This window comes from Microtus pennsylvanicus, chromosome X, assembly GCF_037038515.1.
Source record: "Microtus pennsylvanicus isolate mMicPen1 chromosome X, mMicPen1.hap1, whole genome shotgun sequence".
NCBI classification, from domain to species: domain Eukaryota; kingdom Metazoa; phylum Chordata; class Mammalia; order Rodentia; family Cricetidae; genus Microtus; species Microtus pennsylvanicus.
Genome location: NC_134601.1, coordinates 105,085,083 through 105,157,171, shown reverse-complemented (window position 1 = coordinate 105,157,171; position 72,089 = coordinate 105,085,083). Strand labels below are relative to the sequence as shown.

Genomic DNA, 72,089 nt, shown 5'->3' with positions numbered 1-72,089 from the left:
TCATCAAAAGAACAAATAATCCAATAAAAAATGGGGTACAGACTTAAAGAGAGAACTCTTAACCGAGGAATCTAAAATGGCTGATAGACACTAAAGAAATGCTTAGTGTCCTTAGCCACCAGAGAAATGCAAATCAAAACAACTCCAAGATTCCATCTTATATGTGTAAAAATGGCCAAGATCAAAAAGACTGCTGACAAATGGTGCTGGAGAGGATGTGGGGTAAAGGGAACACTCCTGCATTGCTGGTGGGAGTGTAAACTGTCATAGCTCCTCTGGATATCAGTATGGCGATTTCTCAGAAAATTAAGAAACAACCTTACTCAAGACCCAGCAATACCACTTTTGGGTATATACACAAAGATTGCTCAAGTATACCACATGTACTGAACTATGTTCATAACAGCATTGTTTGTCATGGCCAGAATGTGGAAACAACCTAAATGCCCCTCAACTTTAGAATGGATAAGGAAAATGTGGTACATTTACACAATAGAGTACTACATAGCAGAAAAAAATAATGAATCTTGAGGTTTGTAGGCAAATGGATGTAACTAGAAAACATCATATTGAGTCAGGTAACACAGACTCAGAAACACAAATATCATATGTACTCATTCATAAATGGCTTTTAGACATAAAGCAAAGAAAACCAGCGTACAATTCACAATCCCAGAGAACCTAGACAAGAATGAGGATCCTAAGAGAGACATACATGGATTTAATCTACATGGGATATAGTAAAAGAACAGATCTTCTGTGTATATTGGGAGCATGAGTACCATGGGAGAGGGCTGAAGGGGAGGGGAGAGGAAGGGAGGGTGGTGTAGGAGGCTCTTCTGTATTTGTGTTGCTTTCATTGCTTATTAAAGCAACTGCTTTGGCCTAGTTGATAGGGTGGAACTCAGGTAGGTGGGGAAGACAGAACAGAATTCTGGGAGGAAGAAAGCAAAGACAGGCAGATGCCATGGCTTTCCTGCCTGAAACGGACGCTGGTTATACTCATGCCAATAAACCACAGTCAAGTGGCAATACACATCAATGGAGATGGGTTAAACTAGTATGTGAGAGTTAGCCAATAAAAGGATAGAGATAGTAGGCCAGGCAGTGTTTTAATTAATATAATTTCTGTGTGATTATTTCAGGTATAAACTAGCCAGGTGGGGCGGAACAATGGGTCCCGCACCCACATACAACAGGAGGGGAGCAAAAAAATATGTAGACTCAATAAAACCAATAAAAAAGAAGCAATATGTATTTCAATTTTGGTTACCTAGCTAAATTGACAAATGCTGATTGAATCCAGCAACTTTAGTATTGGCTACCTAGCCAAAAGAAATGAAATAAACACATCAAATGAAACAGCATATCTGTAATCCCATGTGCCTTGAAGCATTCATTATTCACAGTAGTAAAGATATAAAACAACCCAATTTTCCTTTGACAGATTTAAAATTGTGACACAAATAAATGGAAGAATAATGCATAAAATATACTTCTTTGTGTGCTTTACTTAGTACATGTAATTGCCCATTCATTTTATGAATATTTAATATTTTTAAAAACTTGCTAATGAAATAATATTCAGTTTACCCAATTACTTTTATTTAACATTTTTACATAACTATATTTTGATCATTTTCCCATCTATCAACTCTCTTCATATCCTCTCTACTTTCCTATCACCCACCTTCATGTTCTCTCTTTCTGTCTCTCACAACAAGCACCCAAGAAACAAAAAAAGACCAATAAGACAAAAATGGCAAGAGAAAATAAAACCAAACAAATATCCACAAAATGCATAAATAAAAAATAAAAAGTTCATTTTTGGCCAACCATTCTTAGGCATGATGCTTACAATGGAGTTGTTTGATAATCCCAGTGACACCCCATCACAGAAAACTGATTCTACCTTTGTCATCATATATCAAATGCAAATAGCTTCTTGGTTGGGCATGGAACCCAATCCCTCTTCTCACTCTAAATGTTGGTAGACTGTCTGGCTTGAATCTATGCAGGTCTTGTGCATTCTGTCACAGTCTCTGTGAATTCTTATGACCACCGGTTCTATTTTGTATGAAAATCACTCCTTGAAGTCATCCACCATTTCTGACTCTTGTGATCTCTCTCTCTCCTCTTCTGCATTTATCCCTAAGGCTTCATGGGAAGGGTTTGATAAAAATATCTGTTTAGGACTGAATGTTCCAAAGTGTCTCCCTATTCACATTATCCTGTTATGTGTTCCCATATCTGTTCCCATCTACTCTAAGAAAATAAGAATCTCTGATGAAGGCTGATCAATATACTGTCTATGGGTATTGAAATATGCCAGGAGAACTAATTTTATTGCTATATTTCCTTATTCCGAATGTAGAGTTTCCTCTTACAACCATGACTCAGTAGTCTTGGGTTCTTGGGTACTTAAATAGTGCCAAGTATGAGCTCTGTCTCATGGGACAGACCTTATATCTAATCTACAAAGTGATTGGTTATATTTGTTCCATTGTTATACAGGTGTATCATGCAGGCAGGTCACTGCTGTATGTAACAGGTTTTGTGATTAGATGACATTAAAGATTACATTTTTCTTCAGATAACGTGGATAGCTTTTAGAGTATCTTTCAGCAGCAGTAGGTGTGAAGCTTCTACCAGAAGCTTCCTTTTCCACATTTGATTACATAAGTAAGTGTTGGCCTCAATAATAGGGCCTTACATAAGTTGTAGAGAGCAACCAGTGTCCTAACTGGTGATGTTTGGGTGGTTCACTTGGATACCTCTGTCTAATGACTCAAAAATATGTAACCCATTCCTACCAATGGAGGCTTTGTGGCAAAAGGTGTCTAGTTTTCTCATGAACTACATTATAATCTAAGGAAAAAAATACTCTAACTTTAACATTTCTACTTAATTTAATACTGGCAGAAATATAGTAGGTAAACAAAAAAACAGTAATTAAACAAGTTTCTATCTTTAAAATTTTGGATATATGGTCTCACTATGTAGCTCTGGTTATCTTAGTACTCAGTATGTAGACCATACTGACATCAAACTCATAGAGATCCACCTTCCTCTGCCTCCCAAGTACTGGAATTAAAGTTGTGTGCAACCATACCTAGGGAGATATATTTATAATTCCAGAGGAGAAAAATAATCAGTCATGCATCAAAAGTCAAGGAACTACATAAAAACAAGCAAAATCTAAGGCAAAATACTTGCTTAGAAAATTAGAGAATATATTCATATATAAATTCCAAGTATATTTTGGATCAATATATCTACAAAATTTCTGACCGTTTTATGTTTTTATATGTTTCACTAAGTAGCCTAACCTAGAACTCCTTATATATCCCAGAATTGATTCAAATATGTGATTTTCATGCCTCAACTCCCCAAGTGACATTATAAAAGACCAAAGAATATTGATTGCTTATATAAGTATCCTTCTGTGCCATCATCTAAAAATTGCATACCCTTTAAAGTCACAAAAAATGATTTATCCCAGCAATATATCAATAACTATTAACAAGGAATAGAAAATCCTGTTGGTTAATCCATTTCAATCTATGCACACCTCTTTGTATTAATAAGCTCATGATTTGATAGAAAAATATCTTGGTACTCTGAAGAATGGGAACAGATTAATGTGTTGAATATAGTTGACTAAAGCCTGACATATTAATGATCTGTAACAAGTATAACATCAGAGGTGTGGCATCATATTGTGTATCGAATGCAAATATGCCTCCCTCTCCAATTCGTTTGTAAAAGTTCTGATTTAAGATGTATTAATTACTTTTTCATCTCTATGATACAAATCCCTTACCAGATGTTATTCACAGCAATATGGAAATATTTTGGTTACCACTTCCAAGAGAAGTATTTTGTAATTGCAGAGAAGTCGGTAATAGCAGCAGGGAATAGGAGATGGATGCACTATCTCATAGCATAAATAGGGTGGAGAGTGATAAATGCTGGTGCTCAGCTTGCATTCTACTTTTCAAACAATCTAGGTTTCTGACCAAGCAGGGAATGGTGCCACCCACACATAGGGTGAGTTTTCTTACTTCAGTTAGTGGATAATCCTTCATAAGCTTCCCTACAGCCTTATCTTTCTAGTGATCCTGGATTTGCTCAAGTTGCCTGTCAATATTAATAATCGTGTCAGGTTAACACAGAATATTATTAAAACTTGAGATAGAAATTTTAAATATGATTATTGGGTTAATCTAAGTAGCGAAGATAGACTTGTCAACAATATGACTTTTTCACATGAAAAAAGATACTAGGTCACTAAAATATGTTGGTAGAGGAATGATCTTGTAAAAATTCACTGACTACACTCTGAATCAGAGAGAGACCTGAGGAGTAATCAAAGCCTTTTGTCTTGGAATTAGAAGTTCTGGAACTGTGAGAATGTAAATTGCTGTTTTTCAGTTTATGCAAACATTAGTTTTTTAGCAGCGTTGCTAGAAAACTAATAATAGAGACCATGTGTTTCCCCCACTTATTAATCAATCCTGTAGAAGTTAATGGACAAACCATCATAACTGATTTGATGCAGTGGTGACAACCTGCATTCCATTCTTGAAAACCACACGTTGAAAGCAGAGGACTGAAACCCTTTGACCTCTGCATGAACTCATATCCTCTCCCAACACAAAATTGTTTTAAAACATGATAACAGTTAATGTAAAATTTTTAACAGCAAATATACATGGGTTTGCTTGTACATTTTTGTCTATGTTTCTGTTTAAGAAGGTTTATAAAAAGTAACAATTTCTAGGTCCTGAAGAAAGTAAATAAGGGCAATTTCACATTATATATCCACCAGGAAATAGTAAAGTACTTCTCCACATTATATCCTATCCCAAACATATCCCATGTCTTGGCAGTCACAGTTCTATAAAGCCAATTGCTGAGAACTGTTATCATAAATCTGCCTCCTCAGCCCATGGTCTTGTTTCAATTATGTAATTATAAGTAGATATAAATTAGAATAGATTTTTCTAAGTGTTACTAAATAATAGATAAATTTGGAGCTGTGTACATATATAAACTGCAAAAGAATGACTATAGAAATTCTTAGACCAAATGAAAAAATAACTGCCTAACATGCTTGTTCATGAAATAAAATCAAAAGCTTTAATTTATGTTTTCTATAGTACATATGTCTATTAGTAAATAAGCCCAATTCTTTCTCAAATGATAACTTTTCTTTAATTGCTTTAGTAGTCATTTTAGTTTTTGCAAGGATTTCCCAGTCAGCTGATGTGTTGATTATAGTTCTTCTGCCCCATCAAATTCATTCTTCAATTTTCCCTTATGTTCTCCAGAGGGTGACTTCTGTACATTACATATTTAACCTTCCTTTATTATTTTCATATTAGTAGACCAATGGAATGGGAAGTCAGGAGATAATCTCTGCCTCTTCATTTTTTCATTGTGATATGGGCAGAACACAGAAATATTTTGCTAGTACAGCTATAATTTCTTCTACTTTTCACTGTGGGAAAGACTAGGAGTTTCCTTGCAAATAGATGTTAGGTATTCAGGTACAAGAATAATGGGGAGGGGCTGGAGAGATGGCTCAGAGGTTAAGAGCATTGCCTGCTCTACCAAAGGTCCTGAGTTCAATTCCCAGCAACCACATGGTGGCTCACAACCATCTGTAATGGGGTCTGGTGTCCTCTTCTGGCCTGCAGGCATAGACACAGACAGAATATTATATACATAACAAATAAATAAATATTAAAAAAAGAATATTGGGGAATCTAGTTGGAAATCTAGTGTAGCCGTACATTTTAATTAGTGTAACTCTAAATGGTAACAGCCATTTTATCTGATTCAGTTCTTACTAACTGAAGAGAAATGCGAGTTCTTCTTAATTCATAGAGCCATCTTTTAGGATGAATTCTAGGAAGCTTCTCGAATGTTCCATAGAAAGTAACCCCACAAAATTCTTGCCAATTTTTAAAGATTTATTTTATTTGTATATGTGAGTGCAAGAATGTCTGTGTGTGTGTCATGTGCATTTCAGGTGTCCTTGGAGGCCAGAAGAGTTTGTAAGAGCCATGGAGGTAGAGTTACATGTGGTTGTGAGCCACCCTTTGTGAGTGCTGGCAAGCAAACCCTTGTCCTCTGCAAAGTCAGCATGTGTTTCTAACTGCTGAACCATCGCTCCAGCTTCACATGAAAAAGATTTATTTCATTTATAGTTTTTAATTAGAAATAGAAAAAGCATTAATCTTACATTTTAGTAAGCAATTTAGCTATTCTGAACCAATTTCTTCTTCAATTGAAAATATAGATGATTTATATCACAGAAAGCTTCTAAAAGTAAATTAATCCAGCATGTATTATATGCCAAGCAATGTAAAGGACATCTGGTTAAAGGCTGGTGCTGAAAAGAGCCAGTTCATGATAAATTAGATGAATTCAGTTTAATGAATTACATACATATGTACAATATTCCAATCAACACCATGGACCACATATATGACAGTGGTCAACAACAGCTTCATATGCTTATCACTTTCTGACATGTTTGATTTAATTTCATATTTCTTGATTCATAATGTACAATAGGCATGGAAAAATCTACTGCTAATGATGTCAGTAAGATGCCACATCAACTGACAGATGTGGAAACAAAATTAAAAATAAGTAATGACTTTGAAGGTGGAAGAACTGACACATATATGCACAATAAGAAATGCATCCCTCCCAGCACCTCGAGGATCATAGCAAAGCATGCTGTCTGTGATGTTCAAAAAAGCCTAGAATAACCTATTATGTTGAATTTTTGCTAGATCTTAATGGTTTAAATGATTACAGAGTTTTTATTCACTCTACTGTGTTAGAATAAGTGGCTTGTTAGTAATGATACGAAGGGAGCTAAAGAATTCTTGGAACCTGTAGATAAACTGCTTGTAGAGGAAATTGTTTGGCCAAAGCACATCTACAAAACAAATGGAATTTCCCAGTTCTAGAAACAGATACCTACAATGATTCTCTTTTAGCAGGAAGCCAAATATATAAAACATTATAATGCATTTAAAGATAAAAGTCTTGCTAGGAGGAAGAGTTTAGGGAATACAAATTGAAATTATGATCTGACACAATGAGGACCCTTGAACCTTTAGGCACAAAAGTAAATACAAACTGCAACCTCACTACAGAAGCAATAAAAAGGCAGAAATAAGCCAATTTAGCTATACCAGTCATATGAAAAAGTACGATATAGAGGACAACATGCTCTTCAAGATTTTGCTTATGGTTCATAATGGTCTAATTCACTTTCCTTTACTGTGACATTTAAACATCAAAGTGTGGTTTACACCAATGAACAGCATCTCTTTTATTCAACCAATACTTCAAGTAGTTACAGAGGTTTCTAAGGTCTACTACAAGAAAAGACCCATATTCCAAACTAGTGCTGCAATTTAGGAGGAAACTGAAAATAAAATGTATATAACTTTGGAGCTACTAAAACATAGACTGAACACTTGTCAGAGGTATATGAATGCTATGCGGAAAAATAAAGGGAGTTCCCTCATGACTTCCAAGTACTTTTTTTCATTTTATTCAAAATAGATTTTTCTAACATAATATATCTGACCATAGTTTCCTCTCCCTCTAAACCCAGCTCCTCCTCACCTCACCTTACTTCCCCTGCAAATCCACTCCCATTCAGGCTCTCATTTAAAAAGAACAGGATCTCTGAGTCTGTGGATTGTAGCAAGATTATCAATTGTTTAACAGCTATTATCTGCTTATACAGTGTTTGTCTTTATGGATCTAGGCTACCTCAGTCAGGGTGAATTTTCATAGTTACTACTACTTTCCTGAAAATTTCATGGTATCATTTTTAACAGCTGAACTCCATTGTGTGAATGAGTTTTACACATTTTAAAATAATCTATTCTTCAGTTAAGGGATATCAGGGTTGTTCCATTTCCTGGATATTACAATAAAACTGCTTTGAACATAATTGAGCTAGGATTCTTGTGGTAAAATAGGGTGCACATTTGTCATATACCCAGGAGTGGTATAGCTGGGTCTTGACTTACATAGATGCCAAATTTTCTGAGGAACAGCCCCATATTAACATCCGAAGCACTGGTAGGAATTTGTACTCCAACCAGCAATAGAACAGTATTCCTCTTACACCACATCCTGCCCAGCATGTGCTGCCACTTGTGCTTTGGATCTCAGCCACTGTGGTAGGTGTAAAATGGAATCTCAAAGATGTTTTGATTTGCATTTTCCTGATGGCTAAAGATGTTGAACATGTTGTTAAGTGTTTCTCAGCCATTTGAGATTCCTCTGTTGAAAATTCTCTGTTTAGATATATGGTCAATTTCATAAGTGAATTATTTGATTTATAGATATATAGTCTTGGAATCTTTAATTTATTCATTTATTTTTAATTAAAAATTTCCACCTTTCCCCCTCCTCCCCTTTCCCTCCCCCACCCCTCCCCTCCCCCTCCCTCTCCAGTCCAAAGAGCAGTCAGGGTTCCCTGCCCTGTGGGAAGTCCAAGGCCCTCCCCCCTCCATCCAGGTCTATGAATATCTTGCATATCACCATAGAACCTTCATCTGGCAATGGATAGACATACAGACAGAGACCCATATTGGAGCACTGGACTGAGCTCCCAAGGTCCAAATGAGGAGTAGAAGGAGGGAGAACATAAGCAAGGAAGTCAGGACCTCGAGGGGTGCACCTACCTACTATGACGGTGGGGCTGATCTATTGGGAGCTCACCAAAGCCAGCTGGACTGGGACTGATGGAGCATGTGATCAAACCACACTCTCTAAACGTGTTGGACAAGGAGGGCTGACTGAGAAGCCAAGAACAATGGCACTGGGTTTTGATCTTGGATTCTTTAAATATTTTGTATATTGACACTCTGTCATATGTGGTGATGGTAAAAAAAAAAATATTTCCAATTCTCTGAGCTTCCATTTTGTCCTATTGATGGTGTCCCTTGTATTAGAGAAGCTTTTCAGTTTTATGACATCCCATTTGTTAGTTGTCAATTTTAGTGCATGTCCCATTGGTATTCTCTTAATGGAGTTTTCTCATGTGCTCCTTAGGTAGGTGAAATAGAATAAATTTCATCACAGGTTGACTGGAGCAAGTGGCAATGGCAACAGGAGGAATAAGTAGGAGTTAGGTGTCAAGGATGTAGGGAGAGAGTACTGCAAGATACACATGGAATTAGTGGGCATTTCAGGGGTGATGTGGAAACCTAGTTTAATGGAGACTCCCTGAAACCTATGATGGTAACCCTACAAATACACCTGGTAATAGAAGATATGAAGCCTGAACCCACAATCTTCTGTAACTAGGCAAAGATTCTAGTGGTCGGACTGGGACATTAACCCAGCCACAAACCTCCCACCTAAAATTTGTCTGGCCTGCAAGATGTGCTAGGGAGAAGGTGACATGGCAGTATGGGAATGGTCAACCAATGGCTGGTACTAATTGTGGCCTAAAAAAATGAGACTGACCCCATGCCTGACACTGACTGGATTGCCAGGAACAAGATACTGGATAGTATAGAGACCTATGACAGAACCAAACACAATTGGCCTTAAAATGTAAATAAAAAAATTTCTAATTATATTTTGCTTTACTAGACTGGTTTATAGCATAATCATCATCAGAGGTCATTTATTCAGTAATTGATAGGAGCAGATGCACATATCAACAGCCAAACATTAGGTGGAGCTCTGGGAACCATGAAAAAAAAGGGGAGGATAGATTGTAGGATCCAGAATGTCAAGGACACCCCAAGATCATGACCTATAGATTTGACTAAGCAGAGCTTATTAGGACTCTCAGAGACTGAAGCTACCAAACCTGGGCCCTATATCTGTTTGAGCTAGGTCATCTGAATATATGTGATGACAAGGAAACTTGCTGTTCTTGTGGTATTCCTTAAAATGGGAGTACAGTTGTCTCTGACTCTGTTGTCTATGCTTGGTACCTTTTTTCCCTATATTGTTGCCTTTCCAATCTTGATATGAGGATAAGTGTCTAGTCTTATTGTAACTTGTTATTCCTTGTTATTCTGATATCCCTGAAAGGCCTTCTCTGTTCTGAAAGGAAATTGAGGAAAAGTTGGTCTGGGGAGAAGAAAGGTGGGGGAGGGGGCTTCAGAGGAGAGGAAGTAGGGGAAATTGTAGTCAGGATGTAGCATATGAAAGAAAATTTTTTTTAAGAATGGCACTTATCCAGTTCTCAGCACCCTTATGTAGGCTTACACTCACCCATAACTCAGGTTCCAGAGGTTCCATCACCCTCTTCTGACCTCAGTAGATATGAGAGACTTGTACAATGAAGGTACTATTTGCATGAAAAACACTCACAAACATAAAATAAATATTTAAAAGATAAGATTAAGGTGATTTTTGGCATACATTTTAAATTAAATTAAATTTAAAAAATAAGTAGATCTTATAGTTATCTTGGAATCAAACTGCTTGGAAAATTTTAAAGCCAATAATATTGCCATGAAAGAAAAGAAGAAAGAGAAGAAGAAGAAGGAGGAGGAGGAGAAGAAGGAGGAGGAGGAGAAGGAGGAGGAGGAGGAGGAGGAGGAGAAGAAGAAGAAGAAGAAGAAGAAGAAGAAGAAGAAGAAGAAGAAGAAGAAGAAGAAGAAGAAGAAGAAGAAGAAGAAGAAGAGACTTCTAAGAGATAACAATAAAACATGACAAAATAAAAGCAAAAGCCATGACACAGAGGCTTGATAATGTGACCCAACAGAATGAAGAGAGCCTGAGGTCAGGAACAAGAATCAGAGACTCACTTGTTCTCACCCAAAGGAATCCCACATAAATACTAAGATATAATCTTTTATGTATATGAAGCTAACCTGGTTCAGACCCCTGTATCAGCCCTGTTTCAACTGCTTTAGTCTTTGCGAGTTCATATGAGCCTTGCTTAGCTGATTCAAAGGGCCTTGTTCTCCTTTTCTCATGCTTCTCCTCTGGCTCTTACATTCTTCCTGCCTCCTCTTCTATGTGGATTTCCTGAACTCTGAGGAGAAGGAATTTGATGGATACATCCCATTAAGGGTCTGTGCTCCAAAGATTCACTTTCTGCTTAATGCCTGGCTGTCTGTTTAAGTATCTGTTCTCATCTGCTGTAGGTGGAAACTTCTGTGAAGACTGAACAATGTGCTTATTAGGAGACATTTTATTGATACTTTTAAAAGACAAATAGTGGTTAGTTTTTACCATAGCTCTTTGTGGGGTTTAGTTTCTGGTTCTTGATGATACTAGCAATGTGAGGTTGGGGTTTTGTCTTATGCAGTGTAATTTAAGACAAATGAGAAATTGGTTGGCTAATATTACAAATTCTGTTCTACAATTGCCCTCGTATATCTTGCATACAGGACAGATTAGATTGATTGAAGAGTAAAAGTCTTGTGTCTGGGTTGGTGTTTACTTTTGCCTTTTGTTAACTTGAAGATTACCATCTCACAACAAAGACACTAAAATGTAGGATGAAAGACGCATATAGGCACCAGCTCTACTTTTACAAGTTCAGTGTGTTTGTGTTGGTGTTTCTTAGCAATGGGGAAATGCTGAAAGTTTGCAGATAACAACATATTGTCTTTGCAACAGCTTGGGTTACTTCGAAATTTCTATGGTACCACCTTGGTCAACAACTGCATTGAAGGCAATGCCATCTTAAGTACTAGAAGGCTCATTTGGTAACAAGAAGTGTCCAGCTGGGATTCTATCTCCCCCATTATTACTACATCCTATTAGGATGACCTTCATATAGTTTAGAAAGTTTCCAATGCACTAGTTTCCATATCATCCATGAAATGTATTGACATTACAACTGACTCTCCAAGCATTCCCTCCCTCAACACTATCTCCCCTCCCCGTTCCCAGCTGATCCTCTGATTCCTATGCACTTATCCACAGACCAACCACAAAATTTATTCTATTAATATGTTTCAGGTTCATTCATATGACACCCTCCCCAGTCCCTTCACTTGAAATCTCTGGGTCTTAAGATTGTAGGTTAGTTGTCATATTTAATAGATAATTTACATACAAAAAATGAATGTATGCCATATTTTTCTTTCTTGGTTTGAATTACCTTACTCAAGATGATTTTTTTCTGTTTGCCTTCATTTACATGCAAAACTCATGATGTCATTTTTAAAGAGCTGAGTAATACTCCATTGCATAAATGATTCATATTTTCTTTATCCATTCTGCAATTGATAGATATCAAGATTATTTCCAGTTTTCAGCCAATATTAATATATCTGCAATAAACATGATTGAGCAAGTATCCTTGTGGTATAGTACGTTATCCTTTGAGTACATGTTCATGAGTTGTACAGCTATTGAAGTAGATGAATTCCCAACAACTCCATATTGTTGTCTTGAGTGGCTATTGAAGTTTAAACTACCACAAGCAATGAATGAGTATTCCCCTCATTCTATATCTTTGCCAGCTTGTGCTGTCACTTGTAGTATTGATCTTAGTCATTATGGCAGATATAAGATGGAATCTCAAAATAGTTTTGATTTACATTCCCATGATGGCTAAAGATAATGAGCATTATTCTAGGTGTTTCTCAGCCATTTCAGTTTCCTCTATGAGACTACTGTATATATATATATATATATATATATATATATATATATATATATATAATTATATTATACATATACAACTCATATATATGAGTTTTAATTAGACTTTGATCTTTTGATATCTAATTTGTTGAGTTTTTTATATATTTTGAATATAAGTCTTTTATGGCATGTGGAGTTGATAAAAAAACATTTTGGTTGCCTCTTTGTCTAAATGATGGTGTCCTTTGCAGAAGTTTTTCAGTTTCATGAGTTCTTATGTTTTATAAATTGTTGATCTCAGTACATATTTATCAATGTTCTGTACAGGAAATCTCCTATGCCAATACGTTAGAGGCCCACTATCACTTCTGGCAGAGTAATTGTATATGGTTTTATGTTTACTCCTTTGATCTACTTTACTTGGACTTGATTAAAGTAAATGATTATATATATATATATATGTATATGTATATATATATATATATATATATATATATATATATATATATATATCAACTTGGATTTTTCTACATAAAACCAATACTGACTAACCAACACCAAGATGCTGTTTTTTTCTAGGTGAATATTTTTGGCTTCTTTATTAAAAAGAAAGTGTCTTTGGGAATATGGTTTCATTTCTGGCTCTTCAGTATGATTCCATTGATTAACATGTCTGTTTTAGGTAAATATTATTAGGTGTTTTTCATTACTATAACTCTATAATACAGCTACAAATTTGGGATGGTAATACCTCTAACCATCCTTTCATTTTTTAGGATTATTTTAGCTTCTCTGAGTGATTTAATTTTTCATATGAAGTTGAGAATTATCATCTCAAGGTCTGAAAAAAAATTGTGTTGGAATTTGGATGGGGATTGAATTAAATCTGTAGATTGCCTTTGGTAGGATAGCCATTTTGTTGTGTTAAACATATCTCTGAATGATATCTTATTCAATTTCTTTCTTTAATGACTAGGAATATTTAGGTTCACTTTTGTATACTATATCACCTTCAAAGAAAGATACTTTGATCTAAGCCTTTCCAAATTTTATCTCCCTGATCTTTTTCTGTTGTATCTGTTGTTCTACCTGTGACTCCAATACTATATTAAAATGCTATGGAGAGAGTGGAAATTCTTGTCTTCTTTTTGATTTTATAAGAAATGTTTTGAGTATCCCTCCATTTAAGTTGATGATCACCATAGGCTTTCTGTAAACCGCCTTTAATTTCATTTATGTATGTCTCTTGTATTCCCAATTTCTCCAGAAGTTTTATCATAAACAGGGGTTGAATTTTGCCTTGGGCTATTTCTGCATCTAATGAGATGATCATGTGGTTGTTTTTCTTTCTGTTGCATTATACAGTAGATTATATTTATTGACTCTCACAGATTGAACCATTTCTTGATCTCTGGATTGGAGCATACTTGATCATGGTGAATGACCTTTTTGATGCATTCTTGAATTCATTTGCAAGTATTTTGTTAGGTGTTTTTGCATCTGTGTTCATAAGGGAAATTAATCTGTGATTTTCTTTCTTTACTTTGGTTAGAGTAACTATGACCTCATAGAATGAATTAGGCAATGTTTCCTCTGTTTCTTTACAGTGTAATAATTTGAGAAGCATTTGTGTTAAGTCTTTGAAAATTTGATAGAATTCTGTACAGGAACCATCAGGTCCATGGCTGTTTTTTTCATTGGGATAACTGGGAGTTTCTCTCCATTTAGTTTGATGCTGGCTGTTGGCTTACTGTATAATGGATGCCTTTATTACGTTTAGGTATGTTCCTTGTATCTCTGTTCTCTCCAAGACCACCTTGATAGAGGTGAACCTGATAGAGGAGAAATTGGTAAGTAACCTTCAATGCATGTGCATAGGAGACCACTTACTAAATATAACCTTAGTAGCACAGAAAATAAGAGCAACAATAAATAAATGGGACCTCCTGAATCTGAGAAGCTTCTGTAAAGCAAAGAACACAGTCAAAGGCAAAAAGGCAGCCTACTGAATGGGAAAAGATCTTCACTAACCCCACATCAGAGAATGGACTGAGCTCCAAAATATATAAAGGACTCAAGAAATTAGACATTAAAATTCTAAATAACCTAATTAAAAATGGTATACTTAACTAATCAGAGAATTCTCAACAGAAGAATTTCAAGTAGCCAAAAGATACTTAAGGACATGTTAAACTTTCTTAGCTATCAGGGAAATGCAAATCAAAACAACTCTGAGCTACCATCTTATACCTGTAAGAATGGCTAAGATCAAAACCACTAATGATAGCTTATGTTAGAAAGAATGTGGGGTAAGGGGAACACTCATCCATTGCTGGTGGGAATGCAAACTCATGCAACCACTTTGGATTTCAATGTGTCAGTTTCTCAGGAACCTGGGAATCAACCTACCCCAGGATCCAGCAATACCACTCTTGGGAATATACCCAAAGATGCTCAATTACACTACAAAAGCATTTGATCAACTATGTTCATAGCAGCATTATTTGTAATAGCCAGAACCTGGGGAAAAAAAAAACTTTGAGGCCCCTCAACAGAATAATGGCTAAAGAAAATATGGCACATCTACACATTAGAGTACTACTCAGCAGTAAAAAACAATGACATCTTGAATTTTGCATGCAAATGGATGGAATTAAAAAACACTATCCCGATTTATGTAACCTAGACCTAAAAAATGAGACTGCAGTATGTACTCACTCATAAGTGGATACTGGCCATAAACAAAGGACATTGAGCCTATAGTTCATGATCCTAGAAAAACTAAGTAATGATATGAACCCAAAGAAAAACATATATAGATCCACCTGGAAACAGACAAGATTTCCTGACAAAATTTGGGAGCATGGGGGCAATGGTTAGAAGGAAGCGGAGAAGAGGAGGGTTGAGGAGAACTTGGGGGAATGGAATAGTCGAGATGGAGGAAGGACAGAGATGAAAGCAAGGAAAGAGATATCTTGATTGAGGGAGCCAGTACCTGGTTAGCAAGAAACCTGGCTCTATAAAAATTACCAGGAATCCACAAGGATGATCCCCACTAAGGCCCTAAGGAGAGGGTTCTGAACTGGCCTTGTCCTGTAGTCAGACTGATGATTATCTTAAATATCACCATAGAACCTTTGTCCAACAACAGATGAAAACAGAAGCAAAGACCCACATTGGAGTGCTGAACTGAGGTCCCAAGATCTAGTTTAAGAGTGGAAGAAGTGAGAGTATGTGCAAGGAAGTCAAGACCATGAGGTGTTCATCCACTGAGACAGTTTGCTTGAGCTAATGGGAGCTCACCAACTCTAACTCCACTGGCAGTGAACACTCATGGGATCAAACTAGTCCCTCTGAATGTGGTTGATTGTTGGGGCAGACTGAGGGGCCACTGATAGTGACACTGGGATTTATCTCTTCTGCATGTACTACCTTTTGGGGATCCTATTCTCTTTGGATGTATATCTTGCTCAACCTAGATATAGTAGGGAGGGTCTGGGATTTGCCACAGGGCAGGGTGCATTACCCTCTCTTAGGATTGAGTGGGTAGGGTAGGAGAGTGTGGGAGGGGGTAAGAGAGTGGAAATTTGGATTGGTATTTTTTAAAGTAATAAAATAAAATAATTTTAACAACAGTTTCTATTTCACTATGTTTTTATTAGATTAAAAAAACATGAATCCAAATTCCTACTTCCTCTCTTCCTCCCATTCCCTCTACACACCCTCTCACTCCACCCCCTCTAATCCCAAGAGAGGGTAAGGCACTTTTCTTTGTGGAAGGTTTATAGATCTATAGACAGCCTACTTGCTTCTCTCAGGGGTTGGCTGTGAGTTTTCAGGGAGTGACTAAAACAGATGAGGACTGTAATAAAACGAGGAGAGAAAGGGTGTTTAGGAGGGGAAGGTTCATGAGATTCACAAAAGATGTGGGCAGAAGGGAAAGGAATGCTGCGTAAGGTGTTCTGTTGCAGAGACAGGGATGAGAATAGTGGATGGGGCTTGAAGGAGAGGAGAAAGTGATGGAGGAAGGTCATTGGTTAAGTAATAAAGAAACTGCTTGGCCTCATAGGTTAAAACATAGGTGGGAGGAGTAAACAGAACAGAACGCTCCCCTCTCCCGGGTAGACGCACGCACGGAAGCAAGCCGCCAGGTCAGACATGCTGAATCTTTCCCGGTAAGACCGGTGCTACACAGTTTATTAGAAATGGGTTGATGGGATATCAGAATTAGCCAGTAAGGGCTAGAGCTAATGGGCCAAGCAGGGTTTAATAGAATACAGTTTGTGTGTTGTTATTTCGGGTAAAGCTAGCTGGTGGTGGGAGCTGGGTGGCAGAATGCAGCCCGCAGCTCGTACTACAAGAGAGTGGTAAAGATCTTCAGTTTCCTTATCTGTTTCCCTCTCTTGCTCAGCTGGTGTATTCATAGAATATGCCTGCTGCAATTGGAGGCCAGGATATTCTTTCCCTGGCCTTTCTAGTTGGTGTGTTTCAAATGAAGGTGTGTTCTTTTTGAAGCTAGAATATTTGGATAAGCCTGGAGAAGAAAGGTTAGAGAAGATCTTTGTGATCCTTTGGGATGGGGTCAGAGAGGACAGGGAGACTGAAGCAAGTGTTCTGCTACATGGTGGGGATGAGAGGGGCAGATTTGTGACTAGAGGAGCAGAAGGAGGTGTAAATATACGCTGTCAGTCTGTTTGTTTCCCTGTTAGCTATGTCCTTTGTGTTAACAGGGAATGTCAGCTTGAGTTGTCCTGGAATAAAGCAAAAAATGGGGAGAGGAATGTTAGATGGGAAAGATATATGAGAACCACATGACATGAGAGAAGTAGCAGGGAAGGAATTTCAAATGATTTACCAAGAGCAAAGCTTCAAGATTTTTCAGTGCTGTCATTGAAAAGATACTTTTTTTGGTGACCTAGACACTGGGTACATCACCCATTATACATTTTCATGTAACAAATCCTAATTAAACTCATTGGGGAAAATGACAAGAAAATCGAAGGTGTCTAGGAGACAAGAGAGGAAATTTGGGCTAAATATGATCACAATTTGTGTGTGTGTGTGTGTGTGTGTGTGTGTGTGTGTGTGTGTTTGTAAATATCAATGTAACAGATTTAAGTTCAATGGGTTTGAGAGTGATATTGTCCTTGGGAAACTGACTTGTTGAAATATAGTAGAAGGCGCAGTTAAAGAAGAGGAACAGGAAAATAAAAAGACAATTTTGCTTTTCCTTTTATGTCTACAATAAAAACTGCATAAAATCTATTTTGTATCTTAACAATCTTCTTTAAAAGTTTGAAAACATAGGCACTGAAGAGATTACTCAGCAGAAGAGCTCTTGCTATTCTTGAAGAAGACACAGGGTCAGTTCCCAGATCACGTGTGATGGTTCATAGTAGCCTCTAACTCTAGTCCTAGGTGATCCAATTACCTGATCTTGGGTCACAGCACACCCATATAAAGCACAGATACACATGCAGGCAAAATACTCATACACATAAATATAAAATAAATAAGTTTATTAAATTTTGAAAACATGAATCCAAACACAAACATTTTCATTAATGGAGAGGAAGGTTCAAGGACATTATAGGCTTACAAGATAATTTATGTGGATAGAGGTATAGTTTTTGTGAGACAGTAAAGGTCTGATGTGAAAATTACAGGTTCTATCCTCATGTCTATAAAAATGAATAAATGAAAGAAATTTAAGAAGTTTATAATATCAAGGAAACATCCCTGAAAGGAGTATCTCTACAAGAAGATCTTCGGGAGTGGCAGGGGAGATGACTCAACTTTTAAGAGTACTTGCTGCTCTTAAAAATTATCCTCAGCTTCTGTCTCTTGGCATAGTGTGAGAAGTTTCTATATAGGCAACTAAAGAATAAAAGTCGTTGATGGTCTTACCTAGCTTGAAACTCCAACTCAACATGTTAGACAAGCTAGGCACCCTATAGAAATACTGGTGTGATTGGGAGGTATAAACAATTGTTTTCTGACTGCATGTAAAATTTGATCCATGGGACAGAAAAATGCCTGATACTGTAAAACTGATCACAATTCTATGGTTAGGAAGGTTATAGGCCCTAAAGGAAATCTTCTACTGATGTTTTTCTAAATGGTAATTTGCACTTTTCATTGAGTTTTCTGTAATCCAAGTGAGTTTACAAAATACAGTAAGTAGTGCACAGTCACTTTGTAAGCACTCAAATTCATTCCCCACTCATTGACATAGGGGTGATTTCTAGTCCTGGAAGCTCCATTTATACAGTGGTCTATTAATTCTGTCTTTAAAAACACACACACAGATATATATATGTGATATACAATTATATTACAATTACTTGCATTATTCATTATAATATCCTATTGTCACATTTCTAAAACCTATACTTGACAAAATTGGAAAATCTAAAAAAATGGAGAACTTTCTTGATATGTACCACATACCAAAATTAAATCCAGACCAGATAAACAATTTAAACAGAGCCATAACCCTAAAAAAAAAAATAGATACAGTCACTAATTGTCTCTCCTAAAAAGAAAGAAAAAAGGCCAGAGCCAGATGATTTTAGCACAGAATTCTATCAGAATTTCAAATTGTTAATACCAATACTTCACAAATCATTCCATACAACAGAAACAGAAGGAAGATTGCCAAATTCTTTTAATGAGACCACAATTACCCTGATAGCCAAACCAAACACAGATGCAACAAAGAAAAAAATTACAGACCAATCTCCCTCATGAACAATGATGAAAAAATATTCAACAAAATACTGGCAAACCGAATCCAAGAACACATGCAAAAAAAATCATCTCCCAGGCTCAAGTAGGCTTCATCCCAAAGATGCAGAAATGGTTCAAAATATGAAAATCTGTCAATGTAATTTACCATATAAAAAAATTGAAAAAAAAACCCATCACATTAGATGCTAAAAAATTCTTTGACAAAATCTAACACCCTTTTATGATAAAGGTTCTGGGAAGGACAGGGATTCAAGGTATATGCCTAAACATAATAAAGGCAATTTACAAGTCTGTAGCCAACATAAAATTAAATGGAGAGAAACTAAAAGAGATTCCACTAAAATCAGGGAAAAGTCTGCTCACTTTCTCCACATCTATTAACTATAGTACTTGAGGGTCTACCTAAACCAATATGGCAACAAAATAAGATCAAGCGGATACAAATTGGAAACGAAGAAGTCAAATTTCACTATTTGCAGGTGATATGAAAGTATACAATAGTGACCCCCAAAACTCTGCCAAGGAAGTCTTTTAGCTGAAAAATACCTTGAGTAATGTTTCTAAATATAAGATTAACTCAAAAAATTCAGTAGCTTTCCTATTTAAAAAGTATAAAAGGAACGGACAGAAATAGAGAAACAACGCCCTTTACAATAGCCACAAACAATATAAAATATCTTGGGGTAAATCTAATCAAACAAGGGAAAGATCTATATGAGAATTATTTTAAGTCTTTGAAAAAAGATATTGGAAAAGTGTTCAGAAAATGAAAAGATTTTCCATTCCCATGGATTAGTAGGATTAACATAGTAAAAATGGCAATCTTACCAAAAGCAATCTACAGATTCATTGCAATCCCGATCAACATCTAAGTACAACTCTACACAGACCTCAAAAAAACAATATTTATCTTAATATAAAAACAAAAAATACAGAATATCTAAAACAATTCTGTACAATGAAGTAAATTTTTAAGTATCTGTGTCTGTCATTTCAACCTTTACTATAAGTCTATGATAATAAAAGTACTTGGTATGGGCATAACAACAGACGCATGAATCAGTGTAACCAAACTGAAGGCCATGACATAGCCACACACACCTACGAACACCTCATTTTTAACAAAGAAGTCAGAGGTACACAACGAAAAAAAGAAAGCATCTTCAACAAATGATGGCATGTAGAAGAATACAAATAGATTCACATCTATCATCCTGGATAAAACTCAAGTCCAAATGGATCAAAGGCCTCAATATAAATCTAGTTACAATGAACCTGATAGAAAAGAAAGTGGGAAGTAGGCTTGAACTTGTTGTTATATGAGATAATTCCTGAATATAATTCCAGTAGTACAGACACTGAGATGGACAATTAACAAATGGGACTTCCTGAAAGTATAAAGCTTCTGTAAAGCAAAGGACATTGTCAGTAAAACAAAACAGCAGCCTACAGAATGGAAATAGATCTTCACCAACCCCACAATTGCCAGAGGACTAGTATTCAAAATATTTAAAGAAAACAGGAATGTAGTCACCAAAATACCAAATAATCTAATTAAAAATGTACTATAGATCTAATAAGAGATTTCTCAACAAAGCAAACTCAAATGTCCAAAAGATATTTAAGAAATTGCTCAAAATCCTTAATCATCAGGGGAATGCAAATCAAAGTGATTCTAAAATAACATCTTATACCTGTCAGAATGGCCAAGATTAAAAATGATAATGACAGTCTATGTTGGAGAGGATGTGGAGTAAGGGGAACACTCTTTCACTGCTGGTGGATGTACAAACTTATTCAGCTTAAAGCCACTTTGAAAACCAATTTGGCAGTTTCTCAGAAAACTAACTATCCAACAATGTTTCTCTTGGGCATATTCCCCAAAGAATGCTCAACCATACCATAAGATGCTTACTTAACTATGTTCATAGAAGCATTATTTGTGAGAATAAAAACCTGGAAACAACATAGATGCCCCTGAATTGAAGAATGGATAAAGAAAATGTGGTATAACTACATAATGCAATATTACTCAGCAGAAAAAGACAATGGCATCATGAAATTTGCAGGCAAATGGATGGAACTTGAAAAAATTATCCTGAGTGAGATAATTCAGACTCAGAATAACATACATGGTATGTAGTCACTCATAAGTGGATATTAGATGTAAAGCAAAGGATAGCCAGGCTACAAACCTCATCCCCAGAGAAACTAGGCTCTCTTGGGAAGAAGAAATAGATAAGATCTCCATGGTGAATTGGGAGTTGTGGGAAGTATAATGGATGAGAACATAAGGGATCAGGATGGTTGAACTGCGGTTGAAACAGAGTGGGAGAGTGATGAGAGAGATATCTTGGTAGAAGGGCCATTATGGGGTTTTGGAGAAACCTGGTGCCAGGGAACTTCAAAGGAATCCATAAGGATGATTCCAGCTAATACTCCTAGCAACAGCAAAGACAGTGTGTGAACTGGCTTTTCCCTGTAATCAGATTGTTGACTACCCTAATTGTCATCATAGAGCCTTCATCTAGCACCTGATAGAAGTAGATGTAGAGATCCACATCCAAGAACTGGGCTGAGGTCCATGAATCCAGATAAAGAGAGGGTGGAAATATTTTATGAGCAAGCGGTAAAGTCATGATCTTGATGGAGAAAGCAACAGAGACAGCTGACCTTAGCTTGTGGGAACCCAGGGACTCTGGACAGGTAGGGAGCCGGCATGGGACTGAACTAAGCCCACTGTATCTGGGTGACAGGTGTGATGTGGGAGTGTCATATATTAATCTATTGATTTCATTGGTTAAGCAATAAAGAAACTGCTTGGCCCTGATAGGTTAAAACCTAGGTGGGAGAAGTAAACAGAACAGAATGCTGGGAGGAAGAGGAAGTGAGCTCAGAGATGCTATGCTTCCCCTCTCTGGGCCAGACGCCATGAAGCAAGCTGCCAGGTCAGACATGCTGGATCTTTCCCGGTAAGACTGATGCTACACAGATTACTAGAGATGGGTTGATCGGGATATGAGAATTAGCCTGTAAGGGCTAGAGTTAATGGGCCAAGCAGTGTTTAAAAAAATACAGTTTGTGTGTTGTTATTTCGGGGCATAAGCTAGCAGGCGGCCAGGGTGCTGGGAATGCAGCCCCACCACTCCTATTACTACAGGAGTGTAACTTGGTCTTTTGTGGGGCCCCTAGTAATGGGACCAGGACCTATCTCTGATGCATGAGCTGGCTCTTTGGAACCTATTCCCTATCGTGGGCTACCTTGTTCAGGCTTGATGCAGGAGAGAGGAGTTTGGTTCTACCTCAGCTTGGTATGCCATGCTTTTCTGATTCTCATTGGATGCCTTTCCACATCTGAATGGAGACAGAGGAGGAATGGATATGGGGAAGGAGGATAGAAGGAAGGCAGGTGGAGGGAATAGGAGGCGAGGAAGGATGGGAAAGTGTGGTTGATATGTAAAATAAATTTAAAATGGTGAATAATAAAATAAATTATCCTTTATGGCATTTTGGCTTTATTTTAATGTGGAAACAAAATTTAGATCATTGGGGATCATTTTGCATTTGAATTACAACTTGACCTTGGACCAATTACTTTGATTCAGGTGGCTAGGATCATGAACCCCAAACTAAGTTATGAAAGAGAACAAGAAAAGGACACACACATACAAATATAGTGAAACTGGGATTATGAGGGTTATGCTATTGCCAGAACGTGGGATCTCAGCATGTTTGTTAGGTTCAGGATAGGGGAAGGCCAGTAGTCACAGGTGTAAACATACCAAGTTGGAAGCTATAGTTAGTAGTCTTACACACACTAATGACTCATTCATAGACACTCATACCTAGATGCCCAAGAATAATTTGTTACCACTATTGAGCCTGGTCTATATCAGTGTGTGTGTGGTGGAGGTGAGTGCAGTTTTACCAACTTTCTACTTTCTTCTGGGTCTGAGGCCTTGGGTTCTGAACAAATGGTTGACTATGTCAGCAATGTAATTTTAGCCAGGACTTCATTCATGGGTTTCTCTGCCCCTTTCACCCAATTCTTTTGAACTGTGTAATTCCTTTTCTCCAATTTGACAGTATTAAAATATGCACATTATAAACAAACATGAATTATTTCTGATAAACAATATCTACAATAGGCCAACAGTACTCTTGGGTGTATCTTCGAATGATTTTTTGACAGAGGCAGTATAGAATGTTGATCAGTTTGATTAGTTAACTGGATTACAATAGGTTTCTTACATGAGATAGTGACACAGTCACATGACATATAAATATAATACTTGTAAAGTATTATTATCCACAAGAAATCCTAACTTGGAGGCATGGCTTTTCATCATTTTTATCATTTATCATCTCCCACTTAAGATACAGTCCCTAAGAAATATTATGTTTGAATTTGTTTTCAGATCACTGTTTACAAGATGTTAACTTTAGGTGTGAAGGTTTTTTTTGAGTTTTTAAAATTCTGCTTAAATAATTTGGCTCAAAGTAGGGAGAATGCTAGGAGAAGAAATGGGGTAAATATGGATCAGTCTTGAGCTGAAGCACACTAGCAGGGGTAAAATAAAAGTTATATACTTAAATCTCTCTTTGTCAAAAAATTAAATAAATTAAATCAAGATAATGAGAGTAATAAAGCTATCTTCATTGTGACATAGGATTGAAATGTCATCTTTACTATTTAATCATATGTCTCAAATAAGTTGAACTTTACTTAGAACACATTCATTTAATGAAGATCATACATACAATTTTCTCAAAATTAATATCAAATGTCAGATACTCCAAAACCCACAACTAATAATAGTTATTAGTAGAACATGCTTTTTAACCAGAGGTCATGCCAACAGTCAGAACTCCAGGTAGGCTGTTGGCATATTGACTCCACCCGTGTTCTTGGTGCCCACTCACATCCCAAATACCTACATCCCTCCTAATTGCCATGTCCCTGCTCCCAATTCATAGGAGACTCCCTGATTGACCAAATGCCAGATAGGTCACCAGAATTCCAGACAGGTCATTGCTCCAATATGCCCCAACACTTTTGGTTCCTCCTGCAACAATATTCCCAATCCCTCCACTCCTTCTCATCACCCAGGCTCCAGGGGCTAAACTAAGACCACACACAACAGTGGCCAGAAGACCCAAGGTGAAATTGAAACCAAGAAACAAAATATCCATCCATCACAGACAAACCCAGAAATCAGTACTTAGACCTATAATCACCCCAAACTTAGAAGCCTACACTTCAGCATATTAGCACAATTAATTACAGCAATAGAAATATGTCTCCACCAGAGCCCAGCTATCCGTCCACTGCAATCCCTAAATATTCCAACACAGATGAAGGACAAGAAGAAGACCATAAACCTAACTTTATGAAGATAAAGGAGTTCATTAAAGAAGAAATGAATAAGCCCTTTTGAAATAATATGGAATAAACAAAAAATTAAGGAAATTAATAAATCCATTATAGAAAGCAAGCTAAGAATGTCCAAAATCAGTTGAGGAAATGAATAACATGTTCAAGACTTAAAAATAAAAATTAAGTAATAATGAAAACACAAACTGAGGCAAATCTGGAAATGGAAAATCTAGGTAAGTCAATAAGAACTGCAGACACAAACATCCTCAACAGAATACAAGATATGGAAAAGTAAATCCCAGTCACTGAAGATACAATGGAAGAAAAAGATACACCAGTCAAACAAAATGTTAAATCTAAAAACAATTCTGACACAAAATATCCAGAAAATCTGGGACACTATTAAAAGAACAAATTTGAGAATAATGGGAATAGAAGAAGAAGCATTCCAGCTCAAAGTTACACAGAAAATATTTTCAACAAAATCACAGAAGAAATTTTTCCTAATCTAAAGAAGGAGATGATTATAAAGGTACAAGATGCATATAGAAAACCAAATAGATTAGACCAGAAAATAAAGTCTCTGAGACACGTAATAATTAAAACACTAGACAAACAGAACCAAGAAAGAATATTACAATTGTAAGCATAAAAAGAGCAAGTAACATATATAGGCAGACCTATGAAAATTACACTCGACTTCACAATGGAGACTCTAAAAGCCACAAGGGCCTGGACAGATGTCTTGTTACACACAAAGAGACAAACAGTGGCCAATATAGATTCTTTAGTTCAGTAAAATTTTCATTCATCCTATGTAGAAAAAAACAATATATTCCATTTAAAGTCAAATTTAAACAATATCTATCTACAAATCCAGCCTGTTAGAAGTCAATAGAAGGAAATTTCAAACCCATGGAAGTTAACTCCACCCATGAAACACAGGAAATGAATAATCTCACACCAGCAAAACCAAAAGGAAGGAATCACACACAAACTACAGATACATGCACACACACACACATACACATACACGCACGCACTCCACCACCACCACCCACAACAGCAAAAACAAAATAAAAAGAATAAAAATAATTAGTTATTGATTTCTGCCAATTTAAATGTTATCAATTCCACCATGAAAAGACATAGACAAAAACAAGGGATCCAAAATCAGGATTGATTCTTCTGCTGCACACAAAAAACATACCTCAACAACAAAGATAACATTACCTCACAGTAAAGGTTTGGAAAAAGATTTCTCAAGCAAGTGGACACAAGAAGCAAGCTGGTATAGCTATTCTAATATCTAACAAAAGAGACTTCTATTCAAAATTAATCAAAAGAGACAGGAAAGAACACTTCGTACTGATCAAAGGAAAAAGCCACTAAAATGTATTTAATTTCTTAACAACTAGGACCCAAAACCAAGGACACCCACGTTTGTAAAAGAAACATTATTAAAGACTAAATCACAAATTGACCTTCACACATTGATAGTGGAATGTCACTCAATAACCCATTATCATGAAGGAACAGGTCATCCAGACAAAAACTAAACAGAGAAATACTGGAGCAAACAGATATTAAAAAACAAAATGACCTGACAGATATCTACAGCCTATTTTGCCCAAACACAAAAGAATATAAATTCTTCTCAGCACCTCATGGAAATTTCCCCCAAATTTACCACATAATCACACACAAAGTAATTTGAAACAGACAAGACAATTGGAATAACCCTTTGCATTTATCCTATCAGACCACTGCAGATTAAAGTGAATTTAAACCAAACAGATACCACAGAAAGCCTACAATTTCATGGAAACTGAACAACTCTCTAGTGAATGAAAACAGGGTCCATACAGAAATATAGAAAGAACTTAAAGAGTCTTGAAAACCCTGTGAAAATGAGTACAAAACATATACAAACTCATGAGACACAAAGGAAATGGTGCTGAGGAAAGTATGTCAGGCCTACATAAAAAAAAATGGGGAGCTCTCATTCTAGGAACCTACCAACACATCTGAAATATCTAGAACAAAAAGAAGTAAGCACACTCAAGAGAAGATGATGGAAAGAAATAATCAAACTGACACTGAAATCAATGAAATAGAAAAAATGCCTTGAGAGGCAGGGTGTGTTATAGATATCCCATGTAGGGCTAAGCACTCCAAAGTCCCTTATTTTCTGCATGTTGACCAGTTTTGGGTTTCTGTGCTACTATATACTACATAAAGTAGCTTCTGTGATGAGGTTCAAGTTTATCACTTATTTGAAGTTCAGTTTGAATTCTGGGTTCAGACTTTAAGCAGTCCTCCATCAGCTCGATAGGCTGGTGCTTGATGAGGGAGCAGGGAAAGAAAAGGACTGGTTCTGAGGATCTCCAATTAGGATTTTGGTTCTGGTTCAATGTAATCCTGAGGTCTAGTGGTAGCTGGATTGCTAACAGTGTGGGAAGAGAGGGTAAAGTCCCTACCCAAATTTGTGGTTTAATTTTGTCCATATACCACGCCTAAATGCAATTATTTAATTTCTAGTTGTTTTTTTTAAAGAAAATTACTTTCCTTCCATCATTACGGAAAACTTAAATCTACTTGTTTCTTCTAACCAAGCTCCTTTGTGCTTTTTCTAAATGAAATCTCTAGCTTGCTTTTGTATCCATAGGAAGCTTGTGTTCTCAACACTGTTCATTGTCATAATAGTTTCTATTTGTCAAAGAACCTATAGAAAAATTCCAAATCTGGTAATTTGGCTGGCAAAAGTAAGGAATTTAAAAGAAGCCACAGGATCAAATGTAATTTTATTCTCTTCCCTTAATGCTAGTTATCATTTTCAAGCCTGTAGTGCTCCTTGTTTAAAGTTCCTCATCAATGAGGATTAGTCATTCTTTTTTTTAATTTCTTCCATGATGTTCTTTTATATGTCTTAGACTGAGTTTCTTCCATGTACTTTTCAATACATTGTAATTTATTATATACTATTAACCATCATGAATTCTCCAAGATGAATTCATAAGAAATCAACTATCATTCTTTGTATTCCTAAGGCATAAAATCAATGTTTAAAGTTAACTTTTAGTTAACAGTATCATCATTTATTATTATTTATTAATACGTCGTCAGAATCACGACTTTCAAAGTGAAAGCATAACAAAACAAGTGTTTTGGACTATTGAAGTAAGAATATACAAATGCCAGTTAACCCAGCTGACTCAATTATTAATTGAACCAAAATCATTGACTAATAGATCCTGCTGAGACATGGATACAAAAGAAATATCATTCTCCTGGTTAACACATAATATATTAAAGCATAAAAAATCATTCTCTTTGCTTTACAGGTGTAGTCAGACCTTTTTGTCAGGACCAGTGGCTCCCCAATAATGACACAGAGACTTATTATTAAATATAAAGACTTGACCAATAGCTTAGGGTTGTTACTAAGTAGCTCACAACTAAAACTAACCATTTTTTTTATCAATATACTTTTTGTTTCATGACTTTATTACCTTTACTTTGCACTGCCCATGTTGCTTCTTCTCCATCTGGTTGATTACTCCAACTTCTTCTTCCCAGAGTCCTCTGTGTCTGGTTGTCCCAACTATACCTCCTGCCTAACTAATAGCTGTTCAGCTTTTTATTTAAACCTATAGGAAGGGACCTTGGCAAAGACACATCCTCACATTGTGCAAAAAGATTATTCCACAGCTTATAGGTGCTTTGATATGGACACTTTAAGTAGAAGCTGAGCCGACAGAATGCAAGAAGTCAGATCAGTGATTCACAAATGTTAATAATATGTTAATGATATTATTATACTGCAATTTTAGATGAGATAAGAAATAAGCATTTGTAGTGAACTGAGCTCCCCAGTGATATTAGTAATGTTTGAATCTGAACTTTAGGTAGCAAGGAGTAAAACTAGTAAGAATAGAAATCATGGAATGGAATATGTTTTTTGAGAGAGGAGAGAACATGAAACTGACATAGATAAGAAAATATATGTGGATTTTTGTGAGCATGCAAGATATATAAGCCTTTCCTTCTCATATATGGATGTGAAGGTGATTTAGATGCCACATCTATCATCCCACTGATGGTTAGATTTAATTCAGTTGCCTAGATGGGTGTTGCCTGCCTCCCTCCCTCATGACTCCACGTTTTTCCCTCCAAAATTTGTGCACTTGATTAAGAGAACCAGCTTCCAAGATATAGGCAGTCCTTTTGTTCTTCTTCTTCTTTTTTCTGAAAAGAGTTTAAGAGCAGCTGTGTATCCCTGGTAGAACCTCTAAACAAACACACAAGTAGTCACAGATGTTTCATAAATTCATTATTATAACATGACATTTCACATGTTTTCCCCAGAAATTTATGAAGGGACATATTTACATCCAATTTTGCTATGAGTAAAGTATTTGAATAGCTATATAAGCAAATCAAGAGAAGAACTGAAAAGGCAAGGATTGTGAAAAATGACTGGATAATAAAGGATCATGAAATGAGGGGTTTGAGCAAATTGCTAAATCTCCTAGGGATTGGGAGGCCTTAGCTGACATCTGGATTTCAATAATGTAATAATTGTGATCAATGTCTACCATATGTCTGGCATTCCACCTTATGAAAATTACTTTATTAATCCTCACAACAATCAGTGGTGTATCATCCTATTTTATAAAGGAGGAAACTGAATTTACTGGTGTGGCCCAAGTTACACAATCATCAGGTTCCATAATGAATGTTTTAACCTTGAGCTTCCTCAATTAAAAGAATGTTTCTGTGTTTACTAAATTTTAAACATCTTTAAAACAAAGAGGAATTATGTAATAGATGTAAGCTTAAGGAAAGTGGAAACATAATTGAGGGAATAGAATAACACTAAACTTCAAAATTATATTGGTATTTTTTCACCTATGTTTGTTTGAACTTGACTGAAATGACATTTTGAATTGTGATAGATTGCAGATATATCTTATTTACTCACTTTACAGGCTAATTTGAAAAGGTGAAATCTAGAGGTGAGAGCTGCACTAAAATGAAATTTCTAAAAGGGCTTTCTTTTCCCACTAGGCTCAATCACTTAGCATTGTTGACATTTAAAACCCCCATTTGGAAACCCCAAGGAGTAACTGCTCAGCTGCATTCGTCTATTTGAAAATTGTGAGTATAAATTGCCCCAGGTACCCCCTCATTGTAATCTTTTTTTTACGTCCAACCTTTCCTTTCATCAGTTGAAAGCATCATGATTTGTAAACTGTGGGGTTCATAATTGCCATTTGTTTATGTGAATGCTTTAGACCGCAAAGAAAAGGAATGACCTCTATACCACACACCATACACACACATTCTCACACACAAACACCCATTTAATGAATAATTTTCTGATTCTGCAGAAGCAGACTCTGCCAAAACACAAGAGAAACATTTCCAGATACAATAGGTTTGAGATGTTTACATCACAAAGGTTAATTCATGAGAAAGAATACAACACTGCTTGATTTTCAGCATATCAACATAGATAAAGATAAATAACTGTTTATTTAGTTAATTTTGATAGTCTCAAGAAGTAATCTTGACTTGTCTTAAACTCCCTAATTAGCTGATGATAACCTTGAACTGCTAAACTTCCTGCCTCCATATCTGGAGTCCTGGGATTGCAAGCATATATTGTCAGGCCCAGCTTATATGGTGCTGGCCAAGGAACTCAGGGTCTTGTGTGTGTTAGGCTATCATTCTACCAGCAGAGCTATATCCACTAACCCTAACATCTTCTTTTGTTGCAAGTTGATGCTATATTTGATGGTATAAATTGATGATACTTTAGCAAAGGTTCAAGGCAGGTATTTCTTAAGATATTTCTTCCTGCCTGCAAAGACCTCCATTTGAATGCTCAAATAAAAATAGGCCTGTAGGAAAACAATTTTATGAACATTCACCTGAAATGTACAAAGATAGCTTTAGACAGAATTTAGAGTAATAGAAGATACTTAGCTAATGAGCTCCAAGGAAAGATTGAGGGGGAAAAAAGGAACCAGTTTTCCAGGATGGTTTTTGATGCTGTTTTTCTACTTCTAACTTCACTGATCTGTGCCTAAATTCACAAATAGGCTATGCTTCAATATCACACTCCCTTTCAGCTCCTTTCACCAAACATAAGCTGCAATTCTGAATATTACTTAAGTCTCAACTATTATAGCGTTCATTTCTGAAGCTTTCATTCCTTCTTTTATCAATTAGTTTCCAAGAGTTAGTTACTCTGTACCAGATATAGAAATGACAAATCTCTGTGATGATCTCCAAGTAAAGGCCAAATCAGTTCAGAATCGGGTTTGTGTTGGTAGAGAACTTGATACTACATTGACGGGCAGTGATAGAAACAGAGAAACAAAAAGAATTTATTCCGGCAAAACAAGTTTTGCTTTTAAATGCCTATATTCTCATATTCCTACCTCTTGGGTTCCTCGCTCAAAATTATTTTCATTACAATAAACATATTTATTTTAGAACTAATCCTTTCCATCCAATGTTCTCTAATGTTTTCAATTTCTTTTATGGATTAGAAAATTATTATGGTAATAGATAGTAATATGAAACATCAATTATCATGAAATCAAAACATCAATACAATGTGAATATACTATTATCAACTAAATTAAATCAAATTTAATACAATTTTTAATAATCCAAATTTAATTCAATATTTAAATCAGAATATATATTAGAAAATGATGTAATTCAGTTGTTAGCCGTGGAATTTTAAATTTCTATAACTTGTTTTTTAAAAGGCATGATCAACAATAATCAATTACAGTTATTTGATAATCTTAAATGCAAAATGTTGCATAACATAAGAAACTCCATAGAAGCAGCAGAAAATATATATAACCTAAAAGTCTCTTGATCTCATTAATTTTCATAAGTAACAAGCAGACCTCATGATATTGTAGAATAAATCACTTCACACTTCAGTGGAGTGACCTGAAGAATGGACTTATAAGTAAAACAAGTAAACCTCTAAAGTATTTATCTTTGGTTCTTAGAGAAATGTGTCCATGTTATTGCCAGCCACACTGGAAAGGCATGTTGCCGTTATTTCTAATCTCTAATTGTTTTCCTTACAGAAAATTTGTTTCTCCATACCATCTTTATTCCTCTCTGGGAACAAAAGGGTCTTGACTATGCATGAGTGGAATGATTCCATAATAGAACATCTTTTCTAGGGTCTAGACATCTCCTCCCCCAGCTTCTGATTCCTATATAACCTCAGCCATTTTTTATGCTATCTCTTGGTCAACAAGCTCTGAGCTTCTGGCTGGCTCTGGTCCTGGGTCTCTCTTGGTATACTTGTTCCCTCTGTCCTCTCTCACTCTCCTCTTTCCATTCCCCTCATGATCTGGTTCAGTCTTCTGGCCATGATCAATCTGAACTTTAAGATGCCACTGGCTGTTTTTTCCATCATGTCTACAACAAACCTCTTCAATCAAACTTGGAAGCGGTCCTGTCCTCATTTTTCATTTAATTGCAAATCATTTCTCATGGGCTAGTAGTTCTTTCTTTACAGTTTATTGTGGACTCATTTCATTTCTCAATCTCCAATTATTTCTACTGTAGTTTGTGCAAAAGACACTGTGTATATAATATGTACAAACAAGATAGCCCATAATATATGTGTACTGTCTTACCCCACCTCACTTCAAATTAGCTATCTTTTAGTATCTTTGTTGGATTTCCATTTTTAGGGGAACTATTGGTCTACCATTCTTTCAGTGGAAGTTTGGGAGCCAGTTGAGTTTATAAAATCATTTATTATCAGATGCATAAAAGATATATTGTTTTACCATAAGTTACACAAAAGTTTAACAGTGTCTCTGTTTATTTATTCTGAGATAAATCAACAATATAATTCACCTCAAAATAGTTCGAAATAGCTTTCTACCAAATGAAATTGCTAATAATTTAAGTAGTGTTTTTGGTTTGAAGTCTTTATTTGTAAATGATTGGTAGAGGATTTAAAACATTAGGCGTGTTGTTAGAAATAGCTTAAAAATCACAAATAGTACAAAGAAGCAACTCCAGCAAGCAGCTGAGAGCAATCCAGAAAAAATAAAGTGTGGAGGTTGGAGTATGGGTGGTCAGAATGAGTAATAAGCATGACGGATAAGAAAAATATTAGTTGACTCAAAAAGTTAGGTGGTAGAATTTGGAGGCAAAACAATTGCTTTTAAACTGAGAACATGTTCAATAAATTTTCTTAAAGATTTACTTTGAATGTAAATTATCTACCTGTATGTGAAAGTCCACGTAAAAAGAAGTATTAGAACTCAGGTCATCAGAGTTCATTCTACTTATCTTCCTTGTCTAGTCTTCCAAATTGGCATCAAATAAGTCTTTGGAGATCCAAGTAAAAGAGTCCCTTTGAGTGTGTTCTTGGTTTGTTTATGATGTATCCTCAAGTAATTAAGATGATCGTGGTTGAGAAATAGAAAAGATGGCCAGTTCTATTTACAGTTGTAAGAAACCACGTGTTTTATCTCACCTGGTACTACTTTGCTTCTTAAAATGTGCTATGCCCCTGGAAACAGTTGGTAGAAGAGAAAGACTGTTAAATGCCCTAATACCCATTCCTACACACAAAATATGAGAGCTATTAGGTTGATGATGGTATTGTGTGAGGGGTGGGGAGCATGTGAGGTGCATTCTTCAGGTCATTATCCTTATTTTTGACTTTCACATTAAGTTTCTGAAAGGGTAAATGATCTGGAAAAATGCTTGGTCAATGATCTAGTGAATATATTGTGTATATTGTGTGTGTATTGTGTGTGTGTGTGTGTTTTGAGGCAAGATGGAGAGAAAAAAATATGAATCTGTCCACCAATCACGCCGAATTCGACAATTAAAAAAAACAGAAATTCAATTTCAAGGCGTGTACAGTTCTCACAAATTGATTTAAAGCATGAATCCACTCCTTAAGAACCAAGACAATGGCCTTTGAAGAGTCCTTATGTCAGTTTCCTGAAAAATCTATGTAAATGCATTAATTTCCCATTCAGGAACGATATACCCACTCCTTCCTGTCTTAAGCCCTGTAGTGGAGCTTACTGAAGAACAAGGAAAGCTTAACACCAAGGTAAGGTTTCAGATCTAGCTGAACACAGCTCTAAGTACATTAGGGATTTGAGACAAATTACAACAGACAAAACAGCAGAGATGCGAATAGGACTTGCTTTTCATTTTTGTGAAATCTCTCATTTCCATTTTATCTCCCATTTGCCCTTCAGAAGGAGAGCAAAGGCTGCAGTCAGCTTGAAAACTGACTTAATAAGGTGCTGGAAGGTGGGGATAGAAGGGTGGCTCCTGGACTCGTTCCGGGTTTGGAGAGTGTAAAGAATTTCCAGTTACTTTTCTTCTTCCATAACATCGTTACCGATGGCTGGGCAGAGGGCATACTGCCGCTGAATGGAGACCTATCTTTTCTCCAAAGGCCACAGGCTAAAAAGCCTAGGAATCCACATCAGATGTCTTCTAGGAAAAAAGAAGAAGAAGAAAAAAAAACTAAACAAAACGTTCAATACCTGTTCCATACAAAAAAGAAAGCCACGTGACCTGGAGACATCCCCATGGAGGGACCCCAGAGCAAACGTGGTAGGGCTGGTAGCAGAGAATTGCTATTCACAGTGGCCACCAGGGTAGCCTTGAGAAGGGCAGGAGTCCAGCCGCCAGAAACCAGAGCCATTCCACTCCGCAGACCCGCCGCCTCCCTTGCAAGGCGCCGCCTCTTGCAGCCTGGGGCGGGGCTGAGGCGGAGCCAGCCTGGCCGCGCCTGGGAGGAGCAGGCGCGGGCGCGGGCACAGGCAGAGCGCTGCGTGAAGGTCCACTGTGCAGTTGCCGTTGTTGCGGCTGCCAACGACTTCCTTTGGGCCAGCCTTCCCCGCTCAGTCCCGCAGGCTTCTCGGCGTGTGGAACAGAGTCCCTAGGGTCGAGTCCCCAGCGCCAGTGTACCAGCGTCTCTCTGGTCCAGAGTTCCTGCTTCGGGCTCTTTGGACCCTCCTGGCGTCCTAGACTGCACCGAGGAGAACGGCAGCGGCGCCAGGGTATGGCTTCGGCGGGCAGCGGCATGGAAGAGGTGCGCGTGTCGGTGCTGACCCCGCTCAAGCTGGTCGGGCTCGTGTGCATCTTTCTGGCGCTGTGTCTGGACCTGGGAGCTGTACTGAGCCCAGCCTGGGTCACGGCGGACCACCAGTACTACCTGTCCCTATGGGAGTCCTGCCGGAAGCCCGCCAACCTGGACATCTGGCACTGCGAGTCCACGCTCGGCAGCGGTGAGGCCCCCGCGCCGCGCCCCTGCTGCCCAGGGCTCTTCTGTTGCCTCCACCTCTCTAGTCCACCCCTCCCCTCCCTGTCCCTCCCCTTCTGTACTCCCCTTTCCCTTCTCTCCCCTCCCCTACACTAAGACCCTCGGGCCCCAGGAAGCCCCTGCATGTTCCCCTCATCCGAAGGAGTCCGGGTCGCCAACACTCAGAAGACCTCCCACGCCCTCTCCTTTTTCTTTGCCGGTCTCTCCTGCTTTGGAGTAACACGTATGCTATTTTGGGCAATTGTTATCATTGAAGGCGAGGACCATGTGGCTGTGAAAAAAGATGCGACGCCTTCCACACCCCCGTTAAAAAAGAAACAGACAAAACGCCCCAAATTCAAGATGTGTGGGTTCTCCACTCTGTTCCCCTCCTTTCCCAATCCTCTGTCTAAGAGCAATTTGCCTAAGTTTTCCTCTCGGCCCACATTTCTCTCTGTTGTTTCACTTTATCTGTTTTTTTCCGAATGAATTTTCACTTTTTTTTTACCCCCTCCCCTTCCTTTAAATTTTGGGGAATGATACCGACAGTCTGGAGAGACTGATGAATTTTGTTTCCTTTTTTGGTGATACCGTTGTTGCTTTTGAGTTTCCCTTCTTTCCCACAGTAAGAAACTCCCCTCTCTTTCTGTCCCTTTCTCCATGAGCTAGTTGCAGTTGCCTGAAAAGTTGTGCTTTATTCAGCAAGCGGTGAAAATTGCACGAAGATGGGAAGAGAGGTAGAGTAGTCTGTAGACCTTGCGGCTACTAACTCGAAAGGAACTTTATGGCTTCTTTCCCTTCATGATCCTCCAATTTTGTTGTGCCCCCCCCCCGCCCCCAGCATCCCAGTTACTCTTAGTAGGAATTTGCTAACTTCCAGTTTCTTACTGCAAACTATGCCATCTCGAATTCTGATTCTTCAGCTGCTGGTGTGTGCAGAGATTAAGGAGGGTGTATAAAAGGAAGGCTCTGCTGATGCTTTTCTATGCTGGTGTGCGCGCTCACGCATGCGCGTGTGCACGCGCGCGCGCTCACACACACACACACACACACACACACACACACACACACACACACACGCTGACCAGAGAAACTCTTTAAATTTATTTTTGACAGTTTCATATTTCCTCTGAGATTATTTATAAAGCTTTACTGAAAACGTTTCCAAGTTCCAATGAAGTTGAAATAGCACAAAAGCCACCCCCCTCGCCGACTTTCTTTGTCTTTCGTTTTTTGTTATAAGAGAGATTAGTTCACTTGGTTAAATTCCTTGCAGAAATTTAATTTTGTGTTTACAAAGGCTTTTTCTTTGCAGTTACCTCAGAATTCTTATTGAAGGGTTTCTTTGTTGATTGACTCATAGTAAAGGGGCCTGGCTGGCAGCAGGAGGTCAACACTTAGGTCTTTTAATTCTTTCGGGATTAGTTGTTTACAACTAAAGATGAAATAAATCGGTAAAATGCCTTTCTTTGGTAACCAGGGGATGCAAATAAACTTTGGAAAAATATCTTTTCTTTTCCACCTTCAACAGAAATGGAAATTTATGTAGGAATGCCAGCTTCAGCAAGTCTCCTTAGCAACGTGAATCTTTTGCCCCCTTCTCTCTGTCTCCTGAAATAATAGCCCTCTGACTGCACAAAGACTTTTCAGATAGGTTGGAGAAACCAGCTTCAGCTCCCATTTGCTCTTCAGGCTGTTATCCTTTTCTCTTGGCCTGGAATGTGGGGAATGGAGTGAAAGCAGCTCCAGTTTGTTTGCTAATCTTTCCTTAATTGCCTGCATACCCATTGATTTCAGCTACAAAGAAATCTGTAGCTGGACAAGAAAGAGAAAAGAAAGAAAGAAAGAAAGAAAGAAAGAAAGAAAGAAAGAAAGAAAGAAAGAAAGAAAGAAAGGAAAGAAAGAAGAGAAAGAAGAGAAAAGAAAGAAAGAAAAGACTTAAGCTGGACAAAGAAATAAGGAGGCATAAGCTTAATGCAAATATGGTCTCCATAGCACTGTGAAAAGGGAATATCAAAGGCAGGGACACTTTCTGATCCTCCCCCCTGCCCCGCCCGCCCCCTCTTTTATTCTGTCTTCATGCCTTTCAATTTGGGTTTCTGAAATCCGCTTTAGCTTCATTTTGCTTTTAAAAAAACAGTCTTGTGTCTCCTTAAAAATAACAAGATAGGTTACAAGCAGAGATGGTTTTGTTAGAAGTTATGTGGAACAAGTTCTTGACTGTGTTGTAGTAGAAAAGTTGTGAAGGGAAGAGGCTGAAATACAGAAAATTGCTGTTCCTTCTTAGAAAATGTGCTCTTAAAGATGTGACATGGTCTTTAAACTTCTGTGTACCAGGGCTTTGAGACAAAGCGGGATGCTAGGATTGGCCCAAGAATGTTGTTCTTGCCTGTTCCAAAGCCAGGCTGCTTATTCAGTCTGTTTGCTGTGCCGAGTAGCAGAGAGATAGAAGGAAAATGTCTGTCAGAATATGTTAAGGGATCCACTTCATTCTCTCTAGAAATACTTTGGGGAAAACAACCAAGGATAGATTTACTGAAAGTCCTTCCCCAGGATCGTCGGGGCTTAATTCAAAGTCTTTGTCTTAATTTGAATTAAAACTGCCTTGAAGAGGCAAAGTTTTATTTCAAGAAAGAAAATTTCAAGAATGTTTTTCTTCTGAGGACAGCATTTCCTACTTAGGTACAGTTTCTACTGAAACTTTCCCCTAAGTTGTTATTCTAAAATTGCATTCAATTTTGTTACCAAATATGCTTTGTTTGTTGTTTCTAACCAGTTTTATGCTTTTAAGCCAGAGCAGAGCCATTCCTCTTGTGTCCTGGTATATTGAAGGTTGCGTCAGCAGTTCTTGTATGAACCAGTAATCTGGTTGTCACTCAGCCAGAATGCTTTCCTCTGGAGCCTCAATTCGAGATGTGGGGGAGAGTACTGGCATTCATCTTTACTTGTAATTTTTCTAGGCAGACAAAGGAGAAAACTGCGAATTAGTTGTCACAGGTAGTAGGGTTGGGGAACTTTGGAATATGCAGTAACCACAAGACTTCAGTCTATAGAATTCTTTTCCCAAGTAGTTTCTGGATAGTCTTTTAATAAATTTTCAGTGTTATTCAAAGTGTTCATAATGTTTGAACCACTGCTTCCTGTTTAGTTTGGCAATTCCCCCCTCCCCCCAAGAATATAGTAGTTAGAGTTTCACAACCATAGCAATTGCAAGAGACTAAAGAACACAGGTTCCCTAAACTCTGCATTACAAAGCTTCCTAATTTTAGGATGATTTTATGCTTCTTTTTAAAGCAATTAATTTGTAGCTATTTCCTGTGAAGCAAATGGCTTTTTACTGTCTGAATTTTCACTCAGCAAAAAGAGAGGGCATATAGGTGCCTAATAAACATTTTAACTGACAGTAATTTGGAACTGTAACAAGGGTATGTGCATCTATTTTTTTTTTTTATCAGCAAAACACTTGATTAAATAGTACCCTTTTCAAGGAACATTATTAACATCATTGGTGCACCGCCCTAAGAATAGCTGCATTTGTAACATGAGTCATTGGTAGTTTTGAAATGGCAGGGCACTCTATGCTAAAAAAGGTGAATATTATTTTCAGTTGACAGAAGGTTCGTTTAAGAGTGTGTACATATAGCCCTTGTTTTTTGCTCTACTATAAAATTTTCTTGTAAAAGGAATTTATAAGAAAAGTTATCTTTGGTGAAGTTTAAGATAAATGGAACTGCCTGAACACCTGCAGTTCTTAGAAAATCTAACAGTGACATGGATTCCGAGTTCAGATCCATGTCACCTGTGCATATTTTGAAACTACAACTTAATTTGGAAATGGAATTTCTTCAGGACCTGGGCATCACAATGGGATGTGGTCCAGAAAGGTTCAGGTATCCCTAGAGAAAGCTTAATATGTTTACAGATAGCTAGCTGTGTAGTCACTAAAAGTGTACTCTCTTCCAGCTTCTTTTAAAAGAACACCACCAGGACAAATGCACTAATAGATGGAATGGTGCCAGTACTAGTTAGCACCCAACTTTTTTTTAACTAATAAACCAAAGAAAACCCAGGCTGCATTAAACCAAGATCTGAATGATGACTTCTTCCTTTTAATGTCTTCTTGAATTTCAAATTCTCCAAAGGATATCTTAATTTGTGGTCAGATGAAATTCTTCTTTTCCTCATATTCAGAGAGATATTAAAATCCCCAGGGATTTCCTTAGTGGAGTCTTTTAGCAGCAAAGGGTTTTGATAAGAGTGTTAAAAGTAGCGTTTTCAAAAAAGGCCGGCATTGTAAAGCAGAAAAAAAACACAACATAACTAGCAAAACAAAAACTTTTCTGAAACAAAATAGCGTACCTCTTGACAATAAATACACTTTAGGATTTTGTTTATTCCTGTTTACTCATAAGACAGTTTAGAGACCTAAGATACAACCATATTTTATGATCTATTAATGAAAATGGTTGTAGATATTTCAAATTAAGTCTCCAAAATAAGCTTTTGTATGAACTATGCTAAGTTATACCATAATCTTGTGGTAGGACAAAATACTGTTACAAAGACTACATGAAACTTTAGCTTCCTGCTGACCTGAACTTGTCCACTCACCAATTATGCAAGTACATAAAATATACTTAACCTTGTGAGATGCATATAATGAAGATTAAATAATAAAACATTGTTTTCTTTCATATTATATCTTTAGAAAAGCAAACTCAAAGTGAATTTTTCAGTAGAAGGAATTATTCTTTTTAAGTAGTGAAAGATCTTGCATTGGATAATGAAGTAATTGTTTTCATATCAGATTTAAATATTGTTATGTTATTTAGCACTTAGTAAAGCCAACTGTAGGTTGGAGAACTTTTATCTCAGTAACTAATATTTTTTTAGGACTGTTAAAGCCTGGATACCTACCTCTCTTGTTCCCAGTGTCACAATATGAGTATGCAATGTTATTGAGAATACTATGGCCTTTATAAGTTTACCAGGCTCTCAGTTTGTGATAGCGATGAACATTTGCTCAATTTATTAATTACCGGAAAGTAACAACACCAAAAATTTATGCTATGGAATACTGAAGGCCAGAAATACAGATAGTACACAATGAGCCTAACGTCACTCCTCCAGATAATTGTGGTCATAGCTGAGTATGACTTTCGTGGTCAGGGACTGGAATATTGGGATTGTATGATCCTTTTCTAAATGCATTTACTCAAAGGTTTGGCACTTCAGTGGGAATGATCAGAAGGCTTTTCTTGGCCGAAACACTGTCCAGAGTATTTGTAGGTAGTCCTTTTAGCACAGTGTCTCAAGATAATTAGAATAGTTACAACTGAATAAGAATTTGAAGAGAGCTATCTTCTCTGTTAACTAGCTAGGACATCTTACAGCTCTCATATTACATTCTATTGGTTACACAGAGTGACATGACCAGCTCAGATTTAAGAGCAGAGTTGGATTCCACCTCTCAATGAAGCATCCCATCTGACAGTCTAGCTGCACATATATAAAATCTTTATTGCCTCTGAAGAACAAAGAGAACCTCACAACGTAGCTTTTGTACTTGATTTTTCTAATCAATATGTAAATAATTCCTAGCTATGATAAATAATCCGTTTAGCAAATACATGGCTTTAATGATTGGTCACTTATAAAAAATTATAAATTATTCTTTGAGGGATGAAATGAGCATAAGAAGATATTTACAAATATGAGTGGGTAGATAGATAGACACATAGAGAGTTCACATAACCAAGATTGAAATTCATTATGGTTTAAATATTTCATGTCAAAGGCACTGACAGATAAATCTATCACTCTTTTCAAATTATTAAATCTCTTGAAATTAGAAAAGAATACTCTTTTGCTCTTAAATTTATATGGGAATTGGAAAACTAGTAAATCCCCAATTTTCTGTTCTATTTGAATATTTGCCACACAAACCCTTATTTATAAAATACATGCATATCCAAGAATGAAGGATATTTGCAGTTTCTCAAAAGAACCAGGAAAACATTTTAGGTTTTCTCTCTCTCTTTAGCTCTCTCTCTCTCTCTCTCTCTTAACTGTTGGAAAGTTTAAGGTAATAATTTAAGGAGTTGTTTGAGTATAATGCCACAAACTTTGCTTTGTTTGTTTAAGGTGTTTCTTTTGTTAGAAAAAAATGATGTAAAAAAAATAGAAGATGAAATCTCCCAAATTCCATATTATTTGTATGAAAATAGGCACTGAACCTAAAATTCAAATTTTAACAAGAGATTTTTTTTAATGTTATGTTTAAGACTTCTAAACCAATATCCACCAAAGCATTGCCGTAGTCTATTATGAATGAAACTTGGAGTCTATTCCTAATACTACCATGTTGCGGAGAGATAAAAGTGACTTCCATTTTGTTAACCTTCTCACAAAGCCGCAGCTACTTTACTTCATTGACAGTGATTCACTAACAAGAAGTACATTTGATCTTGATCTAAATTTATACGGTAAGTCTGTGTGCTCGGTCCTGTGCTAGATAGGGAGAATAAAGAAAGGGAAGAAATAAGTGATATGATTTAAGACAACGGAATAAGTTTACAGCATCCTGAAAATGAAGCAGTAGTTCTCTTTCCCTGGAGGAGTGGAAGAAGGAAAGAGCTGTCCGAGGGATTAGCACACCTGTGTTATTCTCTCATATTTACTAGGACGTTATTTAATGTGGGTGGCTATTTGAAGATCTTCCTTCTACTCTTTCAGTTTTATTAGAGAGATGGCCACCCATTTCAACTCCCGCTTGTGGGTTTTCAGCTTTCTACTTTTCTCAAATAAACCCAGGTATTTTAATCACAATTTTGGCTATTTAATTTTTTTTAAGAACAGAAAAGAAACAGCCTTCAGTTAATCAAACCCAACACATCTTTGTACAAATTAACATTAGTAGTTATTATTGAGAAGTAACAATGCTTGATAACTACTGGCATTATCAAATGCAAGTGAAAGTTTCCTCATATAGCACAAGAAGACATAGCAGTCATTTGGTATGATGTTGACTTTCTGTGTAAGTGCTAAAACAAGCTTTAATACCAAGGATCTTTGCTAAGCACTGTATATAACAGTTTTATTTGAGAGGAAACACCATATGTTACAGTACTTAGATTTTAAATTACATTTCCACTGAGTTTTCTAATTCACAACTATGTGAAAGAGCCAAGAGATTCCTTTGTTTAAAAAGGGGGCGTCATTTTTCTAAAACTAGCAAAAAGTGGCAAGTGTTTGAACAAAATTGTTGTGATTGAACATCAGTAATTCACATTCCATGGAGAATTTTTCCTTTAAATTTATCACCTTGGTAATATTAATTCCTAATGATAGAAAGGAATTTACAATAATGAGTTAGTTTTCCAAGTTATCAACATGATTAAATAAAATTAGCCAGAACTAGTTGCTGTTTGATAAGACTGAGTGAATGTGCTCCTATTATTTAGGTAGATCATGGAAAATCTGGAGAAAATTTATAGGGAGTGAGGTAAAAATCACCTTTTTAGGTGATATGAGTTACTTTCACATAAGTTATGGGTTTCATTTTAATTAATAAAATTTCTTCTTGGGGGTATTAAAGATGAAAATACAAGTGGCTGCCAGACAAATTTGATTGTGATCATACAAGCTTGTAAAAATGTATATTTTAATTTCTAATGAGAATTATAGAAAAGGAAGAATAATCCATTAGTACATTAATACACTACTTTAATATAAAACATATAATACATTTAGAGAAATACTACTCATCCAAATAATGAAACTTGAATTTTAAAATAAAAACACATTTTACTGCTTTTTATGGTATTGAATTTTGTGAACGAAGTAACAATTTTGGGTTCAAAGATTTGTGCATAATAGAACAAGTCTCAGCATAGGTTTGGAGACAAGTTGAGAAGGGAAGCTTTAGACACTGCTGTTTTTAATGCTCTGACTTTGACTCAAAGTAGACAATGTATCCTCATTAAGATTTTCCTTTCCTGGAAATCATTAATGAATTTTGACTATGAATTTCCCTAGGAGAAAACAGTTTTCCAGCTAGGCAATTGTAACATAGGCTATAGAATTTTCATAATGTACTGGCAACTTTAGGCCAGTCTCACATATTACATTGTTAAAAATATGTCAGCACAATTCTATAGAATACTAACATATTTATAGAGAGTGGAGACTGATGCTGGTGGGTAAAAATACCTTGAAAGAGGACTCAAATTTAGTTCCTGACCTGTATGTTACTATTGAAGTTAGTGCTATAATACAGGGCCTTCCTGGTTTTTTTCCCTGTTACTGTGGAAGGAAATACTTTGTGCATGTACATTTTTGTTTGTTTACTTTTACTTTTGATTCTGTTAGGAAAAGTACATAGTCATCTTAGGCTGTGACTTCCCTAAGTTCAGCTCCAGAGCTCTAGTACATTCCTTTGTCACTTTTGTTCATGTGCCATAGGCCATTGATTTTCAACAGGACTGGTTTTTATGTTCACTGTTCCACTTCAGTATCACATCATCATTTACAGAATGTTTAAAATAAAACAAAATAATCTCAAATTTTTGTACTGCATCTGACTCAGTACCATGAGGCAATTAAACCAAAGAGTGAAGATTAATAGAAAGATTAACTGATAGTGAAAGCATAACACACATGACATTTTTGTGTAAAAAATAAAATGCCCGAAAATAACAAATGTTATATTTTAATATGCCTTACACACATTGAATGTGGGGTATCACATTTTTGTGGAATATAAACTTTAACTAAAACAGCACTAAGGTAGCAATAAATATTTTAATCACTTTTTAGTGTATTACTCAGAAATTGCTCAGGGTTTTTTTTTTTTATACATTTGTGATAAATCCAATTTTTAGATTGACTGAAAAATAAATGTTATAAACACAAGCCTGGTAATTTAATGAGCTAAGTGTGTATATATATATATATATATATTGTATATATATATATATATATATATATATATATATATATCTTAACTACTTTTTGAAAAAAAATTCTCCATTTCATAGTGTTGTTTAGTAAGAGGAAAGGGAAATGTTAACTATTTGTCCATGACTTAAAGATCACCTATTAGCCATGCTGCCCTAAGTCTTAAATCTCTTCTATGTAGAGACACTGAGCAGAAGCCCTGTTCTTAGCTACAAAGGCCTGAACATACCCCTGAAAAGCATACTGAACCTCCTAGATTATATTTCTTATTCCTAAGCACTGTTTTAGTTTGTAAATTGAGTATTAACTGGGCAGTAATGTAAAGTTTAGGTCCTAGACAACCAACCTGAATGAATCTTTCCACGTGGATATACAAAAACTAAATTTAAACTTGGCATTCGCTACTAGGAATACAGTCTTGGTATTCAATTTCAAACCCCAGCTTGTGGCCAGGACAGTGAGAGTCATGGATAGTTTCTAGTCTCTCTTGGCAAATAAAACAGTTTTTTTCTGTTTGACGAATAACTCTGGTTGCCTATCAAGGGGAAGAAGAGTGACAATATCCCAGAAAAACTGTGTTCACTCTCCCTGTTGACTTTGAGTATAGAGAGATATTTTTCATTAGCCGTAAAGCCAGCACTAAAAATATATATAGGACATTTAGTAGAAAACCCATACCTGCTTCTGTTCATCTGCTTTTAATGCATTTCCTGCCTTGTAAGATATTCCTTCCTTAATTTCTAGTTCCTTTTAATAACTTATTTTCCCATTTCTACTACTGCATTTTTATGTTGTATATGAAAGAGAATATCAGTGTTTGAGAAAATGCACCTTTATGTGAAATTAGGATTTGCTTTGTTTTTCTTTGCAAATTTAGATGAGTATCACTTGGAATTCCACATTTATCCCATTGACATTATTATGTGATTTCAGTTGTTTGATTAGCCTTTGCCTAGAAAAAATTTGCTTAATATTTGAAAATGGGATAGAACATTGTCTAGGACAGGGTGAACACCAGCCTATCCCTTCCTTTTTTAGATTTAATGTTTTTAATTTTGTGTGTATGTGTGCACACACATTTTTGTAGTCAGTATGCTTGTGGAGTCAGTTGTACTTTTCCACCAGATGTGTTCCAGGCATTGAACTCCGTTCCTCAGGCCTGGTAGTATGTGCCTTTACTTGCTTGATTATCCCACCAAAATCATTTTTGTTAATTATTATCATCAGCATTTGTTCACTTACTTACTGTCTATGGCTCTGTCCATACTATGTCATAGTTAAACTGGTACAAATATGACAATATGTATTATGTGTTCACTTTTTTTTTCAGAAAATTTGCTGAGTTTTTTTTTTCTCAGTCTGTCTTTATAAAATACAAGTAAATGTATGACTTGGTTATTTGAGGATATTAAAGGTAGGCAATATTGGTTAAGATTATTAATTGTCTTGTTTTAGGTTGAAAGTAAAAATAGAGAAAACTGCTGTTTTATGCTTATTTGGTTGCATGGAATAGCGTATCATGAAAATCAATCTATTCTAGCTTTGTATTGATATTTTTTAAGGAGGTGACTAATTAGTTGTACCTCTATTCAAAGAAAACTAAGACTTCTTTTAAAATAATAATTGTTTTTTAAAAGTAGCATTCCAACTAAAATTATTTAAGTGAAGCTGCTTAAATGCTAGATGTTTCACTGATTTGTAAATGCACAGATGAATTTTACTCTTTTGTTCTTTTTCTATTAATTGCTTTGGTGTAGTTATACTGATATTTTTTTAATTAAAAAATGTCAAGTTAATGTTTCCAGTGTCAAATAATATACTATGCATAAACTTTTTCAAAGTACTCTAGAGGTTTCCAAGTACAAGCATTGTTTTGTCTTTTTAATTCAAAGCTACATGCTGTTAGGGAATAAAAATGCCATAATATGGCTATCCTTTTAACTTTTAGTTGAAAGCCAGATAACACTTTTTGTTTGAAGTTATATGGCTTTGTTACAAATAGATACATTAAAAATGCTCTCTACTTTCTTGTGATGTTTCTTTCATGTTTATATTTTAAGATGTTGTGGATCTGTTTTGTGTATTTGTTTTCTGATTGCTGTGCAGTTTCTAGTTGAAAGCCAGTGAAACATCAAGAAATTATTTGGAGGCAAGGATGTAGAAAAGGGTGTTCAAGTATAAATACAAAAGAACATCTTAAGGTTTCTCTACCAGCCCTTTATCTTCAGCACAAGAAGCTTCTTAGACAGATAATTTCAGAGGAAATCATCAAACTATCATAGATTATGGACTTTGAGTAGATTGCATTGCAGTTTAACAATAAATTAAAATTTCTTTGCATTTCCTGTGCATACAGTAAACTGAGGTGCAGAATAATTCTGGAAATTTCCTTCAAATTACCACCACTGTAGTATGTTAATCCTGTAGTATCCCATATGTGATGCTTCCTGACCTATGTGTAGTTTATAATAAATTCCTCTTCCTTTTTTCTTGCCTGGAAAATGAAATGTCTTTCTTTCATACCATTGCTAAATCCTGACAAGAAATGACAAATTATCATCAATGAGGTTTAGGTTTTACTGAATCCAAGGCATGCCATGTGGTCATTATAGGTTTACTTGTTCTTGATTTAAGAAAGGGGCTGAACAATCATTTAGAGTCTAGTCTAACTCCCTGACATTCCTTACTTTAGAAACCATTTTGGTGATGATTACTAAAGCAAACAGAAATACATGAAATGAAATAAATAATCCACCAACAAAACTTCCTGATATAAATTAACTAGAGGATAGTTTTAGTAGTGAGGGAAGGCAAACAAAAATTTGGAGTTTTAATGAGGCTAAGAAAGGCTTTCTAAGATGCAAAGGAAATTAAAAATTGTGTTGTATTATCACACATAATAATGAAATGATCTTCACAGGCTTAAAAGAAAGACACAAAATAGTTCATATCATGAACAGACCAAACTAAATTGGTTATGGTGCTTGATCTCATCAATAGCCCAAGTAGTAGGATAGTTATTGACTGGAAAAGGCGTAAGGGGGTAGTTACTTGCTGATGAAAATATCTAAAATCTATAACTGAGTGACTGTTATATACTTAGCCTTATTTTTCCCTAGTTAAGATTTGTGAACTTTATAGTTCAATAAAAATTTAAATTTTAATATTGAAAATAAGTAGGTCATAGAGAGGGATGCTCCATTTAACATTAGTAGAGCGCCTGTAAGAAGTGTGGCAAAACTCTGCCCTAAAAACTCTGCTGAGCTTAGCAGAGGAACCATTTCTGAATAAGAACATTAATATTAATTTTTGTTTCAAAACATTTCAAACCCCAAAGATGCTTAGCATGCAGTAAAATCACTTCCATTGAGCCGCATCAAAGTGAAGGGTACTGAACAGAGTTCTTTTGATTCTCTGCAGCTTTATTTCAATGCTTTTGTTTTTACTTTCCAGATTGGCAGATTGCTACTCTGGCTTTACTCCTGGGCGGTGCTGCCATCATTCTCATTGCATTCCTGGTGGGTTTGATTTCGATCTGCGTGGGATCTCGAAGGCGCTTCTACAGACCTGTTGCTGTCATGCTTTTTGCAGCAGGTAAATAGATTCATTACATTCAAACCAGCATTAAAGATTCATGAACCTTTCTACCATTCTCCCTTCTCATGCATCAGTATGTGTTTGCTACTTACAAAAAAAAATTGAGAGTTTTTTGTTATATTTTAAGGTAAATTGGCTGAAGGATTATCATATTATCAGTTTTCAGCATGTTAAGCATTTCACAGAACAGTGGCAACTTCTAAACGTCTTGCTAAAGCGTGAATAAATAAAACGTCTTAGGCTGGATATATAGCTCAGTAGTAGAATGCTTGCTTAGCATGACTTTAAGCTCTAGGACCTAGAGTTTAGGTTCAATTCACACCACTGCAAAAATAAAAACCCCAAATCCAAAAAAACCTCCACAGGGCTGCTATTGCCTTAGAAATTGCAGCAGATGTATTTATCAAATCTGCTTTTTTTTTGTCTTTTGTTTTTATTTTAAGCATCCATTCTCCCCCTACCCTGACCTCTAGCCTCCTTTGTGATCTTAGGACAATGGCAATATATTAAAATAGTCTCATGAAACAAGGAAAGGGAATTTTCAAAAAGTGTATTCTTAAAAGCATATGTGTTTTGAAAAATATGGAAAAATCATGTCAGTTAATGTGAACCATCAAAGAAGTTAATTATATGAGGGCAGTGGATGTCTATTAATTTGACAGCTATTATTCTGTGAAGTGCATTTTAAATCGAAATATCAAACATGGTAAACAAAAGACCAACAGCTGTGTTTTAAAAAATGTGTTGTGGGTGGGCTTTGTGGACTGTTACAAGCCCAGTTCATTATATGATGTGAGTTTTGATTTTCAGTTATAAGAATATCATTGAATATATTACTCATTTTGACTCTTAACCGAAATATTCTTGTGGTATCTTCAATTTTCCCTGTCAGTCATATCTGATTTGAAGTCTAAAAAATAAGCCCCTGTGACTGTCAATAATGAAGATACTGACAGAACCATTTATGCTGTTAGATGGAGTTTTAAAAGCTGTTTAAAATTGGAATAGATCAAATTTCTTAGGATTTAAGAGGTAGTGTGAGCTAAAACTACAAAGCCCAAAGTGTTCTACTGCCCCCTGCTGCTTGTGTTCATTTTATAACAAGACTGATCAGAATGTAGGCATGAAGTCCAAACCAGGCAGTGGTGGCACAAGCCTTTAATCCCAAACTCAGGTAGGCAAATAGCTGAGTTTGAGGCCAGTCTGGTCTATAGAGCGAGGTCCAGTACAACCAGAGCTACACAAGAAACCTTGTCTCAAACAGACCAAAAAAAAAAAACAGAGAGAGAGAGAAGAGAGAGAGAGAGAGAGAGAGAGAGAGAGAGAGAGAGAGAGAGAGAGAGAGAGAGAGAGAAGAGAGGAGAGAGGAGAGAGAAAAAAGAAAATTCAAAGCTGAACAGAAATCTAGAAATATGTTTAATTTACTTAAATGACATACCCAAGATCAAGTAATGACTGTATACCTGGGACTAGAAAAAATGAATCTTAAACAAGTGGTTCATTGATTCATGACTTCCTCACGCATCCATTTAGCTATTTCTGGGATGTCTTTTATGGACTAAACATTGTATTAAAAATGGCTATAAAACTAGTCAAAGTATCTTCACAAAACATTTTAGCAGACTACAAAGCATTACTAGAGAATATATTTGGAAATGTTTATAATACCACAGTATTATTATGTTATTGCTGCCATGTCTAATGAAAGCCTAAATTTGGAATGCTACAGTACCAATAAAAAACAACTTTGATATACATATTTTCTAACTTATTTCTTGGTTCATTGGTTTATCATTTTTTATTTTCTCTGTTTTAGAATAAAAAAAAATGAAGATGCTTTAACCGAAGTGTGAGTTTGTCTTTGAAGCTAAGATTTAAGAACATAACAATGAATAATTAGTTTAATTCTTTTTGATAAGCTGTACCCCCATGATATGAGAAGTTTTAAAACTAGAATTCTTACAAGCCACTTTGAGAATAGTAGACATTTCTTATTATAGGATGGCATAGAGATATTCCATTTAGCCTTTGATTCACTGCATGATGGCAAGTGAACTGTAAAGAAGTCCCTTGCTGGCACCATCTAGATGTTTGTTGAAAACAACTCAGAGTTTCCTTTTTCTGCTTAAAAATATATTTTTCCAAACATAAATACATTGGTGAAAATAAGTACTGATTATAAAACATATATTGGTAATAGGTTTGGCCAGAATAAAGTTTTTAATTTGGCTTTAACTATCACATAGTAATGAATGATAAAAAAAATGAAAGGAAACCCTATAGCAAGATACATATAGTTTTACTCCATGCACTGAGGCCTAGAATGAACATTATACTCATTGCTATAATTTAAAATGTACATGTCCTCAGATTTAATTATGTTCTTTTCTTTTTGGCATTGATTATGGAAACTTGCTTTGAAATAACCATTAGTTTAATGTTGACTTTTCATATAAACAAGACTAAACATATTGTTTATTTGTAAAATACCACAGAAATGAATTATATCATTACATTAGGTTGATTTTTGGAAAGAGTGCTCATTGCCCATAGTAATCAATTATTAACCTGGAGGTGGTGGCAGGGAGGAGGCAGAAATCCTTAATAAATAAATAAATAAATAAATAAATAAATGAAATATGCTCTAAAAAAAAGAAAGAAAAACTTAGAAAATCTATATAATTTAACCTAAATGTATTGAAGCAGATGGCTTCCCTGTTGCAGTTTATTTCATTCACTTTATAAATGCAAATCTTTATCTGATAGCATTTCTTTTTTTTTGTTTGTATTGGCATTTGTGAAATAGTAATAATTTTTCTTAACAAAATGGTTTCCTATCTAAATATCAACAAGCATTTTGTTACCAAGTAATGCCAGTGTCTGTTCATATAGAGAATGAGTTTTCTCAAAAGAAACTTTCTTTTTTCTTTTGCTGAGATGGGCAGTACCTGTATTCAAAACACATATACCACTTAAACTTATAAAAAAACGGACTCTCTAGTAAGGTGAGCAGCCAAACTGCCTAGGCTCCCACAAAGCCAGTACATGCAGTTGGACCAAAAACGCATTGCCGGGAAAGAGACGGAAATCTTTAATAAATAAATAAATAAATAAATAAATAAATAAATTAAAAAAAAACCGGACTCTCTGAATATGGTGGACAATGAGGGCTGCTGAGAAGCCAAGGACAATGGCACTGGGTTTTGATCCTACTGCATGTGCTGGCTTTATGGGAGCCTAGCCTGTTTGGATCTCACCTTCCTAGACCTGGATGGAGAGGGGAGGACCTTGGACTGCCCACAGGGCAGGGAACCCTAACTGCTTTTTGTACTGGAGAGGAAGGGGAAGGGGAGTAGGGTTTGGGGGGAGGGGGAGGGGGAGGGAAAAGGGAGGCGGGGAGGAGGCGGGAATTTTTAATTAAAAAAAAAGAAAAAAAAACATTTTATTCTATTCCTGGAACTCACAGATACTCAAGAAATAATCTTTAAATGATTGGCAACAAATATCCAATTTTCTAACTACTGTATTGGAGAGCCAGGGTTTCAATTGAGAGCATCATTCTGACTTAAAAGACTAAGATTTCCAACTCATCTTAATAGGTTAGCTATTACATCCAAAATACGAGAGCAGAATAAGTCCTGATTTTGAATTTATTTATCACCTGTATTTATAATATTATAATATTATATCGTAATGTAGTTCTATCCTGTGAATGCAGTTTCAGGAATAATACTTAAGGGAAGTCAGAAGTTTGAAATGTCATAAAGACCACAAACTACTTGTACTATATGACATACATAATTTTTTATTTGACAAACACCTGTTTAAAGCTGGAAGCCAGATACTATGTTTCATGTCTGTAATCTGAGCACTTTGGAGGCAAATGTATGTGGATCAGAAGTTCAAGATCATTCTCTCCTGAGGAGACAGTCAAGACAGATTTGGCCTCCATAGAGTCCTAGACCAACTAATGCTTGCTACATTGAGAGACCTTATCTCAAATCTAAGCAACAAGATAACACAAAAGTAAAATTCACAAAGACAATAGTAGCTTTAAGTTCCTCTTGTATGTCTGCCACAAAATTTTATATTGATAATTTTAAAGGAATTAAATTACTAATATTCTTCAAATTCTGAAATGTTTCACAACTTTCCAAGTACAGTATCTGATGAAGGGCACCGAATACCACAATGTCCCATTTATTTATATTATAGTCCGTTGATTGGCAGTAAGGTATAGCATGATGTCATTATCTTATGCTGCAAACTTTGTCTCCGCCTTTCAGAAATTTTTGTGAAGCAAGGAGGCATTTTTTTTTACTATGTTATTGTAATAAATGGAGAACAACCTTTATTGGCCATTGTAGGTTTATGTTTTTTTACAAATTTCTATTGTATTCAATTTTATCGGTGGTTTCAGAAATAATAACACAATTTAGAAGGATAATTTTTCTTCTTGCTACAACACAAAAGAAGTCTAAGCAAGCTTGCTCAAGAGAGTTTGCCAATGGACTCTTAATGGAGTCATATTCCAACTTGCCCTCTAACAGGAAATTATGTCATTACATTATACCCTGGAGGTTTAGAATTTGATGAATGAAACACATTGAAATGAACCTTTAAAACATCCTAGGTTAACACCTTATTCTAGGAACTGGCTGATTGGTTTATTTTTAATTAATTCAAGTTGGTTATTATTTTTCTACTCAAACTTCATTAGCAGCTGACTGTCACTTTGAAGGCAATCGAAAACTTTAACTGTGGTCTTCCAGGTTGAGACCTAACCAGGAACTGATGCATGACGGTTTTGTATTGGATTTTGTTTGTTTATTTGGTTTGATTTTTACCCTCTTTGCTGAACCAAGACCACAGCATTGGCATCTTCTTTATTCTATAGGCACATTTCTCATCAGAAATTTAACACTGCCTGTTCCTTGGTCATTTTTCTTCCTGCTATGTTGACCTGTACCTCCATTCAGGGTTCACATCTATGCTCTTATCACCTTCCCAGAAGAATCTGATTCCTTTGTGAATCTAAAAATGAGCTACCATCTCTTTTTTGGACCTTCTTGGATCTTAGTAATACTTGCTATTATATTCAAGGTATATTGATTGGTTTATTGATGACTTGGTGGTTTTTGTGGCATAACATTGCTGTCTAGCCCAGTCTGGACTCTAGTAAATGATTCTCTTGCTTCAGTCTCTCCAGTGCTGGCTGCAATCATAGTCACGCCACATTTTTATTTGGTATGTATTTACTGATGGACTGCCTATACATGAGAACAGCAGCTTTGTTTCTGTTGTTAGCAATAATGCCTTAAGTTGTATAACTGAGATACATTTAAATATTTATTGAATGGATTAATTTATCAGATAAATTGATTAATTTTTATAATTTATTTTTCTATTTTAATCATATCCTGTATATTTCAGCCATGATTTAGTGATGAGAATATAGAAATCTAAGAGGATAAGCCTTTAAAAGGGGGAGAAAACCTTGCTCAGTAACTAAAATTTGCTCTTGTTCATGGGTGGCAGTCATTTTTTCATTAGTTTTATGACATTTACAAGAGATTTCCTTTTCTTTCACTAATGCAAAGAGCCCACCATTTTTTTTAAATTGCTATTGCACCGTGGTTAGAAATACATGAAGTAAAGTTATATAATTCTGCTATTGGCAGAGGTTTAACTATTATCTAAAACTTTAAACCAGAAAGAAAGTGTACTTTCTGTGTTTAGTGTCAGGAGAATCTCCTTTTCATCTACTCTCAGTAGTAAGGTGGAAGAATAGCAAGCAGATGCAAGCCCAGATTAGCATTGAGCTACAAGGCTAACACATTTGCAATTCTATATGAATTCAAATAGTCTTTTCTATCCTGGTCATAATTAAAGAAACTTAGGATTTTGAGGAACCATATGATTCTTTATCAGTTTTATGCCAAAGCTAGATGATTGCCATGTAGACTTGCAAGGAGAGTTGATCATATTGGTAATGTGACGCTTTCTGGATGCTGAGAATAAGTGAGGGTGGATTTCAAAGTCTGAAATCCTTTTGTTCTTTTTAAGGTTAAGAAAATATCAAAATTAGCTAGGCAGTGGTAGCACATATCATTAATCCCAGCACTCTGGTGGCAGAGGCATGCAAATCTCTGTGAGTTTGAGGCCAGCCTGGTCTAAGTCTACAAGAGCTAGTTCCAGGACAGGCTCCAAAGCTTCTGCAAAACTCTGTCTCAAAAACCAAAAACCAAAAAAAAAAAAATCAAAACTATATGCATAATATACACACACACACACACACACACACACACACACACACACACACACACACATACGTATCATGCAACCAACACAAAGTTTGTTATGTTTAACTGTTATATTTGTGTTGCTAAAATTCTGGAATTTAGAGTATTTTTAATAGGACCTAAAGAGTAATCACTTTAAAAAAAATTGTTTCATATGTCAGGGCTATCTTTATTTTTTTCAAGTGTCCAGAAAAAAAATACATTGAGCATTAGGATATTGTGTTTTTTTGTAACTATAGCTCTGCCATTTGATGTGGCCAGTGTATAACTGAATGAGCATGACTGTTTGAATTATTTTTAAGCCCCTTTTATGTATATCTCTACCTAGATTTTAAGGAAAAATCACCTTTCTTGAGTGTTAAAGCATTCAAGGTAGGCGAATATGGCAAATGTTGCCCCATACATTCTAATTAAATTAATTTAAATTAAATAGAAATTGTGTAGTAGTTATTCCAAAAGGAAGGATAAATTTTAAATGGGTGACTTCATCTTCTGTGTAATCCAGTGTAGTGACTTTCATATAATAATACCCGTAGGATATATGGCCCTTTAATTTTAGGTAGTTAAAATAAACCTTCCCCTTCCTTCCCTTCCTGTTTAATTGTTTTGTTTTATTTTAATAAACATGACTCATCACAATTCTCCTTCATTCCTGAGTTAGAATCAAGAGCTATCTAAAAACTAATATTTAAGTCTTGTTTCTGTTATAGTAGTCTTCTTGGCCTTGTTTTTTCTGGATCATTATTCCTTTTTCCTTCACTGACTTAATTTTTTTTTAATCCAATGGGAAATATCTATGAAAATATGTGTAAGATCTAGTATAAGGGGTATAATTAGTTACACCTTCCTGACAAAGATGACTTTTCAGTCTCTTTTAAAGATGAGAAGTGTAGACTTGGTGAGAGGGAAAGGTTGAATGAAAATAGTTTCTAATTAGATAAATAGAAGCAAAAACATCACAATGATTCTTCCTGGAACATTGGGTTGAATCAGATGGTTATGAACAAAGGTATGGTTAAAATTTCTGTTGCAACGAATAATCACTAAAAAATGTTGAATTTTTCAGTTCCTTAACTATAAAAAATAGTGAGGGTTTAAGTCTGCGTTGATGCCACTGTTGCTAGCTCTTTACGGATTTTGTATGAAGCAGTTTAGTATAGTGACGCTGACTGTCCCTAGTGATAATTGTACATGTGTTTGCAAAGCAAGTATCAGTACTTTGTATATTCATGAATTATTATGTTTTATTAATTTCATTAATTGCTAATAACAATTCACCAGTTATTAACAGGACAATTACTACAGTATTGTCAGAGTAGCTGAACAAAAAAATTAAGTAAATAAATAAATAAATATAAAAGAATAAAAGAAAATGTTGTTGATATTTTAAAAGATGACATTTACAATTATTAATGCTTTAATTTTTGGTCTTTATACTTATTTTATTAAAAATTAGCTCATGAATTTATATTTATATGCCTATGCTGCTTTATTTGCTTTAAATAATTTCATAATTTTGTTTGATTTTTCTTTTTTCAGTTGTTCTGCAGGTCTGCAGCCTGGTTCTTTACCCAATCAAGTTTATTGAGACTGTGAGCTTGAAAGTTTACCACGAGTTCAACTGGGGCTATGGCCTGGCCTGGGGGGCAACTATATTTTCATTTGGGGGTGCCATCCTTTATTGTCTGAACCCTAAAAACTATGAAGACTACTACTAAACCAAGTCTCAGCACACACACACACACACACACACACACACACCACAAAGAGAGAAACTGACCAACAAAAACGATTTGTGTCATCATCTTTTTTAACACTATTTTCTAAAACACTCATGGAGCATTAAGCAGTTTGCACAGTTGATTTAATATCCTTTCCCTTTTGGCTGTCAACATCATAACCAGCTTTTATATCCATTTTAGAGAACTGCACAAATTAAGAGAGCTGATTAGATGTAGGCACATGCTGCAAACTACCAATATGCTCATGCCATTTTTCTTGACAAGTGAAGGGTTTGTATGACAGCAACCATTGTGAGAAGCTAGATGCAATGAAAATTGCCATAGTCTCTTATTGCCTGCAGGGGAGCATCTGGCATAAGCAACATTTAAAAGTTGCTTTGTTCTGACAAAGAGTCTACTGTTGGAGCCCCTATCACCTGTTTATAACGCACAGTGACTACATTGGTTATTGGTTACTTGCTTGAGTGAGATTTTAAAAGCAAAACAGTTTTGAGCATCATATGATAGTCAGATAATTCTATGTTTAAGCATGTTCTTCTTAATGGCAAGTTATAGTTACACAGTAAGGAGGCCAAAGTTTGGAGACATGCATTTTAAATTATGCAGACAGGAAATTGTGCCTCAGCCTCCTCTAAAATGAGGCAAAATGAGAGTATCTGCTTTCCCCTGGGGCAATCAGAAAGAAATGTACATGAGTTGCTTTTGTACCCTTTAAATTATTCACCAAAATTTGCAGCAAACAATTGTGCATATGTAACAAGCTTATTTTTCTAGACCGTGCGCCATTAGTATAAATGTTAATAAGCTGTTCATTAATCCTCCACATACATACCTATCATGCATATAATCAATACTTGCTCTAGTGAAGTCATTTGAACACTAACTTTGTGTGCATTAAGAAGCTTAGATCAACATTCAAAAGTTCATATACCTTAAAGCTTTGCTCTATGTTCTCTACTGAATCACTGGAAAGTGTTAGTATAATTGCCTAAGAAGCAAAATTGAAATGCTGTTAATCTGAAATTTAATGATTGTTTCATAAGCACTGCAGTTCAAAAGAAAGTAGGAATTAGGATGATCACTTTGTGTAAAATTCATTAAAATACAAGGCTGCTATTTTTGCAAGTATTTTAAATGTCTTCATTTTAAAGAAAGCAATAGTGATAGAGTTATAAAATGTCTGTCTCAGTAGGTGAGTTGAATTTATTTGGTTGTCACCTGGTCCTCTGAAGTTAACTGATGAGCTAACTGATTTGTGCACACAAGTATGATGAATTTATGTTAGGGAAATCATTCACAGACTGTTCCAAGGGAAGGAAATATCAACAATAGGAGAAAGTTTGCAATTAATTTCCTACTGCAAACTTTGTTCATTTTGTTTATTATACAAATCTGGATAGCTTAAGTATAAACCTATTTTTATATAAAATATACAATTCTGATATTAAAGTTATAAATGATTATTTTTGTTAATGAAGACACTAAAACAAGTATGCTCTCATGTGACCCTCTTGAAGAAAGAAACATTGGGGAAAAAACTTTAAAATGTACCTATTTGCTAAAATATAATCCAATCAGAGCAGGACCATGTCAAGAGTATTTAATAATTTTATTTGTTTTACCTCACAAAGCAGACTTCTGCTTTCAGCTTAAGAATGGTTGCCAAAAACATTTCCCTGCCCCCAAAGGATTTTACTGAAATGCCAAAACCAATTGTGAATTTTCTTTGGAATCACAAAGTAATTATGAATACATAACTCATTCTGGTTTTAGTAGTGATAAACAAAAGTTATTAAATATATCTTACAGGTAAAACTTTATGAAAGTATATAATTTTATCAAGAATTGTAGGAAACTGAATGGAAAATCTCCAGAAGAGTATTAGTATTGTAGAATATTTTGAGATAGCTTTCTTAAAATCATAAAATCTGGTGTGGACTCTCTTATAAAGTTCTTTGCATATTGTCAGAACAGAATGAGGAATGTGATATTTGGATAGGGATTTCAGTTACTGCTCAGAGTCTCTTGTGAGATGATCTCCTTATTCTTGAATTATGGAAGATCAGTGCTGTGGTCCTGGCATCAATGAGGCTTGTTGGAGGCTACAGTGTGCAGGTGGACCAGTATCATATCTAGAGTGTCATTCTCTGTCCACCTGACAATCCAAAAGGTGACAGACTATGTTACAGGTTGAAGCACACATATTTGTAGTCTATTGAGAAGTAGATTCCTTCTGTAATTGTAATGAACCCTATATCGTATTTTTACCACCACTAATATTTGGAACTTTTACATTGCTAACAAAACTTAGCGGAAAATTGTTGTTCCTCATCCAAAGCAGTATTGTGTCTATCAGAATAAATACAAGTGTCTATTTAAGCTATACTAGCCTCATGTCTTTGTAGCTTTAGGTTTGTTTGGTATTTTCTTAAGCAGAATTGTTAATCATGAACCCATGGTTTATCTTAGAGAGATAATATACATAGAGAGATATCATAAAAGTACTCAGCAGGGCTAGTTATTCAGATTTCTTGCACAAGTATTTAGCTTTTTGTAAGGTAAACATGTAAATTTTAAAGACAAATATAGAGAGACTTATGTGTTTGAAATAAAAATGTTATATATGGATTAGCATGTACCTGTATATTATTAAACATGCAGTGAACTGACTGGTAAGTGATTGTCTAATTGTATGGCTAGCAATGTAATTTATTCAGACTGTATTTTTGTACAGAGCAGCGCACACTAACCTATGCCTCTGTGTCCTCCTTAATGCCTAAAACTGTGCCTAGAAATTTCATCTGTCTTAAAGGAAATAAAATGTATTCCATACTGTTTCTGATATTAGTTTCTCTCTTACTATTCTGTATTTATTATTTTTAAATATCTGACATGATTACTACATAAATATGAATTTATGGTATTCTGGTTCTTTTTTTTTTTCTTAACAGTCATCTTGTGAAACCGTTATTTCATTCCAGTGATTCTTGTGTGTGCAGTCCCATGATCAGTTCTTCATGATTTTTGTAGTTGACCTGAAATTATCTATGTGAAGGAAATAAAAATAAAAGTGGATTCACTGATAATGCTTCATTCTATATCTTTTCTTCTGTGTAAACCCTTTAGACAAAATTTCTAAATTGCATATCTTCAGTTCATTTTCTACTTTAAAATATATAGAACACTTACCATAATGTGACACACTTACAGTTTTGTTCTCAAACCATTGACATGTCTTTGTTGTACAAAGCAAATGTTTTCACGGTGACATTTTTTTTACAAAGACATCACTGTGACTGTATCTTCACATTTAATTTTCCTATATTATGTCTCACCACCTCTTCCTAATGGGCTATCTAAAACTTTTTTATATGATGGTATGTGTGTGTGTGTGTGTGTGTGTGTGTGTGTGTGTGTGCGCGCGCGTGTTTATTTTTGCTGTTCTTTGCATGTGTGTTTCCTTTTGTACTGTGCTATGGATAGATCCTGAGGCCCCTACACATGCTAGGCAAGCATGCTACCACCAAGTTACACTCTCAGCTTCAAAACTATTTTGAATTTTTTTACATAAATTCTCCTCTATGATCCTTCCTGTCTTCCCCAAGTGAGTCACATGGAGAATCAGTGATAACATCAAGAAATATTGTCTTCTTGTTTTAAAATTGTTCTATTAAAATGTACAGATAGTTTGTGAGGATTTGTGTAGGTTGCGGTGTTTGCAGGTTGTGTTAAAATGTATTTTTGAAATCCTCTTTTAAAGAGGCACACTCTATATTCAGTGTGGACTGGTAAATAAGCTTCTACATATCTTATGAAAAAGTTAAAGATAAGAATCTACTGTAGTAATAAGGAGCGGCAGCGGGGCTACGTCCCCAAAACCCCAGCCACCTGCCCGGCTAGCTTATGCCCCGAAATAATTACACAGACACTGTATTCTTTTAAACACTGCTTTGGCCCATTCCTATCTAGCATCTTCTAGGCTAACTCTCCCACCTGGACTAGCCCATTTCTTATCATCTGTATAGCACCGGTCTTACCGGGAAGATTCTAGCCTAAGTCCATCCTGGGTCAGAGCTTCATAGCGTGCATCTTCCCTGGAGTGGGGAGCATGACGTCTCTCTCTGAGGTGTCTGCTCCGGAGAGGAGAGCTGAGGAGTCTGCCCTCACTTCCTCTTCCTCCCAGCGTTTTGTTCTGTTTACTCCTCCCACCTATCTCCTAACCAATGAGAGCCAAGCAGCTTCTTTTTATTTAACCAATGACCTTCCTCCATCAATCTACCAGAAACATTTTGCGTGTATGAATAGTATGCTTAGAAAGCAATTTCAACTATACATTAGGTAAATTCAATTGTATGCTTAACAGAAAATTTACCAGAAGATAAAAGTAGAATCATTCAGTTGAGCAAACTTTCTTCAAAATGCTAGTTGGAATATAAATGTATTTGTCACAAAGACTATTTTTCAAGACTCATGAATCATCAAATTTGAAGAATTTTAGTTTTTCCGCTGAGAGAGCTAATGTAAAGTATAATATCACAAACTAAAATACACATATTTAATAAATTTTATCTTTTTCTCAGTTTTTCTGTTTGAATGGTTTTCCTTTTTAGTGATAATAACATCACTTGTTCACTGTATTACATTTTCATTATGAATACTTACCAATTTCATAGAAAATTCTCATGAGAAAATCATCTTTATAAACATGTCTTGCCTAGTAATTATGCATGACCTAGTTTCTCTGAATTTGCAGACATGGAAACAGATTCATCGGATGTGACAAGAAAAATCCTTTAACTTCAGAGGTTTTATTGTAAACATAAAACAAGAAAGAAATTTTAATTTATTTTTTCATAATGGTCAGGTAGCATGAGCAGTTAGCTTAATTGTCAAGCCTGTATTACTTCAACAATGTTCCATTTCTATAGTTTCAGTCCTTTTGTTTAGAAAATAAGATGATAGCAAAATTGCATTTCCTGAAAAGTCCCTTAATACATTATCAAATTTTCATGTTAGGACTTACTGTTAATATAGTTTCAGAAATGCAATGTCATCTGATAAAAATTGAAACTTTAAATAAAATTAGAATTTGGGACTTAGACATATTTTCACAGGGAGCCTAATTTATTTGAATGATTTAAATCCTTTGTCAAGTTATGGGACATTTTTGTAGCAATCTAAACTCAAATGACAGACTTAATATCCAAACTCAGCATAATGAAATGATATCAATTTTCTAATGTGAGCAAGTTGAGTATTGTTTAACTATAAGTAAATTTAACCCTAGGCAAAGACGGTGTCCAATCTAGAGTGTAAGTCACACCCACATCCATCTAAAATTAGAGTATGTACACACACTTGGAAAATATCTATTTTCATTGTAACAAACTAGGTGACTCACATTTATATTCCAGAAGTAGGTCCAAGGGTTCCAAAGTTTAGTTAAGAGAACAGTAGCTGAACTGTTCAAGTGGAAAGGATAATATGTAGTGTTTCTAAGCCAAGATTAACAACACACAAAGAATAGTCTTCTTTGTGAAACTAAGGCTGTTTTGAGTGGTTCACCAGAGAAACTCAGTTTTGGCAGGGAATTATTTCCAAGTTGAATGGCTTCATAGAATGGCTATAAAAGAAGCTTGGAACAAGCACTGGAAAACCATGTCATCAAACCACTGGAAACCTGGAATACTTCAATCTACATATGTCAAGCATTAATGAAGAGAGAGAGAGAGAGAGAGAGAGAGAGAGAGAGAGAGAGAGAGAGAGAGAGAGAGTGTTTGCGTGTATGTGTGTCTGTGTGTTTGAGTTTTAGATGAATGAAAATGCATCAATTAGTATTATCCTATTTATGAGACACAACTATACACAGAGGCAAAAGTAAAACATTTCATGTATAAGATGCTGGTTCATTCTTTTATTTTCAGATTGCTTTGAATTTATTATAAGAAATATCAATTATTCATAGAATTATTTAATTTTAAATAAAAAGATAGGTCAGAATTAAAATTTAAAAAAAATGTTTAAAACCTGATCATTTGTCTTAAGACTGTTAGGAATGGGAGCTTAATTGTTAAGATTAAATGAAATAGAAGAATTATCCTTGCTGGTTTTGATAACTTCGTGGTAACTGCAAAGACAGCTAAGACTAGTACATTTCCCACGCAGGCTTGCAAACCATTTTTGTAGAGTAAGCTCCTTTTTGCTTGTACTCTGGGGTAATTTGCCAACTTGTAGCATAAAAGATAGGCTTTCCAGTTATCAATGCCTAGGTGATTATTGCTCTTACATATTATTTAGTTATTATGGTTGTATTGATTTGAGGTATATAGTATATAAAAAAGAAATCAAGTTGTTATAAAAGTTTTAGTACATAGTCTTTATAAATATGTTTCTTATTTGATTCCAAGCTTCTTTTGACTATTGGAACATTATCTGGCATAAATATGACATGATGTAGAAATCCTTATGGAGAAATAGTTCATATGTAGTTTCCAGTTAAATTCTCTAAATGAAAACAAGGTATTCTTAAATGTTTCCTTATGGTAAAGAACTTTGGAAAAAATCTACTGCTCGGAATTCAATAAATAAACCTCTATCTTTTGTACACATTTTTCTAGTAAACTTTCACAATGTGGAATTCTTTAAGTTACTTTCCCTCACTTGTCAGGCTTATGTGGAATATTTTCTTAGCCATCTCTGAAAGTCAATGAATATCAGGACAAATTTAGTGAGGCATTTCAGCTTTAGGAAAATACATTATGACTCAAACTCTAGTAAGCTACTGCCAATGATTGCATGACCTCTTTAAACCAGAAATATACCAGTTAAGATGATGCAACAAACAATTAAGTTACCCACCTCTTCAAACCTAAAGCACTGTTTAGCTTCACTTAATACTGACTGACTTTTATGATGTTTAGATGAGGAAAACAAATGTAATAAACTTTGGATAAAGCTAGCCAAGTTTTGATTCACAAGATTATTTATATACACATTCCACACACTTAAGTACTTAGAATAAGTTCACTATATCCATTTTGGAATTTGAACATTTTGTAAATTGTTTGCAATCTGCAAAAATACAATGTTGAAGTCAAAAGTAAAGGTTGTGGGAAATGACCTACAGGGAAAGTTATCAACAAATTGGCTCTTCCAGGTATTGTCATTTACTCATAACTGCATGCTGAAAGGCTGTGTACATATAAGGAGCACAATTCAAAATTTTTGATGTCATTGATTACTTTTGGAACTTATGATCCTCCTATATTGATTTCTCTGTGAACAATAGAAGACTTGGCAGTCAGCCATATTTGCACCACATGCTGCTGTACCCTTCAGAGATGTTTATAACTGAGACACTTCCTGCCTTTAGCTACTTCCATCCCATTTCTCGTGCCCATTAATTTGAAATTGGTCTCTGCGTGTAGCTACTAATAAAAAGGCATAGAATATGTGTTCTGGGGTGTGTGCTGAGTGAGATCCAAGTAAAACAAAACAGAAAATGAAGGCGTGAAATAACTACACAAAAAAAGTGAAAACCATGTGGAACCCAGACAGAGTCTCAGTTATTAGTAATATCTTACTTTCCATGAAATATCTATCTTACTTTCCATGAAAAACACTTATCCTTACAATAAAATTTAATTTTGTTCAACTAAGTCTAGTTAAGCAAAGGAGAACCTTGACAAAGATTCTTTTAATGAAAGGATCCATATTCAAGTTATGTTAAGATTCCAAAAAGGAATTGCAAAATATGTTGGCATTTCTTAACACATTTTCCTTCTGATCCTAGGGTGCATAATAATCTCAATCAACAAAAGCTTCTTTTATCTTCACAGGAATATTGTAATAGTGCTACTGATGTTCAGGTGATTTGAAACCACCTAGAATCAAACATGTGCTATCACACTTGGTATTATCTATTATGAAAAAATAACTTGTCCCTCCACCTTAGAGAAGGAGCTGCATGCTTACTTTAAATATACAACCCAACCGCTAAATTGTCTTTCTGTTTACATAGTACCAACGCACATAAAAATCAATTGTTTACAAATCCAAGAAACTGGACCCATTGCAAGGACCTAAACTTTGGCATATGTGTATTCCCATCTCAGCCTGGGGTTACATAAGTATATAGAGAAAAACATTTCTCATATTTGCTTGTGTTGCATGGAGGAGGGCCCGCTTGTTCAGCTTGGCCACCTGCCTTGCTTAGCCCCGAAATAACCAAACAGAAATTGTATTAATTAAATCACTGCTTGGCCCATTATCTCTAGCCTCTTATTGGCTAACTCTCACATTTTGATTTAACCCATTTCTATTAATCTGTATATCGACATGTGGCAGTGGCTTATGGGAAAAGATTCTATCCAGCATTCATCTCAGGCAGTGGATCCATGGCTTCTCTCATTCCACCCTTCTTCCTCCCCTCATTCAGTTCTGTTTTCTCTGCCTACCTACATTATGCCCTGTCAGCTAGGCCAAAGGAGTGTCTTTATTCATTAACCAATGAAAGCAATACACAAACAAAAGGAACTTCTACACCATGTTGTGCATTGGATTTCTCTAAAGAATACCTTATTTTTAAAATATGTACATGTGCATTACGCATTTCAATCTAAAATATACCTATGACATAAACATCCTTAAGGAAATGGACAGTTTATTCTTGAAAGTAAATGTTTAAATGATGTACTCTGACAGTTTACTTGGTAAGTCTCAAAATATTAGACAGCCCAATTATTTATCTTCATAGCTTTCATTCAGAGACTGAGGAAGGCACCTACTTTGTAAAGTATTTTTCCCTACTAAATAATTAAAAGGATTAAATTACATTGATTGAAATGAGTTTCAATCAATATCTTTTTTTTTAATGTTGACTGCAGGTGGCTTTAAGTTAGGTATCAGAAAGTTTGGCTGTATAATATAAAATCCCCAATTTCTGTATGGAGTAAGCGTCTTCATGCTATGCACAGGAGATACAAATATTCAGAATATAAAAAAGAATTGTTCTGACTAATCCTGTGACTACAAGATGGATCCCTCTTGACTTAATTAATCAAGATTTTAGTGACATGGTAGGGTTCCATTTTCTTAAAGTAATTGATACTAATAAATAGTATAATGTTCTCATTTAAATTTCTCAGCATTCAGTAGATTCTTCAATATGTTTACACATTCTTTTCCTATGGCTGAGCAGCAAGCCCAATCTTTTTCTTCAAATACCTGGCAATTGTCTTATTTCCTGGGTCAAGGGAAAACACATACTTTGTTATTTGTCATACTTACTTGTATCTAAAAATTCAGAACAGCATAACTTTTGCATTCCTGATACTTTCTTCAGGAAAATGATTCTAAACACTAAACTTAGCACAAGGAATTTATGAGTGCTGTATTTTACACACTAGATTTAAATGTTGCATGAATAAAATTGAAGCCTTAGCCAGGTGGTGGTGGTGCCCACCTTTAATCCCAGTACTAGGGAGGCTGAGGCAGATTGATCTTGTGAGTTTGAGGCCAGCCTGGTCTACAATAGCTAGTTCCAGGACAGGCACCAAATCTACAGAGAAACCTTGTCTCAAAAACAAACAAACAAAATTGAAGTCTTAAACATACGTTTTTTCAAGATTTTCTTCATTCTTTACAGTTCAGAAAATGCAAACACATGGATAGTGAAAGCAATCAAAAAGCTAGAATTCACCCTTTCCACGGGGTGCCCTCTGCCACTGTCTATTTATAAAAAAAAATAGCCGATTCCCAACTTCATTCTCACTTTACTCATTTAAAAGAGCTATTTCTATTTTTTGAAGTGTTGCTAAAATGAAATAAGTCATCTTTTATCATGGGAAAAGGTAAGCAAGTCAGTAATCCTCCATTCATTACTGAACAGAAATATCCTCTTTACTTCCAAATCCGACCCAAAAATGATTCCTTTGAAATTGGCAATAATGCATCAAATGGCCCATGCACCTAGCTATGCCTGGGCCGTTCCTTACATGGTCCAGATACTTCTTTTATTACCTGTTAAGTCCAAGAATTCAATCTATTGGAGCAAACATTGTAGATAGGTTTCTCCTAATCTCCCAAGTACTCACCCATAATACCACATCCTAGTAAGGCCAAAATATTTTCATATCGATGAAAAACCTACCAGTTGTCCTTGCTCCTGTGTCCCAGATATTAAATTTTCTCTTTGGATTCAAGCAGATGCATGCAAGCACATGTACACATGTACACACCACACAGAAACACATACACACTGATTTTCAGACATTATTGTGTTTTAGATGTGTTTTGCATACTTTTCTTTTAAAATTCACAATAAGTTCCATTTTATTATTTCTATAACATTGAACAACAAATCTGTATTTGTGGTAGAGTTGATACAGATGTAATCTCTGACTACATGGATCTTATTGTTATAGTTTAGTGGCAGTGAGAATGAATCACAATGTGTGACAAACTCACGTGGAAGTTTATTGATAGGGGGTGAAGAGAGAGGGTTGTTGAAACCTGGCTCAAAAAGGGAAGTGGAAAGAGAGAGGAGGGAATTGAGTGGTTTGCCTTTTAAAGACTTTTAGCACATGCGTACAGGTACAGAGGCCTACAAGCCAGGCAGCGCATGAGCATAGTTTACATAGTGATGTACTCTTGTAAGTTCTTAGGGCTGACTAAGTATTTGCCTGAATACTGACAATGCATGCGTGGACATAAGACCCTGGGAATGGCTCGGTATTTACCTGACAGCACATTCTGGCAGGTGACAGTTGATCGGTCATGGTCATTCCTTTCTTTTCTTTTCTTTCTTTCTTTCTTTTTTTTTTTTTTTTTTTTTTTGATTTTCGAGACAGGGTTTCTCCGTAGCTTTTTTTGGTTCCTGTCCTGGAACTAGCTCTTGTAGACCAGGCTGGCCTCGAACTCACAGAGATCCACCTGCCTCTGCCTCCCATATTCCTTTCTTTTATGTATTATATAAAAGGTGAGGAGTTAGAATGAGGTAGGAGGTGAGGCAGGACGAGGGTGCCTAGTTCTCGAAATGGCTTCCTGCTGACTTGAGGCATCAGAATTTTGGGGGGTTCTTGATAAAACTGGGATGCTGGCCACGTCCTGGAGTAGATGGTCGCCTCACCACTGCCTAGGCTCTGTGGAACCATCCGGTGCTGTTTGCACTTGGCAAGCTGCTGTTCGAGGTGGATCTAACTCAATCTAGGATGATAGCATAGTTACAATAATCCCTCCTTATATTGTGGACTGACTTAAATTTTTAAAAAATAAATTTGATAATTTTACTGTTATTAATATTATAGCATATTATGATATATAGCAAGAAAAGTTTTAGGAAGAAAAGTTTCTTCTCTGCTGGCTAGATTTCATAATACCAGATTATGCTGTCAGCTCTTGTGTGAGAAGAAAAAACATCAATAGTTTTATCTAGTTGTTAACTATGGCAGCTATAAGAACATTTGGCCTGCACAGGTATACACATCAATACAACAGTGTCATGAATGTTATATTGTAATAAACAGCTTTCTGATGGAATATAAGCTTCACTCCATGGGAGGGAACTCATAAGTTGTTATTGTAAACGTGGCCAAGAACCTGAGGCCAGGGAAAATTCAGTATTATTGTTATATCCTAAATAGGTATAGCAATCAAAATGCCTTCTAAGTACGTATTTTATGCCATCAATTGTATAGCTCTCACACCTCATATGAGAATATTTTTATTGCAGTGCACAGATGTTAACAAAAAGATTCATAAATTGTCAACATGCAGAGAGAATAAGCTATATGAAGTGTTCATCCCCAAATAAAACACCAATGTCAACTTCTCTCCAAGGCTTAGGGAACTCCAAGGCAAAGGAGGCAGACAATTTATTATAGGTAGAGGTCAGGAGGACTGCTGAAAAAATAGTATCTTCTTGAAATAACTGCACATTTTACTCATGAAATCCCAAAACAAGATTATTCTACTCAAAATTACAGTATGGATAAGGATGGGGATCATTTAGCCCCTCTCCCAGTTCACTGCTACTGGGAGTTGATAGCTGCTTAGGAAGGCTAGTCTATTTTCTTCAAGGTGGTGATCGCTCAATGTTTGCCACACTCCATTGGACTGATCTATACCCATGCATATTTAGGTGTCAGTGAACAGACTCAATAATCTTTGGTAATAAAAAATAGTATATTGGTAGGTATGGGAGTAGTTTGAGGCAGTACAGGGATTGATATGACCAAAATAATCTGTATACATGTATGAAATTTTCAAAGAATAAGTCAAGTAGAATTAAAACAGGAAAACACAACACAAAAGTAGAAAATGTACAATTGGGGGAGTAGAAAAAGATGTGAATAAATGACTGAGTGAATAGTTTTGCTTAAAGCTGAATACTAAATAATATAAAGACCCTACAAATGAGCTTATTTGAATGCTCCATTTCTTCTGAAATTCTTTATATGTGAAGAAAGAGACTGATAAATGACAATTATTAAATGATTAATATGCAAAAAACTGACACAAGAATACATTAAATAGACACCAACAATTTTATTATTTAAATCTCAACTCTGTTTTCCAAGGCAGATTTTTCTTATTTTGTCAAATTACATTTGGGGTTATGTGGGCATCTCTATTTTGTTTTTGTCTTTTAATTGCATTATTTTCCTTTGTCTCCCTCTCTCTTTTAGACACATTTTTATAAAAGCATAATTATTGTGTTTGATTTTAAAGAAAGGAACAATACACCCTGAAGGCTTCCAAGTTAAGTTCATTTGCCTGGCATGGCATGCCCTGATCAACTTAGCCCATGCTTTTCAATATAGGAAAACTAATCATTTTTTATTTCACTACTACTGTTAATTCTTTCAAGAAAAAAGTCCCCTCCAGATGTTTCAGTAAGTGAAAAAATGAAAAATCAAAGAGAATTTAAAAAAAAAATCTATGGGCACAGAGACTATTCCATATAAATAAAGCCATAACATATAAACGTAACACCTATTAGGATTTTCATAATTTTACTGTGTATGTTTATTGAATCTTAAGGCATAATCAACTTCCTTTTGCACTATTTATGTATGCACGCTGCCTGAAGCTCAGGAATAAATGTTCTGTTTCACTGGCATTCCCAGAGGTTATTTTGGTTCAATGCGTAACACTTTACAAAATTAAGAAATATCATATTAATGCTTCTATTTCCCCTTCAGGTTTTTTTGTCCATATGATCTGTTAGAAATTACATTTACTACAAATGTATTTATTTTAATGACTTTGCCAAGAAAACCATAGCTTTGTTTCCCTGTTTCCTTGGTAGTTTCCTAACAAATAGGAGCATTTTGTCACAGATTCAGAAGGAAGGTGGCATGTTGAATTTTAACATTTATCGCTTTTCTTTATATAGCTGACATATATATTTTAAATCATCTAACACTTGTTTTGGGTTTCTTTTAATGTGACACATAGAAAATAATTACATGGAATTTTATAGGATCCCTGAAAAGGAATCACAGTCTCATAAAAATGCTTTATATTTGTAGTGTACTTTAACATTGACAAAGCACTTAAACAACAAACTCATTTCATCTCCACAAGAACAAAATTAGTCAGTGTACTGGGTAGAATAATGCCTCTGGAATTAGGCTTTCTCATTTTCAATGACCTCTGTTATTTACTGTCTGGTAATATGACCATGGAAAAATTCACTGAACTTTTCTTTGTCTCTGTGTCTTCCTCTGTCCAGTGCAGATAACAGTGCCAACAGAGATATGGTGTGAATGAGTAGAGATAACATTTTTTTCTGCTGATTATTGCTTTTGTAATATGATTACGAAAATAAACACATGTTTACAACTGTAAATTTAAAGATAGTAGCTAGATATTGGGGAGAAGCTTGCTGTGCAAGTCTGGAAGTGTTGAAGTCTGTAGACGTAAGATGGCCAGGAGTAGGTTGACTTAGTGTCCTTGAATCAATTTTTTCATGCATTTAATTCTCTGCTTAAATCATGGTAGAAGAGAATAAAGTCCCTATTGCAATGCTCATTCTAAGGCTCTGTTTGCTTAGGCATCCAAATAACCCACTTGGCAAGTAAATTATATTGTCAAGCCAAGACCAAAGGAACAAGTTAAATCTGATGGAAAGAATTTCAAAATGTACACTAAAAATAGTGCAGATAAAGGGAAAAATTAAGTATTCATGTCATCACTGTAATCTGTCACATATAAAATATAAAAAGTGCCCATAACAAAGAAGGATTCAATAAATAGGTAAATATTACTAATAGGTTCATTCAAATGAAATTATTATTTTTGTGAATAAAATGATCATGTATTTTTAATTTTATCTCATTTAATCTCAAATTACTATTATAAAATAATGTGATAGGGAATTATTGCCTATAGTCTTTAGTTGAACAAACTGAAGACTAACTTTGAAAGTTATTTAGAGAGTAAATTTTAATCTTTAATTTCAGTGTGCTCTTCTACCAATAAATCTAGTTTGTTTTCATCTATATCCCAATTGTATTTTAGGATATATGGAGATAGATATTAAATTCTGGGATATAACTGGTAAAATATTTGTTGTAGGTGGAACATTTGTTTAATAATGCAAAGATGTGTTACATTCTTTTATGCCATATTTATTTAACTCTGTGAAGATGTGTTACTTTGCCTGTCTAAAACAACTGATTGGTTGAATAAAGAGCTTAATGGCCAATAGCTAGGCAGGAAAGGAATAGGTGGGGCTACCAGGTTGTATGAATAAATAGAAGGAGAAAAAGAGAAGACTGAAGAGAGAGAAAAGGAGGAGAGGTGTACATTACGGATCTGTTACCCAGTTACACAGCAAGCCATGGAGTATGCTATAAAGAAGGATATAGAGGATATAGAAAGATAAAAGTCAGAGTCAGAAGGTATACAAAATAATGTATGTTAAGAAAAGTTGGCTAGAAATAAGCCAAGCTAATGCTGGGCATTCATAAGAAAGAATAAGTCTCTTTGTATTTATTTGGAAGCTGGGTGGTAGCCCCTCAAAGAGGAAAAAGGAAAATCATAGATAAATATAATGTTATATTCAACGCAGACCTAATTCACCAGCCGTTTATTTGCATAAATTTTATTCACTGTGCAGACAGTTGAAAAACCTGGACTATTGCCAAGGAAAGTCCTGTAGTTTTCTATTTCTTTATTAGTAGCTCCTATAAATAGAAGTGTAGCTGATACAACTAAATGTTATAGTAGTACTTTCAGAAAATATCTCAAGAAATGAGAACATATGAATTAAAGCAAAGTGCAAATATTAGATCCTATGTCATATTGTCCTAAACATGAATGAATTTTTTTGTGCTTATTCCTTGATTGTGTGTGTAATTGTACTTGAACCACATGGATATAATATATATATATATATATATATATATATATATATATATATATATATATATATATATATAAAAGAAACATGTGGGCTACTTTTACATATGTCTCTGAAATATATTTAGAGTTAACAACATCTCAAGATGACATGAGTGATTTAATATCTGCTATCTCTTGGATGGCCTGCACTGAGTCTCAGTGAATTAACTCGATTTGCAGATAGCAAAATAGTAGTAATATAATTGATTCCCCCTTATTAACACTCAAATGAGTCAATTAAATGGGCATCAATATAAAATTATTCTTTGTAAACAATATTACATAGGGTTCAATGAAGATTGTATTTACAAATGCAATAAGCTATTGAAGCACCTTATTAACATATATTTTATGAAATTAAGCTTCTTTAGCCATTCGTTATCTTACTCAAAATAGTTAAACTTTCATCTCCTTTTTTCTTTGTTCACTAATATCAGGTGCATCAAAGTGTTATTTATTCCCTGACAAACTGAATTTGAGACTTAGGTATTGTGTCGCTTACTGCTCCCTAAATTGTATGAGAGCTGAGGTATATCTCAGTCATAGAGCCTTTGGTTAGCCTATGTGAGCTTTTGGCTTTGATCACGAGTAACATACACAAGTTGAATGAATATGCTAATTTATTTTGTTCCTCTGACTAAACAAAGAAAACCATGTATTGGCACTACAAAATGCTGTAACTGAGAGCTCTAATGATTCATCCTTCTCATGCATGATTTTATTCTGTGTAAATATGAAAGCTTTGTGCATTTGAACACCATTCATTGACAATCTAAAGGAAATATCATGTGACATGATACCACAGTATTCTTATTTGATCTCTGTTTTTGTCTTTTACCTTTTCAGTGACATTAGAAGAGGTTTTAAAATCCCTAAGGTTTTTATAAGTCTTAATTCATAGTTGGGTGCCATTAAATAAGATGATGTGTGCAATTAACTTCTACATAATTTTGTTGAAACTTTGGGAGTTTTCTTTTATCTACTGAAGAACAAATAAAAAAAGAACACAC

The 72,089-nt window shown here is 35.5% G+C and overlaps 1 protein-coding gene across 1 annotated transcript; it reads left to right on the top strand.

The window, feature by feature from the left end:
- Positions 1 to 34,560: 34,560 nt before the first annotated feature.
- Positions 34,561 to 58,757, top strand: Tmem47 (transmembrane protein 47). Its single transcript, XM_075957387.1, has 3 exons — positions 34,561 to 35,058; positions 47,484 to 47,624; positions 55,469 to 58,757. The coding sequence occupies exons 1-3, from the start codon at positions 34,833 to 34,835 to the stop codon at positions 55,645 to 55,647; spliced, it is 546 nt and encodes a 181-aa protein (XP_075813502.1). The 5' UTR covers positions 34,561 to 34,832; the 3' UTR covers positions 55,648 to 58,757.
- The last annotated feature ends 13,332 nt before the right edge of the window (positions 58,758 to 72,089 follow it).

Bases quoted from the DNA above. Each gene is read 5' to 3' on its own strand.
- Tmem47 (XM_075957387.1), top strand. From the start codon at position 34,833: ATGGCTTCGGCGGGCAGCGGCATGGAAGAGGTGCGCGTGTCGGTGCTG. The intron at 35,059-47,483 runs GTGAGGCCCCCG...TTTACTTTCCAG, and splicing joins CGAGTCCACGCTCGGCAGCG to ATTGGCAGATTGCTACTCTG. The intron at 47,625-55,468 runs GTAAATAGATTC...TTCTTTTTTCAG, and splicing joins TGTCATGCTTTTTGCAGCAG to TTGTTCTGCAGGTCTGCAGC.